Raw genomic sequence first — 72,089 nt, 5'->3', positions numbered from 1 at the left:
AACTTCACTACACAAGATCTATGCATATTTGAGTAAAGTTATGAACGTTATACCTCAGAAGAGCTCCAAATGATGATGGTATTCCAGATCTATGAGCTCCAAGCTCTTTATACCTCAGAAGAGCTCCAAATGATGATGGTATTCCAGATCTATGAGCTCCAAGCTCCCAAGTCCTTCCTTCTTCTTTTCTTCTTCCAAGTTAACACCACTAAAAGAGCTTCATATGGAGAGAATCACTCAAGAATGAAGGGGTGGGGCTTTCTAGGATTTTCTAAGGGTAAGGGAACAGATATGGAGGCTAGGGCTAGGACCAATATGTTCTATAAATAGTGGCACACCCTAAAATTAGGGTTTCTGAACTCTGGACGTACGCTGGCGTACCTCCTGTACGTTGGGCGTATGCCAAGAAGCACCCGTGACCATTTCCCTTATACGTTGCGCGTAACCCAACCTTACGCTGGGCGTACCCACGCGCTTCCATTTCCCATGCATGGCCTTCCATGCGAACTTTTCTCCTTAAGGGACCATTTATGTCAAAACCTCCAAGTGTCATATCTACCTCACCTGATGTCTGTTTTCGGCGAACTTTATATCCACGAAAAGGTAACGAGAAGCTATATACTTCTATCAACTTTATATATCCTAGAGCCCACTCGAGCTCAGATCCAAATTATGAAAAGCCCAAACCAACACCTGCCGATACCCTTGGGGCCTCAAGCACAACCCGAATCCTTTTCTCACGCAATACACCCTATCCATATCCAAGAAGGCCTAAACATTTCTCCTTCAAAATCTCGAACCCTTCTCATATTCAGATTACGGCCCACGAGTCTTGAATCGCAACCAATCTGAAATGGGATGTTACAATTCTCCCCCACTTAATTTAGATTTCGCCCTCGAAATCGCTCCTTTTCTTCGCATAGATCGAAACAATTACCCCGAGAAGCACAACCGGACAAATCTCTTAACATTCAACGATCCTCCTCCCAGGACATCGGAAACCAAAAAGAAATTCCCAAGCCGGAGGAGGACGGACCCTCTTTTTCCGTGAAGATACCTGCTCTGACTCTCTAGAGCTGGAAACCCTAGTGGTTTGTCTCCCTGACAGACCGCCCATGCCGAACATCACCCTAATAATCGCTCATCGAACAACAGACTCGGATAAAACACTCCCGACTCGGAGTACCAGGTCAGCTCCTGACCCAACGGTTGAACCTCCTGTTCACAATAACTACCTCAGCTCATCGTGACGCACAAGTCACGTAGTTCGCTTTACCCCAAGCGCATACCTCAATTTATCTGACATCGTCTCACCTCCGACCTCTATCGTCTACCAACCATTGATTCCATATGTTACGCGGTTCTTCCCATACCGACGAGCTAACTCACTTTGGTTTAATACATATGATGGAGAACGATACTTCCCATCATGAACCCATCTACGAATCCAAAACCTCATCTCGCCTACTAAACACACGAACGAGTCCAAACTCAAACGAACGAATCCAGACTCAAGCTCTAGAGTCGGATTCAACAAAAGAATTGGGTCTACTCAATTTCCAATCCGGTACTCCACTCATGACCCAAGATTCGCAATCCACGCGTACACCACTTCTCCAATTCCCTTCGGTTGCGATAACCATGACTCAACTCAGAATATATCAATTCTTGACAAATATGGAGACCTCGGCCTTGCCCCTGGTCCAACCACCAGTCTCCCAAAACTCAATCATTAGGGCTACCCAAGCCTAACACCCTTTTGCGTCATGCTCTGACTAGTGAGTACTACGGCTCCCCATAGTATCACAACACCCTCTTGCTGACTACTGAGTACTACGGCTCCCCGTAGAATCACAACAACCTCTCACTAAATAGTGAGTACTACGGCTTCCCGTAGCATCACCACAACCTCTCACTGAATAGTGAGTACGGCTCCCCGTAGCATCACCACAACCTCTTACTAACTCATTGAGACTGCAGTTCCCCACAGTCTTACCGCACTTGCTCTTACCACTTCATAATCTCATCCTCAGGTCGACACCATACAACGATCATTAACTCATGCCATGCGGACCACCCATAGATAGGTGTACACACTTACCCAAATTATGCATTGCTATTTCTGACGACATCTGCCACAACAAAACACCTTTCCCTGCTGCAATCCACATTCTCGAATAATCTTGCTTGATATCAATTAGCCGAATGGCTCCCACTGGAACCATAGATACTTATGCTCTTTCCGACTGCATAATAGCCCATACATTGAACCAAAATTTCTCAACCGCTGAGATAACCTTACGAGCCAACCACCTTAAATTCACCATTATAACCTCAAAGAATTCCTAATCATCCCGAGGTCTCCGACCACGGCCACTTGCCGGGGAGACTCTCCTCTTTTCTCAACACGCACCACCGGTTTCTATATCCAGTCCTCTAACCGCTCTTGAACAATCTCATATTCCCCCATAGTAAAATACCCGGTTCTCCCCCACTTAGGGTTCGAACCATCGCCAATTAGCGCACTAACAATCTATCCCACAGACTGCTTCCACCAGTAACATCACACCTACCCTCGGAATGTGCTACGCAACGCCCGATGACCTCCCCGATAGAGATCAAGCAACACCAAATACACCGAATCACGGATGAAATCCTTAGAACTTCTCATCATGACTGCCTCTAGTCATTCAAAATCTCATACCATCCCACCACCGGACATCCCAACTGTCCAGCATTAATGTGACAACCCGAAATTTTCATTTGTATAATTTCTACAGTCAAACACTTCAAATAATAGTCAAATATATTTTAAAACATTTTTGGCCGGTTTTAAGTCCGTTTGGGCGTTTTATTTTAAATACGTCAGACGAATAAATAAACGGAAGTGTTTACTAGAAGTAATGTGTAAGCAAGTGAACAACTTACACCATATCAAGGTGTTTATGGCCAAACAAGAGGAGTTTGGGCCGTAAACTCCTCTTCACCTTGAACTCATGCATATAGCATGAGTTTACTCCCCACCCTCTCATTTTACACTTCCAACTTCAAGAACACCCAAGTTTTCTCTCAACTATCATAAGATCATTTCTTCAAATCCGCCAAAATGTAAGTATTTCCTTCCTAGATTCGAACTTGCAACACTTAATCTAGTGTTTATACATCATTTCATCCATGGATTCTTGATTTTTACTTAGATCTTCAAGTGTTCTTCAAAACACCAAGAACACCAACAACACACACTAGTGTTCTTGGCCCTTAAACACCCTCTCAAGCTTCCTATAAGTAAGTACCCTCTTCCTAACTAGTTACTTGCTTAGTGTGCTTGCTAATCCATGGAATGAACACCAAAATCCCCAAGAACATATGTGTTTACGGTCAAGGGAGATCCTTGAACCGTAAACACCCCCAAGTGGTGTTTGGATGCCCCTAACACCTTCTATAGCTTGGATAAAAGACTAGGACCTTGCATGCATGAACTAGAAACACCAAAACACGAGATGGTTGGAGTAACCATGAGTTTACGGCCGTAAACTCATGGGTTTACGACCGTAAACCCAAGGGTTTACAACCGTAAACTCCCAAGGGGGTCCAAGGACCGTAAACTCCAATGGTGAGTCCTTTTGAGCCCTAGACCCTTCCTAAGCCTTTGATGCAAACATAAGACACTCCTTTGTGAAGTATAAGACCTTAAAACACACAAATGCACCATTACCATGAGTTTACGGCCGTAAACTCATGGGGGAAATGGTCCAGAAACCGTAAACACATGTAGGGTGACCATTTGAGGAGTAAACTCCAATATGAGGCCATACTCTCCTTAGATACAATCCTTTAACACTCCTAGCACTTGCAACTAAGTGTTTCCATGTATTAGAGTGTCTTTACTTGATCATTTAGTTATTAAATAACTAATTAGATACAATTATGTATCACTACATGTTACATAGGATCAGTGTGTGTGTGTTCAAGTCCTCACTTGACACCTAGCATCCTACCCGGCACTTCCATCCACTCCACTCACTGCAGGTGAGTTCATACCCCTTAATTAACCTTTTAAATGATTTTAAATGCTTTTATGGGGGGGGGGAATACAAGTTGAACATTTCTAGTTATTACTTTAATCATATGTGATTAATAACTAGAATAAACAGAAAGATTTACTACTGCTTTCAAATTTCTATCAAACTTATGGATTTTCAAGTGTTACAAACCTTTTAGTTAACTCTTTAAATGTTAAAACTGCTTTTAAACTCTTTTAAACTTTCATTATTTTCAAACTCATATCTACACTAATCTATTTATATAAGTAAGACTTGAAGGACTTAGGACTGATAGCTCACCTTATTTCCTGTTCCTTGTTTGGTTGTGGGCTTAGGGTACCTTGTTATTTGTCCGATTGTCGTTGAATTCTTAGTTATATATCATATATATTTGTGTTGGATATAAAAGTATTCACTTCAGTTCAGTACCTTTGTGTATCAAAGGCATGCAACCAACATTACTATTTAACTATAATAGGTATAGTTAAGGATTACTACTCGTTACTACTATTACAATGACACCTACTGGAGTCAGTACAGTTATGAGTCAATACATGCTAAATACTATACAAAGAGAATACTATATACTATACAAGAGAACACTCTATACATTATACCAGAAGACACATTATACAATATACAAGAGAATATACTATAATTGGAATGTGACATACTACTTCTCGATACGACACTTCATTGTGCTATCACTGTGTAACCAGAGTCTCCTGGAGGGAGAGCGGGCATTATGTGTATAGATCTATACGGGACAGACACTCCCACATCCCGACTGCTAGCTACAGTCTGAGCCGACTAGGCCCAGGGGTGACAAAATGTCACCATACTACATATGACTCGGAGGGTCATCAATTATTCGATCGTCAATCAGCATAGTTACATATGAGTTCACATTCAAACCTTTAATTAACACTGTAAGAATTAAAGGCAAAACAGACTTCCCGAGGTGTATTGTACATTTAATACTACCTGGAGTCTGCATTTTCATTACATTCAGCCGGCAGTGTTACTGCTGGGGTAAAAACATTATTTTCCCAAATACTTTACAAGAATGAAGCCTAAAACTATATTTTCATACTGATAGTTTTACTGGGAAAACTTTTACATTTTCAAAGGATCAAACATGCAAACAACCGGGTCTTGGTAGAAGACTACTTTTATTGGAAAATATAAGATTTTCTAGGGAGTATACTACTTTCAAACATTGATATCAGCTATTATATTGCATAGTAGTAAACATTTTTATACAAGCAATGACACTAAATACTTATGAACTCACCAGCTTTATGCTGATAAACTCTTTCAAAATAACTTGTATTCTCAGGTCATCAGTAGACAGGTACAAATGCAGCTTTTGAGAAGATGGAGCTCATACAAGACTCATCTTTTATTTTGATTATACTTTTGGTGTCTTGCAAACTGTACAGAACACGCTTGTATTACAATTATTATATTAATGCAATGGATGTTGTTGCTTGTCTTTACTATTATGCATTGTTATGATACTGTACATGACGTCCTCCACCCCAGAACGTTTCCGCCGTTCTCGGTTTTGGGGTGTGACAGATTGGTATCAGAGCACTGTTTATAGTGAATCAAGTATATCAACCCATAAAAGATATACGAACTATCAGAGCACTGTTTATAGTGAATCAAGTACATTTATCCATACCAATGTCAGTATCATACTAGAACAGAACAAAAGTATTACGATTGTTGAACAGCACAATTAGGCTTAGAGACATATGGTCAAACCTAAGGGGATATAGCCTGATCAACTATATTTTCTGAGGAGTGACTAGCATGTGCCTAAGAATGATTGTGGTGTTGCAACAAGTCTAAAAACTTACCAACACTACTACAAGAACATTAGAACAAGAATACTATAGGAGTATTCTGCATTACTATGAATTACATATGTGAGAACTAAAAAGGTCGTTACTAGTAGGGCAATAGTTGCTAAGTGGATACTCTACGGTTACATGTGACTAAGGCGCTATAGACTTAGAATCTGTGATCTTTGCTTTACTTCCTGTTCCTTGTTTGGTTGTGGATTTAGAGTTAGGATCACTTATTCGAAGGTCTATCCTGTTTCGATTACATGTAATTGGTATGCACTATGCAAGTATTGGATCGACTAATAACGATCATCCTATAAGTATCTTAGATTAGTATGTCTATTAACTATTCTTTCCCTATTCTCGCGTAGATAGCATGGCTGGATTTCATCTCCCTGGCGATCCGTACTATCCAAACCAAGGCATTGGAGGATGGCTTGATGAAGAACCAGAAGATGATCACCCGATCCCTTTGGATGATCACTGTGCAGAAGGCTTTTCGGATAGCTCCGAATCATAGCCAGAAGTCAACAACCTACCCCAGTAGCTCCAAACCCCAACCCCCGTCCAGCATTTCAAGGTCCCACTCCCATGTGGGCAACAACCTTGAATCGATGGAGTGATGAACAGGGTCAGCCTTTACCTTTCAACGGAGATCGAAGCTTTTACAACATAAGCGAGGGAGGTTCAGCTGACCGAGTCTTGCCCATCATGGTCCGTAGGATTGCTAGGAACGTCGAGCAAGGTCATGCAGCCATCGACCGAGTAGTAGAAATTGATGCCAACTCTGGCCTTAACACTGTCCGTATTCGCCAACTCGAAGAAGCTATGGATAGGACTAGGAGGACCAATGAGGCTATGCAGCAACAACTAGCTGCATCCAGAGCCGAAGTCATGGAACTCCGAGTGCGTCAGAGGGCTCATGAACGACATCTTCGGGTAGTTGTGCGCCAACTGGCTGATCTTAGGGTTCGCCCAAGAGATATCCGTCGCCAGTAGAAGATGTCAACTCGTCCTTCTCTTTTGATTAAGGAATAGCCTTTTCTTTTCTATGCTCTATAGAGCACCTGTCTGTAAACATTCCTAACCTTGAAGGTACTTTAACTAGACTTGTAGGCTGCCAACATTTTCCCTTATGGTTTGATGTAAGACCCATTGTTAGGTCATTTTTCCCGAACTCATTTTACATCATTAATACCAGTAATATTGGCAGTTGTCTATTCTATGGGAAGATCTATACTTTTATGTTTTCCCTACTCTACTGTTGTGATTCTATTTGATAGTTGGACTATGGTGATTTAGTCCATGAAACACTTTCATCATACTTACAATCGATTCTTACTATTATCATCATTTTCATGAACTTTCAGTAAAAGATGCCGCCTCGCAAGCGTCCAAAAAGAAACACGCCTGCAAATCAAACTCCACCACCACCACCCCCACCGCAGTTTGACTCGGTGATGTTTCAAGTAGCTGTGACCGCAGCTGTGACCGCCGCCATGGTGCAAGTCAATTCTGGTGGTGTTAGTGGAACGGGGATTGGCACCAACTCCAGCCATGGTGAAATCCATCCGCGTGCACGGGAGTGCACCTATAAAGATTTCATCAGCTGCAAACCCACATACTTCAATGGGACCGGAGGGATCCTTGCCCTATCCCAATGGATCGAAAGGACAGAAGCCATCTTCGAAATGTGCTCATGTCCTGAAGGAAGCAAGATAAAATTTGCTGCTTGCACCTTCACCCAAAGGGCCTTGACGTGGTGGAATGGCCATGTCAAATCACTCTCCCTGGTAACTGCTAATGCCATGGGCTGGGACACACTAAAGGACCTCATGACAAGGGAGTACTGCCCGAGGGGCGAAATTCAGAAGCTTGAGGAAGAACTCTGGAACCTCAAAATGCAGGGTTCCGACATAGTAGCTTATACAGCCAGGTTCTGCGAGTTGGTGGCTCTATGTCCTAACATGGTGCCCACCGAAAGCAAGAAAATTGAACGATACATCTGGGGTCTGGTACCCCTATATCGAGGGAACGTTCTAGCCTCACACCCTGCAACCTTTGAAAGTGCCAAGGAATTGGCCCAAAGGTTGATCGATCACGAGATTCCCTCTACTCCATCAACAACCACAACAACTACCCCCGCATCAACCAAGACCTATGACAACAAAAGGAAACGCGGGGACCGAAAGAAGGGCAAATCATCTCAGTCCTCCTTCAAGAACCAACAAACTGTGGCTGTCCATGCTGCCACTACTCTTGCTGCCCCTGTACCAGCCAAAACATATGCATGGAGTCTACCCAAGTGCACCATGTGCTCTTTCCATCACAACGGCCCCTGCCGGGAAATGCACTGCACTAACTGTGACCGGAAGGGCCACACCGCCCGGTTTTGCCGAACACCACCCAAACCCATTTCCCAGGTCCCCAGTTCGGGAGTGAGCCAAGCCTGCTATGGCTGTGGCGATATAGGGCATTTCAAAAGAAACTGTATGAAGGCTGGGAATACGGGAGGAACAGGGAGACTGCTTGCTATTGGCCACAATGAAGCAGTAGCAGACCCCACGGTAGTCACGGGTACGTTCCTTCTCGATAACTCTTATGCTTGTATCCTATTTGATAGTGGGGCAGAGAGGAGTTTCGTAAACCAAAATTTTAAACACTTACTTAAACAATCACCGCAACCACTAAAAGAAACCTTCGTCGTAGAAATGGCTAACGGAAAGACAGAGAGTTCTAACGAGATCTACATAAGTTGTACCCTCACGCTAGATAATCACTTATTTCCTATCGATCTCATACCAGTAGCAATCAAGAGCTTCGATGTCATCATAGGCATGGACTGGTTGAGTCTCCATCGTGCCGATATCCTGTGTTTCGACAAAGCCATCCGTCTAAAACTACCAAATAACGAAACCTTGATGATCTACGGAGACAAACCCAGTACAAGCCTTCGTATCATCTCAAGTATTCAAGCTCAGAAGTACTTGCGTAAGGAATAACGTGCATTCCTGGCACATGTTGTCGATACGAGTCAGAAAACAAAAGACCTAAAAGACCTCCCCGTAGTACGCGACTTCCCCGACGTCTTTCCGGAAGAACTCCCGGGATTACCCCCGCAACGTCAAGTCGAGTTCCGAATCGACTTAATTCCAGGAGCGACTCCCGTAGCCAAGTCGCCCTATCGTCTAGCACCTGCTGAGATGCAAGAGCTATCCGGTCAACTTAATGAACTGCTCAGCAAGGGCTTTGTAAGACCAAGCTTCTCACCCTGGGGAGCGCCGGTCTTGTTCGTGAAGAAGAAAGACAGATCTTTCCGTATGTGCATCGATTATAGGGAACTCAACAAGCTCACAGTCAAGAATCGTTATCCTCTTCCTCGCATAGACGATTTATTTGACCAACTGCAAGGGGCGAGCTATTTTTCCAAGATCGATCTGAGGTCCGGGTATCACCAATTACGAGTGCTTGAGGAGGATATTCCGAAGATAGCCTTCCGAACTCGTTACAGACACTACGAGTTCGTGGTGATGTCATTCGGACTGACCAATGCGCCCGCAGTCTTCATGGACTTAATGAATAGAGTATGCCGTCCTTACTTGGATCAGTTCGTCATCGTCTTCATTGATGATATACTTATCTACTCTCGAAGTGAGGAAGAGCATAGCGATCATCTACGACAAGTCCTGCAAACCTTACGATCGGAGAGGCTTTATGCGAAGTTCTCTAAATGCAAATTTTGGATCCGAAGAGTCGAATTCTTAGGACACGTGGTTAGCCAAGAGGGAATCCACGTGGACCCATCCAAAATCAAGGCTATTGAGAACTGGTCAGTACCAAAGACGCCTACGGAAATTCACCAATTTCTAGGTCTCGCTGGCTACTACCGCAGATTCATTCAAAACTTCTCTCGAATCGCGAAACCCCTGACTACATTGACCCAGAAAGGCGTGGCCTTTGACTGGGAAGAGAAGCAAGAGAAGGCATTCCAAACCCTGAAGCGAGCCTTATGCACCGCACCGATACTGTCCCTCCCCGAAGGGATAGAAGACTTCGTGGTATATTGCGATGCATCTAATCAGGGGCTCGACTGTGTTCTGATGTAACGAGGTAAGGTCATCGCCTACGCCTCAAGACAGCTGAAGACACACGAGGTCAACTACACCACACACGACCTCGAGTTAGGAGCAGTTGTGTTCGCCCTAAAGATCTGGAGACACTATCTATATGGGATGAAGAGCACCATCTATACTGACCACAAAAGCCTACAACACATATTCAACCAGAAGGAGCTCAACATGAGACAACGACGGTGGGTCGAGCTACTCAATGACTACGAATGCGAAATTCGTTATCATCCGGGTAAAGCCAATGTAGTAGCAGACGCCCTAAGTCGGAAAGAATATTCTGGTCGAAGAGTCAAGTCATTAACAATGACTATCCATTCGCATCTCTCCGCACAAATAAAGGAGGCTCAACTCGAAGCCTTGAAACCTGAAAATGTGGCGGGAGAATCCTTGCGAGGAATGGATAAGAACCTGGAAGCCAAGGGTGACAGAGCCTTATATCTCATGGACCAGATCTGGACACCGAAACACAGTGGCTTCAGAGACTTGGTCATGAAGGAAGCACACAACACTCGATATTCCGTCCACCCAGGTTCAGATAAGATGTATCTGGATCTCAAAAAGTCATACTGGTGGCCTAACATGAAAGCAGAGATTGCTACCTTCGTGAGTAAATGCCTTACTTGCGCGAAGGTTAAGGTCGAATACCAAAAACCGTCAGGTCTACTCCAGCAACCGGAGATACCTGAATGGAAGTGGGAGCAGATCACTATGGAATTCATAACCAAGCTACCCAAGACAATGGGTGGACTTGATACCATATGGGTCATCGTCGATAGGTTGACCAAGTCCGCACACTTCCTGCCTATCAAAGAAACAGACAAAATGGAGAAACTCACTAGAACCTACATTCGGGAGATCGTATGACTGCATGGTGTTCCTATATCCATTATCTCCGATAGAGATAGTAGATTCACTTCGAGGTTCTAGCAGTCCTTACAAAACTCCCTGGGAACGTGGCTGGACATGAGTACAGCCTACCATCCACAGACTGACGGACAAAGTGAGAGAACTATCCAAACTTTGGAAGATATGCTGCGAGCCTGTGTGATCGACTTTGGTAAGGCGTGGGATACCCACTTACCCCTTGTCGAATTCTCATACAACAACAGTTATCACACGAGCATCAAGGCTGCTCCATTTGAAGCCCTCTATGGCCGAAAGTGCAGATCCCCTCTGTGCTGGGCTGAGGTGGGTGACACTCAATTAGCTAAAGGACGAGTTCCTGACAGCACTCTCACGGGTCCAGAGATCATTTGGGAAACGACAGAGAAGATCGTTCAGATTCGTGAACAATTGAAAGCCTCTAGAGACCGACAGAAAAGCTACACAGACAAACAAAGGAAACCTTTGGAGTTCCAGATGGGAGACCGAGTCCTTTTGAAAGTCTCACCCTGGAAAGGCTTGATACGCTTCAGAAAGCGTGGAAAGCTGAATCCAAGATACATAGGGCCTTTCAAAATTCTTGCTAGAATCAACCCCGTAGCTTACAAACTCAATCTACCTCGCGAACTCAGTAACGTACATCCTACCTTCCACGTCTCGAACTTGAAAAAGTGCCTATCCGACGAGACTCTTGTAATTCCACTCGACGAGATCGAGGTCAACGAGAGCCTCAACTTCGTGGAAGAACCTGTAGAGATTATGGACCGAGAGGTCAAACGAACGAAACAAACCCGCATCCCAATCGTGAAGGTTCGCTGGAACGCCAAACGAGGACCAGAGTTCACTTGGGAATGCGAGGATCAAATGAAACTTAAATATCCTCATCTTTTTACTTAGTTATTTTGTAATAACTTAGTTGGTTGAACTCTAATTTCGGGACGAAATTCCCTCTAACGGGGGGATGATGTGACAACCCAAAATTTTCATTTGTATAATTTCTACAGTCAAACACTTCAAATAATAGTCAAATACATTTTAAAACATTTTTGGCCGGTTTTAAGTCCGTTTGGGCGTTTTATTTTAAATACGTCAGACGAATAAATAAACGGAAGTGTTTACTAGAAGTAATGTGTAAGCAAGTGAACAACTTACACCATATCAAGGTGTTTACGGCCAAACAAGAGGAGTTTGGGCCGTAAACTCCTCTTCACCTTGAACTCATGCATATAGCATGAGTTTACTCCCCACCCTCTCATTTTACACTTCCAACTTCAAGAACACCCAAGTTTTCTCTCAACTATCATAAGATCATTTCTTCAAATCCGCCAAACTGTAAGTATTTTCCTAGATTCGAACTTGCAACACTTAATCTAGTGTTTATACATCATTTCATCCATGGATTCTTGATTTTTACTTAGATCTTCAAGTGTTCTTCAAAACACCAAGAACACCAACAACACACACTAGTGTTCTTGGCCCTTAAACACCCTCTCAAGCTTCCTATAAGTAAGTACCCTCTTCCTAACTAGTTACTTGCTTAGTGTGCTTGCTAATCCATGGAATGAACACCAAAATCCCCAAGAACATATGTGTTTACGGTCAAGGGAGATCCTTGAACCGTAAACACCCCCAAGTGGTGTTTGGATGCCCCTAACACCTTCTATAGCTTGGATAAAAGACTAGGACCTTGCATGCATGAACTAGAAACACCAAAACACGAGATGGTTGGAGTAACCATGAGTTTACGGCCGTAAAATCATGGGTTTACGACCGTAAACTCATGGGTTTACGACCGTAAACCCAAGGGTTTATGACTGTAAACTCCCAAGGGGGGTCCAAGGACCGTAAACTCCAATGGTGAGTTCACTCCACTCACTGCAGGTGAGTTCATACCCCTTAATTAACCTTTTAAATGATTTTAAATGCTTTTATGGGGGGGGGGGGGAATACAAGTTGAACATTTCTAGTTATTGCTTTAATCATATGTGATTAATAACTAGAATAAACAGAAAGATTTACTACTGCTTTCAAATTTCTATCAAACTTATGGATTTTCAAGTGTTACAAACCTTTTAGTTAACTCTTTAAATGTTAAAACTGCTTTTAAACTCTTTTAAACTTTCATTATTTTCAAACTCATATCTACACTAATCTATTTATATAAGTAAGACTTGAAGGACTTAGGACTGATAGCTCACCTTATTTCATGTTCCTTGTTTGGTTGTGGGCTTAGGGTACCTTGTTATTTGTCCGATTGTCGTTGAATTCTTAGTTATATATCATATATATTTGTGTTGGATATAAAAGTCTTCACTTCAGTTCAGTACCTTTGTGTATCAAAGGCATGCAACCAACATTACTATTTAACTATAATAGGTATAGTTAAGGATTACTACTCGTTACTACTATTACAATGACACCTACTGGAGTCAGTACAGTTATGAGTCAATACATGCTAAATACTATACAAAGAGAATACTATATACTATACAAGAGAACACTCTATACATTATACCAGAAGACACATTATACAATATACAAGAGAATATACTATAATTGGAATGTGACATACTACTTCTCGATACGACACTTCATTGTGCTATCACTGTGTAACCAGAGTCTCCTGGAGGGAGAGCGGGCATTATATGTATAGATCTATACGGGACAGACACTCCCACATCCCGACTGCTAGCTACAGTCCGAGCCGACTAGGCCCAGGGGTGACAAAATGTCACCATACTACATATGACTCGGAGGGTCATCAGTTATTCGATCGTCAATCAGCATGGTTACATACGAGTTCACATTTAAACCTTTAATTAACACTGTAAGAATTAAAGGCAAAATAGACTTCCCGAGGTGTATTGTACATTTAATACTACCTGGAGTCTGCATTTTCATTACATTCAGCCGACAGTGTTACTGCTGGGGTAAAAACATTATTTTCCCAAATACTTTACAAGAATGAAGCCTAAAACTATATTTTCATACTGATAGTTTTACTGGGAAAACTTTTACATTTTCAAAGGATCAAACATGCAAACAACCGGGTCTTGGTAGAAGACTACTTTTACTGGAAAATATAGGATTTTCTAAGGAGTATACTACTTTCAAACATTGATATCAGCTATTATATTACATAGTAGTAAACATTTTTATACAAGCAATGACACTAAATACTTATGAACTCACCAGCTTTATGCTGATAAACTCTTTCAAAATAACTTGTATTCTCAAGTCATCAGTAGACAGGTACAGATGCAACTTTTGAGAAGATGGAACTCATACAAGACTCATCTTTTATTTTGATTATACTTTTGGTGTCTTGCAAACTGTACATAACACGCTTGTATTACAATTATTATATTAATGCAATGGATGTTGTTGCTTGTCTTTACTATTATGCATTGTTATGATACTGTACATGACGTCCTCCACCCCAGAACGTTTCTGCCGTTCTCGGTTTTGGGGTGTGACAATTAACCATGACTCTCAGTCTGGAAATAATGAACTATCATACTCCTCATCCTTGACAACTCAACCAACGTTCCATCCCGTGAATTATCATAAGAGCAGAGACCTCATTTCCACACTCGTTACCCATCATAACCAATAAGAGTCACCGCCTTGACATACTCCTCTAGATTGTCCGTCGCTGCAGCTAACACATGCCCTACGATACTCAAATAGGGTGCATCCTGGTCCTTGACCATCTCAGTCCCTACTGACAACCGGCTCATGCTATATCATTACCTCGCGGCAGACATAGTGCCCAAAATCTCTGGTGGAAGATTGTCATTAATGCTATCACACAGGGCTTACTCCCAAGCTCAAAAATCAAAAGTCTCAACATCTCTTCTTCTTCTCACAGAATACCGAATAGCACACCTATGGTCACAGAAAGTGACATCTCCTCTATCGGCCGATTGCTCAATTCAGACCGTACTCCACCATAGATCGCCATCTTCTCCTCATCCCCGAGTCTTGAGACTCCAAAAGGTATCTCGCCAAAAATTCCACGGAAACTAGCTCGATTTCCCTCTCAATGTATGCTCCATCGAAACACATTCAACATGGCCCTCTGGCCCCATACTCTTACATATCTGATCTCAGTCTAACCTACCACATTAGGATAGATGGTAAACCCGAAGCACTGACCATCACAAGTCTTGGTACTCAAACCATGTGACCACCTCTCGGTCTGTTATGCATCATGGTACCCGAACCATGTTATCTTTCCTCAATCTGCTACGAATCATGGTACTCGAACCATGTTCTCTCTTCTCAATCCGCCTCAAGTCATAGTACTCGAACCATGACATCACCTCTCAATCTGCTACTTACCATGGTACTCGGACCATGACATCACCTCTCAATCTGCTACAAACCATGGTACTCGGACCATGACATCACCTCTCAATCTGCTACTTACCATGGTACTCGGACCATGACATCACTTCTCAATCTGCTACTTACCTTGGTACTCAAACCATGACATCACTTCTCAATCTGCTACTTACCATGGTACTCGAACCATGACATCACTTCTCAATCTACTACTTACCATGGTACTCGAACCAGGACATCACTTCTCAATCTGCTACTTACCATGGTACTCGAACCATGACATCACTTCTCAATCTGCTACTTACCATGGTACTCGAACCATGACATCACTTCTCAATCTGCTACTTAGATCCTCCGGAATACTCCATGCATCGAGTATAGGTCCTCTGCTTTTAGTAGTACGGGCCCATACTACCTGCCACATCTACCCATACTCTTTACACGGACCACCCTAGAGTCCCTAAGTAGCTGCTCAACCTTCTCAATCACCAATCCACACACGTGCTCGCTTCCCAGCGAAATGCTCTACTCTGTCAGCGTACTCATCTGACTAAGGTCACTTCCTAGGCTCTTCCTAGGTCCTCACACTTCTCCGCCATCAGCTGCTGAGAAACTCCTTATGATGCCAGTCATCTACCTCCTGAATATTATCACATTCACTTGGTGGCTGACTCCCATCATCGGGAGTTACACAAAGCACAAAGCAAGCAGCATTCGGGAATCGAATGAACACGTAAAACCCACTCTAGGTGATACTCCACTTTCTCTACTCATACTCAAAAGGTATCACCGGGCTCAAGCAACTCCACCCCTCGCGGGTATCTGACTACCCTCTCAGTAGGCTCCTCAATGCTCATCTAGGTATCGCTCCTAGATTACTCCTCTACTCAAATTTCTCTCTAATGGATTCCTGCGGGAGATTCTCTGTCAGCACATACTCGAAAGTACATCACCGATAACAGCAACTCCTAGGCTAAGGCATCACAAATTAGGCCACTCTAGTGCTAAAATATGAAATGCATAACCTATCTCAAGCATGCATAATATCTCATAACATATCTCATAACACAAAAGTAAGGGTATTTTGGGAACTCACCGTTCGGGTGCTGGCTGATTGTACACACTTCTCGATTCCTCTTTCTCTTAAAAATTGTCTTACTTTTACCTTTTTTTTTGAAAAATCGTTCCTTTTGAAAACTTTTCTCAAATCCTCAGTTTGAGTCCAGATTTACCCGAAGGTGCATCCGAATCCCTCAAAACAAGGCTCTGATACCAACTTGTAAGGATGTAAATTTTCAAACAAAATTTTACATTTCAAAACTCACAATCACATATAATAATTCTTAAAATCTCAAGTGTCGATGTCATAACATTTTCCAAAATAGTTTCAAAATTAATTATTCAAATACAGGATCCTCGTTCATGACTCTTTTCTCTTGTGTGTACAATCGAGCCGCCGCCTTCCCACGATCCTGATAAGAACCTGAAACACATAACACATAACACGGTAAGCACGAAGCTTAGTGAGTTCCCCAAAATACTACATACAGCACATAAGCCACTCGAGGCTATAGCTCTACGAGACCTTCCGGTCAATGTGTCTCAGGGGCCTTCCGGTCCCACAATCTGAGTAGACCTTCCGGTCCTACTCTGTCGACCTTCCGATCCATACCATATTGACCTTCCGGTCCATCCACTGCTGACCTTCCGGTCCATACCCTGTTGACCTTCTGGTCCATACCATACTACTCATAACATAACATATACATATCACATAGAAACATATATCACATACTCGTCATAGCACATAAGACCTTCCGGTCACACATAATTACCATTCTAGGTAAGGTATAGTGAGAAAACTCACCTCGTATGATGAACAACCTCTAGCAATGCTGCTGCTCTACACTGGCCTCTAACTCTGTGCCAAAACCCACAATTATTCCATTTGGAACTAAGTCCAAACTCTCACTCATTGGGTCTAGAGGTTGATAAATAACCAGCCCATCAATGTCCTTAACCCATTGGGCCCATCCAGGCCCAATAATAAATGGGCCCTCCCAAGGCCCAATTCTTAACTAAATGGCAAGCCCATCACTAGAAAAACTTCCCAAGTCCACTAACGACCCACTTTGCTGAAATTGGCCCACTCCCTCCAATGGGCCTCACCCCAAGCCCAAATATATCCTTGGCCCATAAGTTCAGACTATTGATGGCCCAACAGCCCAAGGCATGGCCCAAAGTGTGGCCCAAATCACAAAATCCAACACATATAGGTTACGCAGGGCGTACCTCTACGTACGCTAAGCGTACAGGCGAGGCGGCGAGTACGTTGGGCGTACATGCACGTACGCTCAACGTAATTCCCCTGTTAAGTTGTTTTCCCATTAATCACTTATTACACCACTCCAGAGGCTACAAACTTGGATCCATGTCCTTTTCCATGACTTATTCCATAAAGTCTCTGACTTGGTGACTTTACATGGACCAAACCCACCCAAACTTCCAAGAATGACATTCCACTTCCATAAAAGGGGTAGATCTCATGCATGAACACAAATAGGGCATCAAGATGGCAACTTTACTGCACAAGGGATCCTTTTAGCTCTGAGGGTGGCAACCCTAAGCTCAAAAACGAGATTCCAACATAAAGGTCCAAACTTGGGACTAAAACAACTCCAAACTTCACTACACAAGATCTATGCATATTTGAGTAAAGTTATGAACTTTATACCTCAGAAGAGCTCCAAATGATGATGGTGTTCCAGATCTATGAGCTCCAAGCTCCCAAGTCCTTCCTTCTTCTTTACTTCTTCCAAGTTAACACCACTAAAAGAGCTTCATATGGAGAGAATCACTCAAGAATGAAGGGGTGGGGCTTTCTAGGGTTTTCTGAGGGTAAGGGAACATATAAGGAGGCTAGGGCTAGGATCAATATGTTCAATAAATAGTGGCACACCCTAAAATTAGGGTTTCTGAACTCTGGACATACGCTGGGCGTACCTCCTGTATGCTGGGTGTACGCCAAGAAGCACCTGCGACCATTTCCCTTATACGCTGGGCGTACCCACGCGCTTCCATTTCCCATGCATGGCCTTCCATGCCAACTTTTCTCCTTAAGGGGCCATTTATGTCAAAACCTCCAAGTGTCATATCTTCCTCACCTGATGTCCGTCTTCGGCGAACTTTATATCCACGAAAAGGTAACGAGAAGCTCTATACTTATATCAACTTTATATATCCTAGAGCCCACTCGAGCTCATATCCAAATTATGAAAAGCCCAAACCAACACCTGTCGATACCCTTGGGGCCTCAAGCACAACCTGAACCCTTTTCTCACGCAATACACCCTATCCATATCCAAGAAGGCCTAAACATTTCTCCTTCAAAATCTCGAACCCTTCTCATATTCAGATTACGGCCCATGAGTCTTGAATCGCAACCAATCTGAAACAGGATGTTACATTGGTATTATATGGACTTTATATGTAAGGATTTATGGAAGGAAGGGTTCAAATGGTTAATTTTAGGATTTGAATTGAGAAGAATAATGGAGGAGGGACTGAAATTGACAATATGGGCCAATGGTTGAGAGTGAGCGGGACTTATAACCTGTCACCCCCTCGTCCTAACCCTAAAACTAGCAACACATATCCAACCACCATCTTCTTCTCCCTCATCCAACCGCATCTCCCTTCGACTCCTTCCTGTTCCGATCAACTAAAGGCCGCCGGCGGACCTTGCTGCTGGCAAGCACGTCTCGTTTCACTGTTCCATTGCCGCCGACAACCACACAACGTGGGTGTAGCTGCTGCCATTCATTGAGCGCCGCCAGGAGGATGGTAGCGGCCATATTTCGTGGCTGCCACTGTTGCTCGTTAGATTGCCTTACAGCCTCCGACACCACTATAGAAACCCTCATCCGTCACCCGTTATTTTGCCATCGTAGCGACACCACCACTACCGGGAACGTAACCAACATCTGGGAGATCCACCGAAGGCTGGAGGTGGAACAAAGAGTGAAGGTGGGTCGTGAACCACCAGGGTTGCTGCTGTCGGGTGTCGAATCGTTGAAGACCCGCCGCTGACTGCTACGCTGCCGCCCCGAGACCACCCTCTGGTTTCCGTTGACATCGTTGCCACCGTCGGCAGTGGCTGTGTTTATGTGTGTGTGTGTTTTGCGTTCGACTGTGTTGAATGTAATGTTGCATGTGTGTATGGGTGTTGTTTCTATGTGCGTGATGGTGAGGTATGGCCGGAAAACGAAGAAGAAAAACCCACCACCACCGTGAGGTGGTGGCTGTCACCATCGACCACCGCCTGCCACCACAAGGGTGGTCGTGGGTGTGTGTTTATTGTGTATTTAGGTGTGTTTTGAAGTGTAAAATTGTATGTATGTTGTATCATTGTATTGTATTAATTGGAATAATAAAAGAAAATCCGCCACCACCACCGTTAAGTGGTGGTCGTCGCCGTGAGCCGCCGTTGACCACCACTACCCGAGGTGGTAGTGGGTGGTGCCCGACTAGTGAAACCCTAATTGACCTAATAAAACCCTAGTGGGCTTAATGAAGCCCTAATGGACCTAGAAGCCCAACCATTTGACTAATGGGCTAGTATGTGGGTTGGAAACCCTAATTAGGGTTTGGAAAACCCTAATGTCTGGAAACCCTAATTTTGGGAATTTGATCGGGACCCGCACTTGAATTATTCACTAGACTGAAAATGTTAATTAATAATCATTTTCAAATTTACCTAAGATAATATTGGACTTAATGGATTAAGTCCTTAACGGGTTAAGTGAGAACACTTAACCCTAATCGTCATTTCATGTGAAAACCCTAATTTCACTTGGGCCTTGAGTTGGGCCTTTCTATTGGACTTTAGTGATTGGACTATTGATGGGCTATCCAAGAACAAGTAAATGGACCAAAATAATTGGATGAGTTTTAGGGTAAGGCCCATGTGAAGGACTTGGGCCCAATTTGGAAAATTAGGCCATAAGTGTGCCATAACTGGGCCTTGATGATCATGTGATATTGGGCCATTGGTATACCAATAGTTTGGACTAGAATTAATGGATGGGCCTTAAGGAAAGACCATGTAGAGGCCTGGGCCCAATTTGGAAAATTGGGCCATATGTTGGGCTTTGGCCTACTTGACTATTGGGCCTTTGGAGTGTGAGTTGGACCTTGAGCTTGGAACCCAATTATTATTGAGTTTTGTTTGATGTTGGAAGTTCGGGAATCTGTCAACCAGCAGCTGGAGTTTCATCCGCGGGACTTCAGCAGTGCCAAGTGAGTTATCCTCACTATACTAAGGGGTCTAAGGCACCAAGGCCGGCCCATTGGATATGATATCCTAGCAATTTGTAGTATGTTGAGTATAAGTTAGTGTTGCATGCTAGTTGCTATGCCAGTTAGGTAGATCTGTAGGAATACCTGTGTTACTATGTGATTATCTATATGCACATTAGTTGTGTTATATGTCGACATATTATGTGGGATGGGTTGAGGTGATACTGCTCCTTGCGGTAACCAACAAACCCGGGAGCATTCCAGATACGAGCTGAGGGCCAGGTGGGGCTGTAGGGTTTTAAGCATTCTAACACTCCTAAGTGTACATGCAACCCTAAATACCTTGGATATATGTTTTCTCTATTATACATGCAAATATGAATATTCCAAGGTATTACCCTAACTAGCATACAATCATAAGTACTAGTATAACAAAACTAGATAGAATACATACCTTTTTGATGTAGCTTGATTCCATGGAGCTCAAGAGCCTAGTGCCCCAAGTGTGACACCTCAAATGGTTCACACAACATCAAATACACTTAGAATAACTTGAGAGAAATGATACACTTCATGAAATCGGCTAGCCCTCGCCATTCCTTCATAGTGCCTTCATATTGCCGATTTTTGGGAAGAATAAGATGCTTATATAGTATGTCACAATTAGGGTTACACCATGTAGACCCTAATTGTCATAGCCTTTCATTTCCATGATCCATGGGTACAAAAAACACCATGGAGCATCCTATAGTATGTCACAATTAGGGTTACACCATGTAAACCCTAATTGTCATGGCCTTTCATTTCCATGATCCATGGGTACAAAAAACACCATGGAGCATCCTATGGGTTTTAGCCGAACTTGATAATCCATGGAGCATTAGCCCACTATACAAGTATGGATGATATACACAATCAACCCATATATTTAATTAGTCTCCTTTTGATCACTTAATTAATTCCAAATTAATTCTTGATCAATACTAATTAAATAATCTTATTAATATATTAGAACTTATAATATATTAATAAACCATAAGTGTTATTTCTCTCATTTTAGTCTATCCAAATGCATGATGCCATGCAACCCAAATGGACCATGCCAATCGGGTCAAGTACATACCAAATATAGTTATGGACTTAGACACTAATCCAACAGTCTCCCACTTGGATGAGTCTAAAACTATTATTGCATATGACTTCAAAACCCGACTAGCAATCGTAGCTCTTAAAAGCTGCTGCCGTCGAACTCTGAACAAATCACTGACGCGTCCATCAGATAAGGGATCATATATTCCTCCATTCTAGATATCATATGGACTGAGACATGGATTAAAATCATTCTCTCTGTCCATTTGTTGTTTCCCGATTTCCGATTTATGATGACCGACTAATTGAACAAATCACATTAGTCCTGGCTTGGCCAAGAACTTCGGGGTGTCATCACTAAATCATCGAGGGGGCCACAGATATCGCTTTTATCCTGAAGGTAAAAGGAATGGATAAACTTCGACTCATATGGATTGTTCTACTACTAGTTGAATCATACACAAAGGCATGTTTTATAACATCGAGTTACCAATGCGTTTTCATGCAATCAATGTATAACCAACTCATAGTAACAACTCATATCTCTAGGTTTGAAGAATATAAGATATTATCGTCTCATGATCACTTGTGATAGAATCCATGAAGTGATTCAAATGAGCATGGGTTGAATCCAATACTCAGAACTTATGAGTACTCATGAATGTTGTAGCACCACTTACTATGTCCTATACCTTGGACATCTACAATCCAGCTTCATGATAGTCTTGATTCATATCTACTTCCGACATATGACCGACTGTGGATAGTTTGAATGACTTAGTCATTCAGGAAGAACGACCTAGTTGTTTTGGAAGTCAAAACATGCAAAGTGAAACACAAGAGTAATCGAATCCAATATGGTCTCAGAACTTATGAATATAAATAAAACACCTTTTATTTATCACCATATTGATTACCCATCATTCATTGCATATTGTTTCAGACTATCAACTTTATAATTGAATTGAAGCAATAGCTGTCCCATGCTCCAAGCATGTACACTATGTTTTCTAAACACTAGTCATGCCATACACCAAGTATGCACACTATGTTTTTCTAAACACTAGTCATGCCATACACCAAGTCTGCACACTATGTTTTTCTATGATCTTTACTTTGTGAAATAGATCGATTGAACATAATTCCAATGATTCTCATTTCACAATCCCAAATCCTTACCGCAAATGCAAGAATTCCAAATTCCTACCATTTACCTAAATCTGTTAGATTCTAAACGTATATGCATTGGTCCTCTTGTAATGATTATGCACAAAGTCACAAAGACTTGTCAACAGACATTACAGAGTATTCCAATGGAGACAAACTCCATGGAACCGAAGTCTCATATTCAAAGTTCATTGCCTTTGAACATTCTTCTTGCATTAAGTTTCCTAATCTTACACAGATTTAATGAATAACTTCCACCTATGGGAACAACTCCGTATTCCCATTTTAACTATCACTCTTGAACAAGAGTTGCCTCTTTTCAGAATATGTCAATATGGTCCTTCCAAAATTAACATTATACTTCCAACTGTCCCTGAGCAACCAATCTTTGGTAAACCTTAGATTGTCCTCGACAATTTCTTAATTATTTTAGTCATATCCAATTCTAGACCTTTTCCCTTCTTAATGCCCCAGGCATTTGGAAAATTTTAGAAGGATGGATATTATAGCACATGCAATCGATCCTATATCCGAAGCATATGGGACACGATTCATGATGTCTCACATAAAGACATGATACTAGACCAGTCCTTTTGCTACAATATTTCTATTTGCCAAATTCTCATAATTCAGATTATGAAAAGGGATGCCGTAATCATAATCGAATTTTAGAACGCAAATAATGGACCCGTATATAGAATTTCCTTATGTTGAGCCATTCCAACATAACATTCATATATATACTTGACTAAATTTGATTAAAATCTCACGATCTAAGCTTATAGATCTGAGATGAAGTATAATTTCCTCTCCCTTAATTATATCAAAACAACTTTTTCCCAATTGAAACCTTTTGTTTTCTATAATTAACAATGCTAACTTGCAATCCTTATCATAATTATCATGCTCCCACTAACATGATGATTATTAGCATAACACTTATGCTCCCACTAGCTTTGACATGTACTCAGAAATCAGCTGGACTTCTAGAAATCAATACTTTATTGACGTTCTTACCAAAGTTCAGACTTCTGATACGAGATGCTTTGATAAAGACTTAATCAAAATCATACACCTTTCCTTAGATAGCACACATGTGTGTCTAAACAATTTTTTGAACTATGAAAAGGGATGTCGTAATCATAGTCTCAATTGTTTAGACCTTTGCCATTTCTCACAAGTCCATGTTAGTGTGCCGGTTAACCACACATGCTCCACTAACGACTTTGAGAATGCAAATATCACAACTGTTATCTACTTAAAATCTACTTAGTGAAAGTGTTTCCTCACCATCATTTTCTTGAATCGGAGATAAACCTTATGACACTTAGATTTTATGGTGTATGTGTTCCTATCCATGTGAATTTTTCAAAACCATAATCACAAGACACGGTTAATGACAAATCCAAACTCATATGGATTGAACTTGTACAGTCTTAACTTCTTGCCACCTGGTAGCACAAGGGCCTACCATTGCTTCCAAGTTGTTATGCAACCAATTGAGAACTCTCAGAACTCATATGTAAAGCCAACTTTAACTGGAACGGGCACAGAAATAGAAATATGTCAACACGATAGGTTATAAACCTCACGTTGTGTGCTAGTGATAAACTAAAGGTTTTTTACTCTTTATTAGATCTCGAAATTCATTCAGGATCTTTAATACTCCCACTGTCCTCTTGACATATAAGACTATCTTGCCAAATATTCAAGAGATAGTGTGGATTCTTTATCAAGACAAACACTCCACACAATTGGCCTTAGTTGGTCTTTGTTTTATCCAAAACATCACAACTTACCAATTTCAAATGCACAAGAGTAGGACACTTTTACTCTTACATTTAACAGGTGTTATAAACCTTTCTTTAAGATATGTCACTCAAGTTACAATCTTGGAGTATGACTCTAAGAATTGTTTTGGAACAAAGTATGACTCACCTTCTTGATTTAACCATTTCAGCAATTCTTGATTCCTCTTCTTAGCCATAGGAATGCACTAAGATGTCCTTAGAAGAACAATTGTGATATGGTTCTTTAATCATTAAGATGATCACAAAACATGATACTAAAGTACTCTCCCATCTTTTCAGATTTGAGAAACTTTTATCTTTCTGCCTAATTCGATTATTCTCATTCGTTCTGCCATACATCGAAACTTTTCCAATGTTTCAGAATTATACTTAAACTTGTAAGTATAACCATATTTACTAAACTTTAGTAAATCATGACGAATAGTCTTATCGATATTTTGTGGTGGACTTGACCAGTGCACAAGAATGTGTACTCGATCCCTTAGTCCTTCACTTGACTCACATATAAATGTGAACAAGGAATTAGTATTAATTTTCCAAAGGTGAAAATTCTCATTCATCATACTATACAACTTGTATGATTCCAAGTTTCTATCCACCTGAAAACTTGGGTAATGAGAATCTTTCCTTATTTGGTAAATTTAGACACTACCACAAATGAAAGAATCAAATTCATATTTCCATTATTGCTAGAAATATACAAACATCAATTTTCCATAAGTGCCATTGCAAGGACATATAAAATAAAACAAAATTTTATTTATTTATCAAATGCGGAAAGACTTTCCTTACAATGCAACTTTAAATGGAAACTATGCTATTACATATTTCCTAGTAATCTATCATAACTCCTAAGCAACAGCTCAAAATTCTGATCACCGAACCATGCGATCGAAATACATCTTCGCGATCAGAATCAGCATAAACTTCCTTTAAGTTCCTTCACTTTTCTTTGATTCTTAAAACATCAACATGTGACCCAGTCACATCATGTAATAAGAATCTCAGAATAGAAACTTACAGAGTTAGATAGTGGACTTTACCTGAAGTAGAGTCAAACTTCTTGACTTGATGATCAACCTTATGATCTTTCAGATAAATAGGCAGCTTTGCAATCAATGCCCCTTCCTTTGGCACGAGAAACATATGGACTCTTTGGGAATGGTACATGGGACTATTGCAGACTTGCCTTTCTCTTTACCATTTGGTCAACCGAGTTGACTATGGCCAATCCCTTTCCTTGGGAAGAGAAGGTTTTTCTGGATATCCAATGTTACCATTGTCAATGTCCATGGTAGTTTGGGAAGTTGATCTACTAATCAAATTTGCTTTACCAAGGCTCTAAATCATTGCTGATTCAGCAGCACCAAGCAAATAGATAAGATCATTAAGGGCCATGTCATAGTCTATTTCATAGTAGTCCCAGAGGTAACTCACTATGTGACTTAGAAAGTGATTGAACAACCAACTTTCTTAAGACTTTGACACCCAACTCTCCCGGCTTGTCAATATGTGACTTCATCTCCAAGATATGAGCACACATAGACCTTGATTGCCAATAGGGCTAGAGTGACCTTGAACTTGTGGGTTAGGGAGAATAATTGGAGGAGGTGCAGGGAGTGAAGAATGATTTCCGGGACATCATCTTCATTAGGAAAGCTTGTTCCAAGAGTTTTGGGAAGATCATAAATGTCTGAAGTAGACATATTTTGGGAGATATTCAAGATAGTTGATTTAAAGTCCTTAATATAACACCCAATATGAATTATTAAGGCTAGGACCCAACACAATACTTTTATAACTTGGAAGAGGGATGCCGTAATCCAAGCTATAAAATATTTGAAGGTAGGCGAATGACGATTCACCAATTTCCACCATGAAAACGAAATAATTTAATTAGGTTTTACTTGGATGTGAAACTCCTAGATCTTTTGAGATTCATTGAACTGTTCAATGGCATGTTTCAATCTCGATTGTGCCCTCTCAAATTTTATGACTGGGATGCCGAGGATCACAAAACAAGGTGTGAATAACCATGCAAATATACTTGGTACCCTTAATACTTTACCTCTTAATCGATGTGCCGGTTAACCACACATGCTCCACCGATACTATGATAAATATTAAGTTACCCTTTGCCTACCTTGTTAAATCCAGCTAGTGTGCCAGTTACCCACACGCGCTCCACTAACCGACTTAAGCAAAGTGCAAAGTGTAATTTCACGGGTTAGCACCAAATTCACATTTTCCTAAGTAACTAAGATTGGGAATTTATAAAAGTTTAGTTACTTAGTATTTATCATTAGTACTTTTAATGAAGGGAGAATTCTAGTCCTTGTCCTACCCGTTCGGCTAACGACCCTCCACCAGTCAAGGAAGCGGTGGGTGAGAGTGGACACCCATTAAACTGCCATTTATAGGCAGTAACCTTATACCCCCATTATAGACCGGCTTCGTGAATGAGGCCTACTAATGGTAAGACTGACTTGCTCTTATACACACACACACACACACACACACACACACATATATATATATATATATATATATATATATATATATATATATATTATTAACTTATAATACTATAAAGTATAAGGGTTGAATTTTAACTTTTAAAATTCTAAGGGCTTAATTTAGAATTAAAGTATTCATAAAGGAAAAATTTACAAATTCCAAAACTTGAGGGCAAGTTTTGAAACTATTCAAAACTATTCAATTCCATAACTTATGTGTTTAAAGTATTTTTAATTCAAAAAACTCTTCAAGTTCCATAACTTGAGGACAAGTTATGGAAGACTTTAAACTATTAAAAGAATATGACTTTTCTTTATTCATAACCTATGGAAATATTTATGAGTTTTATGAATCTTAAATGTGACTTTTCATATAACTTGAGGACAAGTTACAAAAACACATTTTAGAATCAACTCTTAGATTAATTTGGATTGAAAACAACAATTTCACATAACTTTTCTATTAATTTAAGCAACTCATAAGAACAAGATAATTCAATCAAATTGTTTCATGTAATTAGCCTAACCATTAAACTAATACAAAACATGAATCTATTGACAATTATCTTTAAAATTGGATTAGCATGAACATTACCACACCAAGAACAGGTTTATAAGTTGAAAAACAACTTAGGGTAATGTTCCTAGTCCAATTCCAGCCAAAACAGTCGAAGATATGCTGTCTAGGGGTCCAACTCGTCGAGTGCAAGAACCAACTCAGTGATTTGGATGAATTTAGCCTTGGACTCTTCGAGTCCCTTCATGGACTCGGCGAGTCTGCTGAGCAGATAGCAACAAACTTCGATTTTTCAGCCAATTTGCAAGTATAACAAGAAAACAAACCTAGGCTCTGATACCACTGTAGGGTTTTGAGCATTCTAACACTCCTAAGTGTACATGCAACCCTAAATACCTTGGATCTATGTTTTCTCTATTATACATGCAAATATGAATATTCCAAGGTATTACCCTAACTAGCATACAATCATAAGTACTAGTATAACAAAACTAGATAGAATACATACCTTTTTGATGTAGCTTGATTCCGTGGAGCTCAAGAGCCTAGTGCCCCAAGTGTGACACCTCAAATGGTTCACACAACATCAAATACTCTTAGAATAACTTGAGAGAAATGACCCACTTCATGAAATCGGCTAGCCCTCACCATTCCTTCATAGTGCCTTCATAGTGCCGATTTTTGGGAAGAATAAAATGCTTATATAGTATGTCACAATTAGGGTTACACCATGTAAATCCTAATTGTCATGGACTTTCATTTCCATGATCCATGGGTACAAAAAACACCATGGAGCATCCATGGAGCATCCTATGGGTTTTAGCCCAACTTGATAATCCATGGAGCATTAGCCCACTATACAAGTATGGATGATTTACACAATCAACCCATATATTTAATTAGTCTCCTTTTGATCACTTAATTAATTCCAAATTAATTCTTGATCAATACTAATTAAATAATCTTATTAATATATTAGAACTTATAATATGTTAATAAACCATAAGTGTTATTTCTCTCATTTTAGTCTATCCAAATGCATGATGCCATGCAACCCAAATGGACAATGCCAATCGGGTCAAGTACATACCAAATATAGTTATGGACTTAGACACTAATCCAACAGGGGCATGCCAGACTCGTACTGTGGGCTCGGGAGCATTCCAGATACGAGCAGAGGGAGACTCGTACAATGGGCTCGGTGGCAAACCAGATGTGAGTTGTGGGCCCGGAAGGCAATCCAGACTCACACTTTAGGCCCAGGGGTAATCCAGTCTGTAAAACTGTAGACCTAGTACATGCTGTTATTTGTATATGTGTTATTTGTAGTGTATCGATATTTTGGGGGAACTCACTAAGCTTTGGGCTTACAGTTTCAGTTTTGGTTTCAGGTACCTCAGATTACCGCGAGAAGGCAAATGCGTGATCGTACAGCTCCTCACTTTTTATGACTATGTTTATGGGATACTCTGATATAGAACTGTTTTGAAAACAAATTGGTAATAACTGTTGGTTTCTAAATGTTTTAAAAAAAGTTTAAATTTGGCCGGATTTTTATGGATGTTATATATGCCATCTGCATACCATGAATCTTAGAGTAGTAGTGTGAGGTCGTCTCCTTATATAGAGGGTTCCCAGGTTGCAGTAGTTGTAGCAAGTGTGATTGGAACTCGGGAAGTGTTACGTTAGTCTTCAAGAGTTGTACTGCTTCAGTATTGGTTAGTTTTGGAACACTAACAGTGATGAGCGTTGGTTGCCATCGGATCGATCGTTGGAAGGTAGGAAGGATCGGAAATCCTTCCATTTCTCGTATGCCATGGAGACTTAGTCGGATCAAAGTGAGGGAGAACCGTTTAGGTACCTAGGATCAGAAGTAAGTGCGAAAATAGGACGAGCTTCGCATTCCCGCTAGAGAGGAAGGCGGCCCCAGTGGCTATCTTGATTGAGGAGTGTGTGCGTTGGAAGTTTGGGAAACTTCCCAAACGTTGGGTTCGCGCCTTCTTGGTGGTTGATAGTTGATGTTTGGGAATCTGGTTGGGAATTCCCGTCAGGACGCGATTTCAGTCAGGATGCTAGACCGTGTGCGTGCTCGACCGTGAGATGCGTTCAGATTGGCAAATTATGGTAGGGCCATGGGCGTTGGTTGATACAGAGGAGGAAAGTATTGTACGACTGCGGGGCAGCCGTAGCATTTTTCATGCGGTCAGATAGTGTGGGAGAGTGTTGTTAGACTGCGGAATGAGTTGTAGCATTCACAGATTCATTCAGATAAGTTAGGCTAGGGAGGGCCAGTTCATAGGATCCTGGAAGAGCCACAACATGATTGGAATCAAGAAGGGATAGGTCGATGGGGTTCAAGGTGGGGTTGTACGTGAGTAACCCTTGATAAGCAGGACCTGTAGGCAAGGCCGCTCTGTGATATAGTTTGGGTGGGACCTGTGGGTGAGGCTTGTGTGCTTATAGCAATGCAGGTGGGACCTGGCAGAGACCGTTGGGTCGAGGTATGGGATCGGGGATTCTAGGATTTATAGAGCCAAGAGTGGCAATGTGGATAGGGTAGTTTCGATAGCCGAAGTTTTCTTTGGAAGTCGCGGGGAGCGACTGGGAGGGTGTTCTTTGGCTTAGCAACCGGGTGGGAATCTGTGTTCCAAATAGTCGATAGATAAGTTTGGACCTGGGAGGTATCAGTTCATTTGGAAAGTGGATAAGAGGCAGTATGATGTTCGGGCAATAGTAGTGATTTGGGGATTCGTATGTGTGGAGTAGCTTGATGATCGAAAGTGCTAAGTTACTTGCAGCGGGATTAAATAATCTCATAGTAATTGATTTGACCCTGTTGCACAGCTCTTGTCTGAGTCTAACCGTTTCAGGGATGAATCTTCTACTCGAAGGATTATCTGAGCTTTCTGTCAAGTATTAGTGTTCTACAGTCGTTATGGTCAGTGATTTTGTTTCTGATGGTAGCATCGAGATAATCAGGATTCGAAGTGTGCATTTGGTCGGTTATTCAAGGAGGACTAAGCATGGTAAAGCCTAACGTGGGTGGTATGTCAGGAAGTCAGACCAATGCGGATTTTCGGTTTATGGAGGTAAAAGTGGTTTCTTTCGGAGGCTCAGGGTTGGTTATCTCCGAATTGTGGTTTTGGTTGGGGTGTTAGTAAGGAACGATTTCGATGACGAAATCTAATTCAAGTGGGGGAGAGTTGTAACAACTCGTTTCGAAAGTGCTTCGTTACTCGGGGCCGCGACCCAATCATCAGTTTTCATAAGGTTTAGGGCCTTGGGAAAGGAAGGAGTTGGCCCATTTTGGATGTGGGTGTTAGGGCATAAGTGATTCAAGTGTTCGATTGTGTCTTCGGAGGCCAAGGGTATAATCATAATCTGATGATTCATTCTTTTACAGGTTTTGGCTTTTATTCGGAAGGTTTTAAGGTTTGGCGTGTTGTTAGGGGCGTAGGGCTTCTCGCCACCTTTTCGTGGATATAAGGTTCGTTGGAAACGGACCTCGGATAAGGAAGTTATGACACTTTGAAGTTATTGGTAATATTGGTCCCTCATGGAGATAAGTGGAAAGGCAATCCCATGCATGCAAGGTGGCATGCGCGAGAGTACACCCAACATGGGAGGGATAAGTGGACGCGGGTGTGGGAGGCATACGCCCAACGTATGTTCAGAGTCCCCAAACCCTAATTTTTAGGGTTGAGCACTATATAAAGAACATTATGTCCTTAAGACCAGCCTCCCTCTCACCCTTAAGTAGCTCCCATGAAACTCTAATCCTTCCTTGTGTGTTCTTGGAGCTTAGAAGGCCATTAGAAGAGTATTTTAGTGCTTTTGAAGAAGGTGTTCACTCTTGAAGATTCATTTAAGAAGATAGAGCTTTTAGATTCAGAACCTCATCAGCTTTTGGCTCTCATTTGAGGTATAAAGTCTTGAACTTGGTGGTTATTTTCTTAGATCTCTTTTAGATTGGATTTATGGACTCTTTTAGTCCCATGGATGAAGTCCCTTGTGTCCATGTCGTTTTTGGAACTTAGAGTTGCCACTCTCAGTGTTAATTGAGTTCTAGAATCATAAATTTGCCATTTTTAGGGTTAAAATCCACCCATGCATGAGTTAAGGTCACTTTCATGGAAGTAGAATGTTATTTTTGGAGTTTGGGCGTGTGTAGGCCATGTAAAGTCACCAAGTCAGTGACTTTATAGGTTTAGACGTTAAGTAGAGCTCAGATCTATGATTTGGTCCCTTGGTTTGAAGCATTAAATGCTTAATAGAAAAAAGGACTTAACAGAGGAGTACGCTAGACGTACAAGTTGGTATGTGCAACGTACATGTCACGAACCCAGTACACACTGTGTACAGCTGAGTACGCCCTGCGTACTCAGTCCGAGTGGGTTTCGCACAAGTGGTCCTCGGTTTAGGCCATTCATTAGACTTTGCTACTTTAGGCCTTTGCGAGCCATCAAAAATCAGATATTTTGGGCTAAGAATATGTTTAGGCTTTAGGGTAAGGCCAATTAGAGGGGTTGGGCCCAATTTAGAAAATTGGGCCATTAGTGGGCCACAAGTAGGCTTGGGAAGGCTAACTAGTATTTGGGCCTTTGTGTGTGGATTTGGGCCTTAGTCATGGACTAGTTAGGTCAGGGGAAATGGTCTTTTACCTCAAGCTTAGATTAAGGGATTTTGACGGGGTGTTATTGTGTACTGATAGCTCGGGGAGTCATTAGAGCAGCCGCCAGAGATTTCTTACCGTGAGATTCAGCATTGTTGTGAGTTTCCTCCTGTTTGAACGGGTCAAAGGCACCAATTCCGGCATGTATTTATGATTGTATGTTTTACGGACTACGGTTCGATGTCGGGCGGTGCCCGATGAATGTTTGTATGTATGCTTTCCGGATTACGGTTCGATGTTGGGCGGGGCTCGAGGAATGGTTATATGTATGTTCCAGACTACGGTTCAATGTTGGGCGGTGCCCGATGAATGTGTGCATGTTTAACTATACTTGTTGTCTGTGTGATACTTGTATGTGCCTAGTTAGGTAGGTGAGTATGGGTGAGGTCCGACATCTCCCCACTAGCTGAGTGTGGACGGGGTTCCATATCTCATCATGAGCAGAATAGGGGAGGGCCCATGATAGACGAGGCCTTAGGACTGGAACTTATAGTACTGCATATATTGTCTTTATGTGCTAGCATGAGTATGTGATTTTGATTGTATATATATAGCGGGCGAGGCCCAGTGACAGACGGACCTGGGATAAACAGATTTGTATACGGAGCGGGGCTCGATGCCAGGCAGAGCCTGATGCCGGGCGGGGCCCGATGAAGGGGCGAGGGCCCAGTATATGTGATTATGTGTATGGTATGTGGTAGTATGGGGAACTCACAAAGCTTCGTGCTTACGGTTTTTAGTTTTGGTTTCAGGTACTTCTGGTAGCAAAGGGAAGAGCTCGGGATGACTGCATTGCACACACCACAATTTTTTGCCTGAGATATTTACTCTGATGTTTTGATATGATACTCTGATTTGATGTTTGGATACTATGACTTATGTTTGATAGAATGATTTTAATAATCATGGTTTTATTTAATGGTTTAAAACGAAATTTTTGGCCATGAATTTTTGGGATATTTCATAGTGCCTCAATTATGGTCACGAGGTAGTATATATGGACTGAGTGTGATGACATAAGAGCACTTGATTCGTATTATTGGCATGGTTATTATTTGGTTTATAACTTTTGAATTGAAACAAGAGTATGACTTCCTATCTCATTCTTTGGTTGTGTGCGACCATGTTTTCGTCTGATTTTGCATTGGTAAAACAATATACTGTGAATAGAATTATGCGTGATAAAAGGGTATGACCCGTGTTGTGTTTGGTTAGCGTTGAGGGGGATGTTGATTGGGTTCCTGCAAGTTGTTGAATTGGTTGTTGAGTATCTTTAGGCCCTTGTGGTGCCGGTCGTGAGTCTTTAGGACAATGATGGAATAGCAGTGAGATTCGCATAATACCGTGAGCTTATTGTTCTGGTGGCTGGAGGGTGCTACCATCTATCGTGGACTAGTGGCTATATGATTCATATGGGTGGAACCAGTAGTCATTTGATAATATGATCTGTACTCTGATAACTATTTTATACATTATCATGTTTTGATGAGTTTTAAAATGAATGGATGATGTTTCTGTTGTTTTCAAAATAAAATTTTTACTCGGTAATTTTTGGGACGTTACAAGAGTGTAGTGAATATTAGTAATATTCAATGATTCCTATACTAACCAACTATCTTGGTCTACCTAACTAACATTATAAGTATTAAGACAATTAACATAATGATCATGTAATTAACTACCTAACAATTATTATCAAGTTCGTATTATGACAAATTTGTTAGGTCAAATGATCTCAATGGTCATGGTAATCAATTTGATACACATAATTGGTTGTCTAACCCACACATACATATTAAAGTTAATAACTTTATTAACATGACCCTATGATTTGGTCTATCTCTAGTCCTAATTGTTAATGGTTAATTTGTCATTAACAACTGTGATTCAAGCCAACAAGTCAAATTGACCCTCTAAACTCTACTAACTTGTCCATAGGCAATAAAGAAATCAACAAAAACACATATGGATAATTAAACAAACTAACAAGATAAATTAAGCAAAAATAATAATTCGATTAAAGAAATCATACCAGAACCTCAAGGTCTCATCTATTCTAGTGAAACCATAAAAGTTTTACCTCATTACAAGTAAATAAACACAGAAAAACATCACCAAGGAGTTGCTAAAGGTGATCATCGAGCAAAGAAAAGTGAGATCCTAATGCTTCTAGTTTCCTATTCTTCAAAACTTCACTCTAAGTTACTTCTCCAACCTTGAAATCGACACAAAAAGGGTTTATGAAAATTAATAATGACTTCTAATTTCTTAGGAAAGGCTGCCCCAAGGCTACACCTTGATTGTATATTGAATAATGACGAAAAGGTCGTATATTTATAGAAGCAACAAAAACACGACACATTGGGGTTAATGTTGTTTCGTTAATGCATCGATGTCTGCATTTGAGTCGACTTTCTTGGATTTAGACGCGATTCTTGCATGGAATGTACATGACACGTTTCTTCGATTTTGACTTTATCTCGAATTTGGTCCGTAATAGCTCCATTCTTGCTCCAATCTTTTCCTTTTGCTCAAAGCCATTTAAACTGTAATATCCAACTTAAAGCATATTAACTATCATTTATCTTTCAAAAAAAAAAAAAAAACTATCATTTATCTTTGAATATATTAATAAAGCTCATATTAAGATAATAGACTAAAATATATGACCAATTGTGAGAATATCACATATTAACCTCAACCTCACACCTCTATGTCTATTAAACATTACCATTGTTCCAAGTCTTATCTCAATTTTAATTCGATCAATGAAGAAATGTGCAATGAGATAATAAAATCAAGGTTTTTGTATGTTAACTAGTTAAACATTCCATACTTCATGACTTAATATATTTAAATGAAGTATTCAAGAAAATTTTACTAATGACAAAAACATTGTTTCGACATATACTAATTTTTCGAAATTAATGGTTTGACTTGCAGACAAAACGAAACGATATTTTCTCAAATACTAGCAGTTATATCTCATATTAAATTAATCATTCTATCCTCTCTAATAAATGAAGGTTTTTTGCCACTAGTCATACTCTCATTCAATTTGCCAAATGTCATTTTGTGGTTATTTTGAATTAAATTTTTTTCCACATGTCATAAAATGAATTAATACATTAAAATATTATGTGAAATTTAATAAAATAGAAAAACTCATAAAATGACATGTGGAAAAAAAATTAATTCAAAATAACCATAAAATGTCATTTGATAAATTGAATGAGAGTATGACAAGTGACAAAAAAATCATTCATTTATTAGAAAGGATTGCAATAAATATAGTAATAAATGAATATTAATTTCATTAATAAACTTACATTTTAATTTCAAAATTCCCAAAACTAATCGACAACTCAGAACTCCTCTTCTTCCGCTTCATATTCCTCGTCTTCGTCATCCTCTTCCACCGGGGGAATCGGTTCAGCTAGTGGCGGTGGTGGTGGCGCCGTCTTGTTTGAACAGAGAGAAGCAGAGAGATTTCAAATCAAATCTCATGCGACGATCTGAAATTTTGGGGCAGTAGTGGAGACGGTGAACGCGTAAACCCTAATAAGGTCGATGAAATGGATACGATCAACTTACACCGGATAAACATCAAATACAATCACACACAGCCACGATGATCAACACGTGTAAAAAGAAAGAAACTAAGTACATAAAATGCCCCGTATAAAAAAAATATCCGAAACTGCAACAAATGAGGGACCATTTCTGTCAAAACCACGTAAGTTCACTGTTCATCTTGCAACACAACTTTAATATATATATAATAATTTAAAAGATAAAAAACATTTTCATTATAATAATTCATTATTTTTCTTATTTTCTTATAAATTCAAAGTTCTCAAATATTTTGACCGTTATATTTAATTTTTTTTAAATTAACCCATGTAATACATGGATCTCACAACTAGTTTACAATCACATATTTGATAATGTAATGATTATTGGGATGAGGATCATTAAATTATTGGATAAATGACAAACATGTATAACTCAACAAAAGAATTTTTGTCGTGAAACTTTTTTGACCTTTTTCAAAATAAGGAAAAATAAGACAAAACTAAATAATATATTTTTGTATTTTCTATAGAAGATAATCTTTAGAATTAAAAAGCAAAATATCTTTATGTAGTTTTTGAATTTTGTAATGTTTTGTATTTTTCGTTTTAGATATAAACAAAGAAAACCAAAAAGAAGGGGTAAATCAATTTTCGCTCAAAGAAGATAATGATTTAAGTTCCATCATACAAATACGATTCAACATATTCATGAAACTTTTCTCATCAAGAACTTTCGTGAATATGTCAGCCAATTTTTCTCGAGTAGGAATGAAATGAATTTTGATATTGCCTTCTTGGATGTGGTCTTTTTATGAAATGGTAACAAAGATCGATATGAGTTGTTTCCGAATGTTGTACATAATTATGACAAATTCAAATAGCACTCTCAGAATCATCGAAAAAAGGGATTCACTTCATATTGTAGTCATTGTCTTTCAACTAACAATGCATCCAAAGAACTTGCAAACAACAAGCAACAACAACTATGTATTTGACTTCAGCAATCGAAATGGATACACTTGTTTGCTTTTTTGAATGCAAACTAACAAGTTTACCCCTAAAAATTGACATTCTCCGAATGTAATCTTTCGGTCAAGATGACATCGTTTGAGATCAACATCTGAAAATGCATGAATACAGAAATCGATTTCGGCAAGATTCCAAATACATAGAGATTGGGTTTTAACCAGATGAAATCTGTCAAAGTAAATAGAATTTGATGGAATAAGAATATGTCATTCATGCGGTTGACATCAAATGGAATTTGTATTATGTTTGATGTGCACATTTATCGAAGGGCAGGGTAAGTATGAGATGGGGGTGGTAGTACACTCTTGGGCGTGGGGTGAGGTTGATGTATGAGGTGTGATAGATATATAACTAAAATAAAAAAGAATGTGTAAGTGTATCTTTATCTTTATAATAAAACACAAGAAATAAAATTTAAAATCATTGCATTTAGCCGAAACAAATGACCGATTTCTTGGTACTCAAAATTTAATAGAATCTAGAGAATTATAGTTCCTTTGATTTTGTCCAACAAACATACTTTTTATCGAATTTCATTCCAAATCAATGTACCAAACAAGCTCTTGGTTTATGGTTTTATAAAAAAAAAATAGGACCAAAAGTGAAGCTAGAGATTAGATTAGGGAACATTTTAGTAATTCACTTAAACTTAAATCGAAATCATCAATGGATACGTGCATGGAGTGACAAACAGTTGATGAGGGACAACTTGTATCCGTACATCTGTCGTATGATTCTTCTGATGTGAAGAAGACGCTTCTGAACGGATCTCCATGTTTCCGATGAATTTGGCTTACGAATTCGATCTTTAGAGAAAAATCGACAGATTTGAACAAACTTTATGGTTTTCAGAGAGGAACAACAGACTTCTAGGCAGAAATGGCGAAATCAAGCGCCGATGATAAGGAGCTCCGGCGAGCCTGCGAATCCGCAATTGACACGAAACAGAGGATTATAATGTCGATTCGTGTTGCAAAAAGCAAGGGTGCATGGGGTAAAGGAAAAATAGGCAGCAAAGGTAGTCAGATGGCTAAACCTAGGGTTATTGCCATCTCCAGTAAGCTCTCCACCTCTTTCTTTCGGTTATCTACTATTTGAATTATAAACTGCGAACATTAATTATCAAAATCAATTTCATAGTGATAGATTTATGGCCCTTAATGATTAACGCATTGGGGAACTTGGAAGCCCTTTATTGAACTAGAACAATTGTTTTCTTACCACGACTTATTATAATCTATACCTTTTGGGACCTTCTAGTTCTTGTAAACTTTGAATTTGGTTGGAGATGTTGATAAAACAATTCATGGTGATGTGCTCTATTAGATTGTTTCTTCTTTTGTCTGTAACTGAGGTTTTTAACCTGTAAAATAAAAGAGGAATCAATGAAGATGCACTGTTAACATCAGTGAATCACGCAACAAAAGTGGAGGGAATAACTTAGTTTTCTTTAGATTTTATATTTAAGGCTAAAGGGTGTTACATAATCTTAGAAAATAGAGTGATTCAAGATATGTTATGGAGTTTTGCAGAAATGGTGAATGGTTATTTGAAACTTTGAAACAGTTTAATGTAGTTGCTGAAGCTTTTGGGGGGAAAATGCACATAACATTAGGTATAGATCTATGTGATATAGAATATGATCATCCAAAGAAACAGAAACATAATGCATAAATGGAAGCTCCCCTATCATTTTTCAGCACTAAATACCTCTTACAAGAACAAAAGATTGGCTAGAGCCTCCTGTAATTGTCCTTTTCTTTGTGCAGCAAAAGATAAAGGTGCAAAATCTAAGGCTTTTCTCCGTGTCTTTAAGTATACTAGTGGAGGAGCTCTTGAGGTATATACCAAAACTTCTATTAAATGTGAATCTCTTTGCTGATTAAGATTCATGATCTTTGAAATTATGCAAATCCCTAAATGTGTAGCAAGCAAAAATATACAAGTTGAAGCGTCTTGCGAAGATGGAGGTAGTAACTACTGATCCCAGTGGATGCACATTCATGCTGGTAACATCTAAGAAACTGAGTTTTCCATTCATCTTATTGAGGTTGCTATATAACTTGCTTCATGAACTAATTTGCCAATAGGGTTTTGATAATCTTAGAAACCAAAGAGTGGCTCCTATTCAGTGGACCATGCGCAATCTTGATGATAGGTACTTAAACCCATTTCCCTTTTACTTTTACCTTTAATATGATATGCATGTTAGTCTGTAAATGTGTTGAATTTTTTATGCTTAGGAATCGTCTCTTGGTATGTATTCTTACTATCTGCAAAGATGCAATGGGTCATCTACCTAAAGTTGTGGGTATTGATATTGTGGAGTTGGCTCTTTGGGCCAAGGTACGTATGAGCTTTTTTAATCCCATTGTTTATGTAGAAACATAAGTCACTAGCTTTCCAAGTTATGTGCTTGCCGCTCAGTTTTTGCTGTCTTATTTTTATCCCCTCTTCAGTTTCATCTCGTATTGCTAGTATGTGCTTCTTGCCTTATTGCTTTATTGCCGGTATCTACTTGCCTTGTTTGTATATCCATACAGTATCTACTTGTTTACCCTTGCTTTATTGCCAGTATCTAATTGCTTTATTGCTAGTATCTACTTGCTTTGTTTGTATATCCATACAATATTTACTTGTTTACCCTTGCTCCATTCTAACGGTATCTGATGTTGCCCTCCCTCCTTGAGGTCGAGGGTTCAAGTCACGTTAGGGACATAGGTGGATTTAGGAGTAGTTTAAGGGTAGAGTAGATTTGCCGTTCCAAAAAATATATATATATATATTCACACCACTATTTATTTCTTCATTGTGGGCTCATGTTTTTCTTCTTATATCGGAGGTCATTAATGGAAATTGCCTACCCTAGGATAGGGGTGCCTACATCCTACATCCCACCTCCCATTACCCTATTCTTGTGAGACTTGGGTATTGTTCGTTGGTGTTAGAAAAAAGAAAGGCAACAAACTTATCTTATAAACACCTAGTTTTATTTATATTAACAACATTTACAAAGGTCTATATACACACACACACACATACACACACACACACACATATATATATATATATATATATATATATATATATATATATATATATATATATAGAGTAGAGTCAAGATCAAATAAGAAGGAAATTTTTGGTAGGAAGGTAAGAAGTTTTTTTTCTACATATTTTTTTCGCGAACAAACAAAATGAATCATTAGATGATTCAATTGTAAGATGATTCACAAGAAAAAATTCTTAAAAAAACATCTTGATGATTCATTTATACAATGATTTTGTTGTTATTCACTAAAATTGTCATAAAAGTGAATTTTTTCTTAATTTACTTAAAAATGAATCATAAAGATGTTTTTTTGGGAATTTTTTCTTGTGAATCATCTTACAAATGAATCATCTAGTGATTCATTTATTTTGTTCGTCAAAAAAATATGTAGAAAAAAAACTTCTTACCTTCCTACCAAAAAAAATTTCTTACCGGATCTATATCCTATAGGATATAGATCCGGTAAGAAATTTTTTTTGGTAACATTCTCCTTAAGCTGAAAATCTTCCTTTAATCGATTGAAATTACCAACTTGTAGAGCCTTAGTGAAGGTATCTGCTATTTAACCCGTAAAGATAGATTAAAATGCTAAAAATACTTGGTATTAGTTGATCATACAAAGAAGAATACACAATTATATATAGAAAAGAGAATACGAGTATACGACTAAAACTAAACCGTACAAGTCCATTGTGCCTGACTACTCTATACACTTCAACACTCCCCCTCAAGCTGGAACATATATATATATATATATATATATATATATATATATATATATACACATATATTGATCAAGCCCATCTTATTACATATGTAATTAACTCTACTTTTTGTGAACACATTAGCTAGCTGACCCGCTGACATGGAAAGTTGTAATCATTTCATCTTCTAACTTTTCTCAAGTGAAATGATAATACACTTTTATGTTCTTAGTTTTTTCATGAAATACCAGATAGTTGGCGATATGAATGGCGGCCTCGTTATCACACCATAAGTTCATTGGTTTTGATTGAGGAAACCCGATCTCATCAAATTGATTATGAAACCATACAAGTTCGCAAGTTGCTTGTGTCATATCTCCAAACTCGTATTGTGCATTCTAATAGGAAACTACATTTTGTTTCTTACTCTTCCACGAAACAGGATTACCTCCAACAAAGACACAATACCCGATGGTAGTTAACTGCTTACTCGTGGGATCACCATTGTACTTGGCATTTGTAAACTCTTCTACCACATGATGACCATGATTCTTATACAAAATACCATGTCCAGAGTACCCTTTAGATATTTTAAGATGTGAGTGACAACATCGCAATGTGTGGCACTTGGTGATGACATAAATTGACTAACAACACTCACCGAAAAAGCAATGTTCGACCGAGTAATTGTAAGATAATTTAACTTCCCAAAAATTCTTCTATATTTTTGTGGGTTCTCAGTTGGATATCCGTTATCTAGATTTCAGTTTCACATTTGGTGTCACGGGAGAATCACAAGGCTTTGCATCAATTAAGCTAAAGTTATTCAATACATCTAAACAATATGTTCGTTGAGAAGGATAAATTCATTTCTGAGTACGAGAGATCTCAATCCCTAAAAAATACTTCAAAGGGCCCCTAGGCTCTTTGTTTGAAACACAAATCTAATGCACTCTTTCAAATTCTTAATCTTTAGTGTTATTACTCCTTGTAATCTTTAGTGTTATAACTCCTAGTAATCACTATATCATTGACATATACAACAAATAAAATGCAAACAAGAGGTGGATGAAACAAAGAAAACCGAATGATCATATGAGCTTCTTTGTAATCCAAACTTAGTCACCATATTACTAATTAAATCATCCGAACCAAGCATGAGGAGATTTTTTTGAATCATACAAATATTTTTTTAGTCTAGACTTTACCTAACCACCCAAGCAACAAACCCAACAAACCCAGGTGGTTGCTCCATGTAATTTACTCTATAAGTCTGATAATAACCTTTGGCAAATCGTGCCTTTAAACGAGCCATTGATCCATTTGGATTAATCTGTATAGTCATCAATTTGCAATCAATTGCTTTTTAGTGAATAGGTTATTCAACCAAATTCCATATGCCATTATAATCAAGGGCATTCATTTCTTCAATCATACTAGCACACCATCTAGTATGGGCCAAAGCTTCACTATAATTTCCGGGATCAATATAGAGTCTAATATTGCCACTAATGAACGAGAAGAATCAAAGATATAGAAAGATTATCATAAGAAACTTATGACACGATAGGGTTAGTGCATGAATACTTACCTTTCTGAAAAGCTATAAAAATATCAAGATCTGAAATTTCTGTAGATGAAGTTGCCAAGTTAGGGCTTCATCATGTGTTGTATTAGAATCATCATTAGTTGAACCTACAAACATAGGTGGTACTAAATCGACAATTGACGTAGGTCGTCGTTGCCTATTATATACTTGAATCAATGGTGTCCTTGCAGACTCCGATGACATCTTAGAGTTAGATGGTATGGAAAACTCTACAATCAAGTCGGGATTAGGTATAGTATATACCAACAAATCATCATTGTTTCCTTGATTATGGGAGGCGGTCATCGGAACGAAAGGTATTTTCTCCAAAAAAATGACATCTCATGAAATAATGTATCTTTTGAGTATAGGAGAAAAACACCTATAATATTTCTGAAAAAAAGTATATCCACGGAAAACATTCGTAAAGGACTTAGGGTTGTTTGCTTTAAAAAATTTGAATAGACTTTAATGCATTTGAATTTAAAATGCTATAAAATACATTGCTTGGTTTAAAATTAGATAGAATTATAAAATCCTTAAGGATAAAAAATGTTTTATGATCTGCGTTCTCTTCTCTTTCACCGACATAAACAATTCATCATCACAAGATCCGTCTCCGTTCTCTCTGCATTCATCGGAATTGATTCAACTTTCTCTTGCCCTTTCATAGAGATGCATTAAACATCGTTATCGTGCTTCTCAACAGGAAGTTTACGATTATCAACCGAGAATAAAGTGGGATAATTAATTCAAAGACTGATGTTCTTGATGTTAGGAATTAGGATCGTTAGGTCTATCAATAGAAGATGTAGAATGGGTTGGTTTATATGTATCATGTCCTTTACAACTATATTCATACCTATCTTGACGTAATCCAGATAGGTGTATGTACTCACACCGATTCAACCCTCTTAGAAACCCTTCACCAAAAATTGCAAATCAAAGATGTGTCTTTGGTTTCAAGGAATTAATTTTATGCTGATATCTGTACACATTTTAGATCGTTTGTTGACACAACCAAAATTGGGTGGTGTCCTCGTAGTCATCACCTAGAAAAAGTCAAGGCTAGATCCTCAATAGTGCAACTTTGGCATTGTATTCAAACTACTAGATATGTATGATTATCGTTCCTTGATTATACCTACTTTAGATTGATTTATTATTGGATTTGCTTTATATTAGTCCAATTTGGTATCTCGCAGGTCTACGGCAAATAAGTCTAAGTCTTGTTTGTTCTTTGGTATTGATAATCATATTACAAACTACACACTTCAATAATGCATTGTGTTTTTTTCATTTTATTTATGCCTGTGGAAAGATTAGTGGAAGCAAATGATCAAGAACTCATGTGCTATGCCCTAAACTAAGATTTTAGTTATTAGTGGAAGCAAACAATCAAGAACTCATGTGTGATGCCCTAAACTAAGATTTTAAAATGATTTTAAATATTGTTTATAAAATATAACTATTATTTTGTAAATTATATATTATAAATAATAAACAAATCTTTATAAGAAAATTAGATAAGGTTAGCATAAACACATTCCAACTTATATTTGGAAAAATATTTATAAATGGTCCCTATGGTTTCCAAGAATATCAAGTTTAGTGCCTAATTTTTTTTTGTTCTCATGGAAGGTCCATGTGGTTTCAATTTCTATCGTGGTTCTCACTCTTGAATGACCTTTATACCTTTTTCTTTATATTTTATCCTCATTTACATGCTTTTAATATAGGGAAAATGACATATATGTCCTATTATGTTTCTAGGGTTGACCCATTTAGTCATTTAACTTATTTTGTGGCTTTATGAGGGAACGAAGTTGTTTTTGTCGGGTCGATTACATCCTTTTGACCAAAGTGACTAAGTCACCCGGTTATCCCTTTGCCATATTGACATTTGATGACCAATTTTCCACATTTGACTTTCAATTTTCCTAATTTTGACTATTTACATTGATTTTTCATTACTGAAACTTAAGCAGTCGAAATCAATCGAAAATTCAAATTTGACAATCTTTAACTTCTTTAATCAGCCATCCATAGAGGGCATGTTTGACCCAAACATGAAAAAGAGTGTTATCGGCGTTGGCGTTGAGACATAGAAACATGGAACTGAAAATAAATCAAACGGGGTGATTAAAGAGGATGCATCTGTGGAAAGTGAAGAAGAGGATGATGAAGTGATTGTTTTCCGGCCAAAATTGATTGATAATCGGATGGAAATGCCCCTGGTAAAAGACATCAATCAAGAGGGGTTCAAAATGTTCAAAGTAAAGATTTTGCGATTCAGGTTTCGGTGTACAATGTAGTCGAGCGGCCGTATCAAGAGGCGGAAATCCCATTTGTTGATTTGTAACCAGTAGAGAAGTAATTAGCTTCGATCAACTCACGGTTACAAGGTGTAATCGGGAAAAAACGTACCTACCAGCGGAGATTGAAGTTGTATGAGTTCCATGACCATCTGATACTCTTCTTCTCAGGCCAACTCCCAATATCCAAAAACTCTAATAAAAGAACCAACCCAAAATATGACTCCTTCAACAACCCTACACTATTAGACGTCTTAAGCCCTAGAAACTCTGACGAACGCTTAGTATACAGATGGCGAACTTGTTCGGGAATAAACAAGAGAACCCCAAAATCATATTCGAGCTCGGAATCCTCTACAATAGAAAGCTTAGCTGAGAAGCCATGGAAAGCTATATTTGTGATTATGAGTCAGGAATATTGAAGGATTAGAATCCTTCTGAACTCGAACAATGAATGTGATTTGGCCTTGTCGATCTGCACTAGAAACAATGAAAATAAGATGAAAAAGGTAAAGTAAGAAGTAGAAGTTAGCCATGGAAGATATTTAGATTTTCCGACCACCGTTGGTGGTGGTGAAATTGGGTTGAAATGAAAGTGGAAGAGATGAAGAACGGGTATTTAAAATTGTTGCAGTGGCAGTACACTGTGAGCTGGAGTGAGATGGTTTGATTATCTATGTGGACACATGACTGAAACCTGCTACAATAGGCAAGGATAACTAAAAAAACAGGTTGGCTCCAAACTTATGCCCTTGTAAAGACACGAAATTAATTTAGGGACTTAAAAGGTCAACCCTAGAAACATAATAAGGCATATATGTCATTTTCCCTTTAATATATAAATAATTACATATTAAAATTAAAAACCAGTTGGGCCCACCACCACCACTCTTTCCTATCTAACCTTATATCTCCTCCTTTTCTCTCAAACATCGACCCCTCCATTTTTTCATACTCTTCCACCGCCTACCACCACAGATCGTAGCCACCCAAAATCTTCCAGCAACAACCCTTGCCAACCACCTATAATTCCACCACCCACCATACCGTGAGCACCTGTAAAAACCCATGCCCCATATTATATTTCTTGCTCCTTATGTGTGTTTTTTGGTTGTGTAATATCTCTATTGCTCCTTATGTATGTTTTTTGGTTGTGATTATAGACAACTCTAAGAATCCGATTTTGACCCATCATTGGAATCGACTTCATTTCCTTACTCATATTCCTTTTTGTTGACCCCATCATCGTCTCATGACTTTCCACACACACCTAAGAATTGGCCATTAGCAATCAACCACCACCGCCAAAACACCTTACCAACCACCCCATCAGATCGCAATCCTCTAACATATCAAAACAGGGATTTTCTTCTCGATCTTAACCATAATTGTCTCAACCCTAGTCAAATCCTGGAGAACCAAAATCGCAACAAACGATGGACTAAAATCGCAACAAAAACATTTTTGTGGGCATTTTTTGGCAAAAAGGCAAGGAAGTGGGTGGGACGTCGGCTAGGGATGATAGGAGGTCCAAACCCGGCCCGGATAGACCCGAACCCGGAAAATGGTTAACAAGATTTTGTAGGACCGGAAACCTGACCGGTATATAGGAACCAGTTCCGGGTAAAGTGGGTCTAGAACCGGAAAACCCGGAAACATAAAAGTGGGTCGAGTGGAACCAGTTAAAGTGGGTCTAGAACCGAAAAACAGGAAAACCTAGGGAAAACCAGTTTTTTTTTTTTTTTTTTTTTTTTTTTGTAACTATTTAGGGCTTGTTTGGCACGGAGCTTTTGAAAGCATTTGGGAGTTTCTAACTTTTAGCTTTTGACAAAACGCTCTAGTTTAAACAGAAACCTTCGTTTGGCAGTACGAGCGTTTAGCTTTTAGTTTAAACAAAACACTTCAATTCTAAAAACTACTTCATGTAGCGTTTAAGAAAAAGCTACTAAGCTTTTGAAATCAATTTCCATAATTATCCTTAAAAATATATTTATATATTTTTTTAGTTTTAATCAATTATCCTTGTATGTAATTTTATATATTTCAAAAGTTTCCAGCTACTTTTGTCAAACACTCATATAACAAATAAAAGCTACAGCTTCCCGCTACCAGCTATCAGCTACCCGCTACCAGTTAACAGCTACTTATGCCAAACACGCCCTTAGTGGGTTGAACTTCGAAAACTTTCAGCTTTGATATCTCGAGTTTGGGGAATGGTAAGTCATTGAATATCAAACCAAAAATGACAAAATTATAGTTTAAAATCATGTACAAACTCTAAACTATATGTTGGAAAAAACCTCATGATAATCAGACTTCAAACGAATTAGATATCCTGACTTTAAGAGACTGTAAGTCAATGAATTTGAAACCAAAAATGATAAAATTATAGTCTAAAATCATGTACAAACTATAAATTACACTTTGAAAAAGACCTTATACCAATTCGATTCCAAACGAATGAGATATGCATGTTTTAAACTTTTCACAGAAACCGGTTTTGGCCCCTAAAGCTGGTTTCGGTTCTTAACACCGGTTGCAGTTTATAAATCCGGTTTACCCGGACCCGAAGGACCCGAAACCCGAATAAAGACATTCTTTAAACCTGGAACCCGGACTGGTTCTACATATACCGGTTCCGGTCTGGTTTTTCGGTTTTAAATCTCATCACTAACGTCGATCGATAGAAGGGTGAGAAGGGAAAGATGAAGTCGATGGGAAGATAAAGCCGATAGGGGTGGGGGTTGTGGAAAAAGGGGGTGGGAGTTTCAATTAAAATGGGTTATTTTAATTGATTAAAATTAAAATATAGAAAACAAAAACTAATAAAATATTTATTTGGGGGTAAAATAGTAATTTTAGATTAAATTTGTAATAAAACGAAACCATAGGGACCATCTATGCAAAAATTAAACCACTTGGACCTTTAACGAGACCGAAAAAAAAGTTAGAGACTAAACTTGATATTCTAGGAAACCAATGGGACCATTTATGAAGATTTATCAAGTAAGATTGTAAAAGGAATGGATTTTAATTTACTTCAAAATTTTAGGAACCAAACACACAATATAATTTTAATCCATCTGAGTCTGAATTTTTTGGCACATTCAAAATATCGAAATAAGAATCTAACAATCCAAACGCTCCCTTAGGATCTAGTTTGATGATATAAGGTCGAGAATCCAAAACAAAACAACTTGAACCAAATATCTTACGTTCAACAGAGAGCAAATATTTATTAGGAAACAACACAAAATATGGAATATCGCCACCAACAATTATAGACGACATACAATTGATGAGAAAACAGGCAGTAGAGACGACATAAACACAAAGTGTTTTTGTGATAAGCCCTAATCATTTCTAGTCTGCATCATGGGAGTCTAGGAAGTCCAAGAATGGCCCAAAGTGTAATGCAGCTTCTGTTATCTTTTTGGCTACATGGGGTAGATTGGTCTTTTTAGGTATTATGGATGTTTTTGACTCTTTTGTTATGTTGGGAGCACTAACTTTGTCCCAGGTCTGTTTTATGGGAACACACCCTTGAGTAGGGATGTGCTTCACGACGGGACAGAACCGACCCGACCAGACCCGAATAACCCGAAACCTGAATTGGATGCAAAGTTGGAATTTAAACCCGGGCCGATTATACTAATACGGGACTGGTTCGGTTCCGGTAATACAAGTTTTGGTTCAGTTATTAACTCGAAAGGACCGAAATAACAGAAATAACATGTACACTATGCTTTTGAACAGAAATGATCCGAATAACCCAAATAAACCGAAATGACCCGAATAACCCAAATAAGGAAATACTATATCTAGTTTAAGGAAAAAAAATATTAAACATTGATAATTCATCTTTAAACATTAAACATTAAACATTGAACATCTAAATTAAAATATGAATATTAAGTTTTTTCCAAAATAACAAAGACCAAATACAAATTAACTATTCGGGAATATTGATCGGTTGTTTTCCCTTTCCATCTCCATTGTTTATAGTGTTTTTCCAACTCTTTCGCGACGTCATCATCTTTCAAAACTTCATCAATGTTGTCCACAATTGACTTTCTTGATTTTCGTACCTAATCTTGGGTGTAAACCAAAGCTCTAGTATATTTGCGGACAAATTTGTTCGATATGGATCTAATATCCGCCCACTTGTACTAAACATCGCCTCGGACGCCACGGTAGAAATTTGGGTAACCCAAGAGGTGATCAATTAAGTGACTATTCGATTTCCGGGTCAGTCCTTTTGGCCCGATTAAACTGTTATTCAGGTAACTCGGACCAAACAATCTGATAACCGAATAAGCCTAAAATACATACCCGAGAACCGACCCGTATGACTTATTCGGTCCTAATTTGGTTCGGGTCGGTTCGGATTTCGATTTCGGTTTCGGTTCGGGTTTTCGATACAAACGTTCATCCCTACCCTGAGTCATGTCTTTTATTTATTTCCCTCTTGAGATTTTTGTTTAGTAGCTAAGAATTAATTTGTATAATGAACTTTGTTCTTCTTGGAGAGCCTGTTCCGCTCGAATGAATGGGAAAACCATAATCTATCGTATCAGTTCACAGATTATCAGTTTTTATTCAAGAATGGACCATGGTCTATCATTTTGGATCACGCATTTGAAATAATAGTGTTCCAGCTAGTTTATGAATGTGGTAATTTTTTCGTTCTGCGACTCCATTTTTGGGCAGGTGTATCAACACTAAAAGATTCATGAAGAATACCTTATTGAAGCATGTAAGACCGAAAGGTTTCATACGTATATTCTTTTACACTATCACTATGCAAAGTTTCCAAACATAATAAATTGTGTTTTAATCTCAGCAACAAATTAACTAAAATGGGTGACTACCTTAGAGTGATTTTCATAGATATAGCTAATTAACACGAGAATAATCATCCACAAAAGTCACAAAATACTTGAACCCGGTTTTAAAAGTAAAAGGACAAGGACACCGTACATCAAAGTGAAACAGTTCAAATAGGGATGCAACTCATTTATTAACTCTAGGGCTCAACTAAACACATTGATACTTAACAAACTGAAATGACTCACAATTTAGGGATGACAGATGTCTAAATTGGGGATATAATTTCTTTCTAACTTTGAAGAGGTGGGTGACCTAAAAGACAATGTGATGCAAATGGAGATAACGACATCAGTCCTACTAGGGATTTCGGTACCTCGAGTTCAAATACATAACGTCCACTAGATTCTCGTGCTCTACTATTTATTTGCTTTGTTGAAGGATCTTGAAAAACACAATAATCAGGAAAAAATGTGACACTATAATTCAACTGACAAGTAATTTTACTGACCTATAGAAAATTAAACGAGAAATAGGGGTCGCCAAAAGTCTAAGACTCAAAAAGTTTATTCCATAATCAATGAACCGATCCTAAAGTCCAATAAATAGTGTTCAACAACTAATCCTACTACAAAATAAAAGGATAACTACTAATAAAAGATAACTATTAATTTAAATAAAGATGGAACTAAATAAATGATAAAAAGATAATTACTAATTAGCCGATAACTCAACCAAATCGGCGAGTCGTATCAGTACCTTTTCAAGGTGATGGTTAGGGAGTAACTACCTTAACCATCGATAACTAACTTAAGTACCCATCAAATTAGCTTATACTTAACATTGTTGTTGTTAGCAATCTACTTTGGAAGCTAGTGATTAGCAATTAGTCTAGTTTGACAAGTCGATATTTTTGTCAACATAAGATATATACTTCCAGACATATATTTGAGTTATTGTAGCAAATTATATTGCTTGACGATTAGTTTTATAACTCAATAATGATTTGATGGAAACGATAATTTGTAAATATAATATTTGTTTTGCAAATTATGCTTTTACTTATATAGGAACATGCATCGGAGGTTCCTAAGCAACATGGTTTTGAAGATGGAAGTGGTGGAGACATGAATTCTGAAGATGAGACGGGAGTTTCAGTTGAAAATGATCTTGTGTCGCAAGCAGAAGAGGAGGATATTGAAGCTCTTCTAGGCACGTACGTATAATTCTTCTTTTTTTCTTCTAAAATTTTACTTTTGTATCAAATAACATAAGCTATATTCTTGTAGGTTACACTTACATCAACCATCTTACCACCTCATTTTGAATTTCAAAAACTAAGCATCTGATTATAGGATTATCTTATCTGCCTTTATTCTTTTAATGATTTTTGGTGATGACATTGTGCCCAGATATGTGGTGGGTATTGGGGAAGCAGAAGTCTTTTCCGAAAGGTTAAAACGGGAACTTCATGCTCTTGAAGCAGCAAACGTGCATGCAATTTTGGAAAGCCAGCATTTGGTAGATGAGGTAAACCGCTCACACTAAATGGCAATATGAATGTTCAATTCACTTTATGGATTCCATTATCCTTTTCTTAGTCTAAATCATCTAAACCATTTTATACGCTCTAAAACAATTAAACTCATCATCATTTAAGTACCACAAATGAGATTCTACATAACATGAATTCCATTATACAAACTTTATGGTTATAATGCAGGTGTTGAAGGGGCTTGAGTCAGCTACAACTCGTGTTGAAGATATGGATGAATGGCTGGCATTGTTTAACGTGAAACTCAGACATATGCGAGAGGATATAGAAGCCGTATGGATATTCAGACATTATATATATATATATATATATATATATATATATATATATATATATATATATATATACATATTGTTGGGAAAATGGCCTTAAAGATTCCTAACAACCTGTGCAATGAAAAATAACAGAGAAAAATGAACACCAAAATATACATGTAAAACTCGAAAACCGTAGAACAACCAATGAAAATTTTTACTATATGATAAATTATTACAATCACATAGGCTAATCTCTCAAGACAATCCCCCAAATTACACCCACACTTTGAAACCAAATCCTTTTCTTTTATGTTAGCCTAATTTCAGCACATAAAACAACAAAGAAGCTCAAACATTAGATAGATGAAGTAAAACCTTTAGAACTAAGCAAAACAAGAACCAAATGTTTAGATAATATCATAATATATAATATTTCAACTTGTGGTAACAGATAGAATCAAGAAACAACAAGCTGGAAATGCAGTCTATGAATTATAAAGCTTTAAGTGAGGAACTAGATAACCTTCTTGAGAGACTTCATATCCCTTTAGAGGTACATTACTTTTAACCAATAATATAATTTATTTCATATTTTCATCTTCACTTAAATTATTCTTTATCCATTTCAGCTTTCAGATTGCTTAGCTGGCGCCTCATTTGATGATGCATCCTTAGATAAACATATTGAAGCATGTGATCAATTAAGAGATGCTCTTCGTGGTTTTGAACCACCTGCTATGGATCCAAGCTTTTCCAAAATTAGAGCTGTATGTTCATTAACTTTTTTTTTAACGCTTTCTACATTTGTTTTTTGGTTAATAATAATTTCTTAATAAAATCTTTTTCGATTAAAAACACAAAGACTCGTTACTCTAAATGATTATATACATCAGTTAATATAAGAATAGAAAGTCGATGGAAATATTACAATTTACATACATGAATGTTTAAAAAGATGTAGTCTTAATTATAAAATTACAGGTGAGAGAAAAGAGGGCAGAACTTGACATAATAAAATTTACTTTTGCAAGAAAAGCCTGTCAGTATTTGAGAGACTATTTTGCCAATTCAGTGGATTCCATGATGAATGATAAAAGCTTCTTCTCTCAGGTTTATTTCTTGGAGTGATTTTTTTATTTTTTATAATATATGCCACTTTTAAGGTATTAAAAAAATTTATCAACATGAGATTTTGACTGGTGTTTGACTTTTGTCAGCGTGGTCAACTAAAGAAACCTGATCATACCAATTTCCGAAATAAATGCAAGAAATATGCTCGTCTTTTGCATCACCTAAAGGTTTATTACATTGAAACTTCAATGATACCCATTGATCTATAGAGTAAATTACAAAAATGGTCCCCGTGCTTTCCATTTTTTAACATGTTTAGTCCGAAACCCAAACATTTTTCCGATTTTGGTCTGTATTTCAAGGTTCTAGCGACCAAAATCAATATGAAACCTTAAAAAAAGAACCAAAACTGAAAAGACATCGATTTTGGACAATAAATGGTAAAAATCAGAAAGCACAGGGACCATTTTTGCAACTTACTCTCACATATATTTTATATGATTGCAGGTTCTTGATAAAAATAGTATGGCTCCTTTGAGGAAAGCTTATTGTGGCTCCCTTAATAAGCTTTTACGCCATGAGGCATGTGTCCAAATTAATTTCCTTCTTTCATTTTTCACAGCTTTATAAGACAATTTTAGTTATTTTCAATTTATTATTATTATTATTATTTTAAATTTCAGGCTCGTGAATTTTCTAATGAGCTTAGGGCTGGAACTAAAGCACCAAAGATTCAAACTGTATGGTTTGAGGGTCCCACTCCCAACCAAAATGTAGACACTTCAAATATTTCTGAAGCATATACCAAAATGCTTGATGTATTTGTCCCACTCCTTGTTGATGAGGTGTGAAACATAGTCTATTTGATATCATTTTTTTTTTTAATATAAAAAAGTCCAACTTTTTATTCTTTTGTCTATGAATTTACTTTTTATTCTACTTAAACTGCAGAGTGTATTTTTGTCACGCTTCTTGCGCTTTGAAGTTTCTTCACCTGATGATAATGGCAGTGATGATGATGATGATGATTTAGACATGGAAAATGATGAAAAGGGTAAATATATGTTACATAACATTCAGTTCTTTTAATCTTTTTATCATGTAATGTAAATATATACCAGTTTAATATTTGTATCTGGAATCATGTAGGTATACCATTGGAGATGGGGACATTAAATGAGTCACTTCGTGATTTACTTGATGGAATACAAGTAATTACAGAATATAGACAAGATTCACTCTTTTACTTTAATAAATCTAAGGGGACGTTTTTTTTTTTTTTTTTCTATTAAGGCTTGCATGAGTAAAGTGGTTGAATAAGTGTTGTATACATAAGGCCTGTTTCTTTTCTACCCTGCATAAACAGTCTAAAATCTAAATGAGATAAAATGACCATTTTACCCCTACATTCCAAAAAACAAATTTCACAATACTCATTTATTTTGACTAGAGAGGAATTGGAGGAAAAAAGAGAAACAAATAACACATTAAGGCTGTGTTTGACACCACACAACTAGCTTATTTTTTGAGTTTTTTTTAATTGTTATGTTTGGCAAGTGAAAAAATAGCTGATAAGCTAGCTTTTAAAAAGCTACTTTGAGTAGCTTTTTGAAAATTTCCTAAATATACCATTAATTAATTATAAAAAACATATTATTCTAAATGTATTTTTATGTTATTTTATATCTTTCAGCTTGCTTATCCGTTAGTTTTTACCGAACCTCATTTTTTGTCAGCTAATTTTTCAGTTATTGGCTAGTTTTTCAGCTAACGGTTAGCTTTTCAGTAGTCTATCAAACATAGCCTAAACCAAGTTTTTTTTTTTTTTTGGCTTAACCTATTAAGTCATTTGGAGTGGTTAACCCATTAATCCCATTATTAAGTCAAAAAGAAACAACCCCTAAGTTTTTTTTTTTTTTTTTTTTTTTTTTTTTTTTTTTTTTTTAAATATATCTATGGACTTTCAGGAGGACTTCTATGCAATTGTGGATTGGGCACACAAGATTGATCCTTTGTTGTGCATATCAATGCATGGAATAACAGAGCAATATATAAATGATCAGAAATCTGAGGTAGCTGGATATGTACGCCTCTTACTTGACGCCATGGAAGATCGAATGGATACACTATTTATTCGTGTAAGTTACACATATTATGTTAAGATGTTTGAAGTTTAAAAAGAAATTAAGAATTTGTTTATGATCATCAACCAAGTTGTAATATATATATATATATATATATATATATATATATATATATATATATATATATATATATATATATATATTGTAGTTTATAGATGAAGCTCGACACCAGATAGAAAAGTATGACCGAAATGTTAAACAGACAGGTGTCATGGCATTTGTACCAAGGTAAATTACTCAGATAAATATAATCATATTTTGTAAGGGTTAATGTCGTAATTTAGCAAAACAAATATTTCGTATGTGCTCATTTAATCAATTTAGTCAATTTAATGTTGATTAGGCGTCCATGTGGCAGTTTTTGTCATTTTTAGTTATTTTTAATGTCTGGGAGGGTAACTAACTATTTTGTATCTTCTCATTTGTTAAATTTATTCAAATATATTACAAATACCAAAAATAAAAAATAAAATGAGTAAATAAAAACATACTAAATGCTGTTCTTTATCCTTCCGGACATCAAAAAATCTCTAAAATGACTAAATTGCCACGTGGACAAAGTATGCCAAATCAGCATCCAAAACTAGTAAAACCTTCTATAGCGTATTTTTGAACAATATTAGTTGAAATGAATATAATGACTAAATGTCAACCTATGGAATAATTGATTGCTAAATTATGACATAAACCCTTTCTGTAAATATTACAAATTTTTTTTTATGAAATATTTCCAATTGGATTTTGTGTATTGATTTTGTGTAGATTTGCTCTGCTTGCCACCCGCATGGAGCAGTATATCCAGGGGCAGTCTAGGGAATTGGTAGATCAGGCATACATGAAAATTGTTAGTACCTTAAAAAAAAAAATTATATTTTAATTTAATAATGTGAAGCTCAATTGATGGTTCATATTATTGAACAGATTGGTATAATGTTTGTGACTCTGGACAAGATTTCCCGATCAGACCTAAAACACTTGGACATTTTTCTGTTAGAGAACTATGCTGCATTCCAGAATAGGTATATTATAATTTTAAATGTTAACCTAAAAATGATTAAATTATAATATATATATATTTTCAGTTAATTACAAATATAGAATCTTTTTTTTACCAATCGATGCTGATGAGAAGCAGTTGTATGCAGTCTGTATGACTTGGCGAATTGTGTGCCAACTTTAGCTAAATTTTATCATCAAGCAAGTGAATCATATGAACAAGCTTGTGCACATCATATCAGTGTTGTAATTTACTATGTAAGTTAACAAATCATTTTTCTTGTCTTATCATGTTGGGAAATTTTAAAAAATTAGCAACGTACTTTAATGTACTTTGTTGTTTTATAGATAATAAAAATATGTAACATGAAACGTGTAAAATAACATACGAGTTTTGGATTAGATAATGGTGTTATTGGTAAATATATTTAAAACGTGTCACTATTATGGGTATAAAAATGTAAGTAAATTATTGTTATGTGTGATTGATAAAATACAATATACAAGTTTAACATTACATATTGCTATTATTGGTAAAAATAAAATAAAATAAATACGTTGCCATTATGAGTAAAAAAAAGTAAGTATGTTGCTATTATGGGTAAAAAAATGTAAGTATATTATTACTATTATGATTTATGGATAGAAAAAAATAAAATAAAGTACATTATGTTGCTATTTCTGCTTTTTTTCTCTTTTGTGTTTTATAAGTGACAATTTATGAATATTTGCACAGCAATTTGAGCGTCTTTTCCAGTTTGCTAGAAGAATTGAGGATTTGATGGTAACTAATGCTCCAGAAGAGGTGAGTGTTTTTTTTTTTTTCATTTTCCTAAAATATTGTTTTCATTTCTATTTTGATAATGCATTTGATCCCCATGATACTTTGTAATTGATGAAAAATCAAATTGGAAAACAAAACCCTAAAAGAGATGCTAATTTTCTTTAATAATTACAGATCCCATTCCAAGTTGGATTGACAAAAACCGACCTTAGAAAGGTGGTAAAATCCAATTTATCAGGGGTAAGTTATAAAATTTATACAGGTCAACAAGAAATTGGCTCCAATTTATTATTATTTTTTTTTTCAAATGTAATTTTATTTTTGATAAGATTATTTTTGATAAACAGGTGGATAAGCACATTGCTGCAATGCATAAGAAACTAGTCAAGAACTTGACTTGTGATGAATTGATACCTACACTATGGGACAAATGCAAGGTATTTAATTTTATTGGGTTTAATGTATTTTCATATACTTTTTTTTTTTATTTTTTATTATAGCATCCTACTTTTATTTCATCCTTTGAAAAATCTACCTAATAATAGCAGCGTCATCTAAATCGAAAGTAAATTTTCATTGTAATTGTGTAGTTTTTTACTTTTTTTTATTCAAAGTAGAATACCCTAATAAGAAAAATAGTTAAAAGTACAGTGTCATAATATTGAGTAGATTTTTCAAAGTACAATGCTTTAATATGAAAAAGAATGAAAATACAATGTTGTATTAGAAAAAAAATGAAAAAAAAAATGAAGGATGCTCTAATAAACAATAACAAATGAATAAAAGTACATTGCTATTTCTTGCTTTTGTTCGTAAAATCTATCGGATTTCATCTTTTCTTTGATGTTCCTTGATAAAACTAATTTTTATTCTTATAGAAGATATGATGCTTAATGATGAAAATATATATATAATGATGCTAAGCAAATAAAGTTTGATATGATTATTGACAGAAAGAATATATGGAAAAATATGAAACATTTGCTCAACTTGCCTCCAAGATCTACCCAAGTGAAAACATTCCATCTGTAGCTGAAATAAGAGACGTTTTGAACTCCATCTAGAGTTATTTTCAGTTAATTAATCCATTTAATTGTTGATGTTTAGAGAAAATGATCGGGAAAAATAAATGTGGAAACATTTGTAAAAAGTTTAGGATATAATAGGAAAGTCGCATTTTGGTGACTTTCTTTATTAAGTCATTGTAATAAGTCAAAAAGGAAACAATTATATATGTCTTACTTTGGGGATAAAGTGCTTGAATGAGTGAAAATGTCTGTCTTGATAAAGTGTTTGTAAAGATAAGTTGTTATTATTATTATTATTATTATTATTATTTGTTCAAGACCGAATAGGAGACTAATGACAATTTTGCCCATACATTCCAACAAACAATTTTCTTTATATTTATCAATTTTAACAATATTCATCGGTTTTAACATGAGATGAGTTGTGTTGGGAGGAAAAAAAGGGAAAATACGTAAACCGATAGTCTCTTAACTCTTAATACATTAAGCTAGTTTTGTTTTGCTTAACCAAATAACTTAATTTTTTTTCCATAATAAGCCATAAGGAAACAACCATCAGATGAAGTGCTTTAACACTTTAACCTAAAAAAGAAACAGCCCCTAAGTCCACTATGTAAAAAAAAACACCATAGATTAGATTAGATTAGATTATGTACCATAGAAGCAATGATTACAATCCAAAAGTTTTAATTTACTAGTTTTCTTATAATTTACAGGTTGAAGGGGTTCAATTTGGTGGGGACATTGTTTGAGTTACATGACTTCATTGGGATTAGCAAAATGAAGCTTTAGGATGTCAACAACTTATAATATAAAAACTGATCAAATTTTAATTTGTGTTTAATTTCCGATGGACCCACTTAAATAGATTAAATTTATATATTCTACTATTATTTTGTAGAACTTTAATTCTGACGAGAGTTGTGTATTATTATTATTTTTTTTTTCCAAATCAATATTGCCAAAAAGTTAAATAATAAAGCTTTAGTTCATATATAACAATATATCGACTATTATTTGTCATTATATACATATACAAATAAAAGAATTATTTGTTCTAACACGAACAACATATACATCCTTGATAAATTAAAGCCTACCACCTATACCTATAAGAAGACAAAAGAATAATTGGATACCTAAATAACTTAGGTAATTTTAGTATCAACAGAAAGTCGTGAAAGAACGAATAAACCAGCAGAAGAGACAAATACTGATGCAGCAAAACAAGCCAAATCCAACCCTGTAACTAAAGGTATACTCTTGAACTTCTCCAAGACTCCAACTTGAAGCAACAACATTAGAGCATGCCCGATTTTTGACTTTGCTTGAGAGATGGACTTCATTCCAGCCCATGATGGAAACTCCTGTAATTAATATTGTCAAATTATAACCACTTTCATGCTCATAACATTGAAATTATGCTGATTGAGCATGTTCTAATTGTTTAAACAAAACGTTAATGCTCGATTTGTTATTTAGGAGATGACAATGTTGTATTGTGTTTGATGTCCATTGGAGATTGGTGTCAACTAAAAAGAAAAAAAATTGTAATTTTTTGTCCCATCTAAAAATCTTAGACATGGAATCATTTTTCTCTATTGAAAATAACCCTAGAAAGTTTGTCCAGTCTCATCAATCTAATCCAGACATATATCTCATGTAACATACATAGTCTAATAATATTTTGGCTGTGGTTATTAAATGTTGTTTAGTTGAATATATATATATATATATATATATATATATATATATATATATATATATATATATATATACCTTGAGTTGGAAAAGCCCAAAGAAATTTGATGATGGAAGTGTTGATCCGTAGCCTCTTGAAGCTTGGGATCCGACAAACATAACATGCAATCCCATCCCAAATGTAAGCATGGCTGTTCCTACTAAGAACATATCTGTTCATAGATAACAAACATATTCATAAAATTATTGTCTTTTCAACACAATGTACTTAATATTCTCATGAATAATAGGAGTTATAAATGTACCTAAGGCTTCGATGAGTAAGTGCATGATATGTCCATGATCTGAATGGTGGGAGATGGCTTGAAAGTACCGAAGGTATGATTCCATAACCAGAAAAACACCCTAAAGTTCATTCAAACATATGATATTAGATATTTAGATTAAGATAAAATGTCAACAATGGCCAAAAAGTGTTGCTAAATGCTTATTAATTAATTAAACACAGTTTATGATACCTCTAGGAAGCATAATACCGAACCAAGCAAGGTTCCTGCTACGGCAAACATCGTAAAGAATCGAGAGTCCATTATGACCTGCAAATTTCACATCATCATAAATTAATAAATCTAAGGGGATTATAATTTCTTGCAAAATGTTTTATTAGCAATGATGGTTCCCTCTATTAAAATATTTTTAAATGAAGTGAAAATTTTTAAAAATGTAATGACTAATTAAATAAAGAAATCATCTTGAATAATTCATGCAAAGTTGCATGAGAGGATGAATATTACCTTTTCAATTAGCGACTGGATGATTAAACTCCACGGCCTAGGTCTCGTAGCCACCTTTAACTTACGTCGAACCACAGTTTTCATAATAAGCAGTAGAGTAGCCAAGTCTACTCTTCTGCTTATTTGTGTTGGTGCAGTAACAAATGTTACTGCACCACCAAAAGCAGCCACCATAGATGTGGCTGCTTTAGTTACTAGTACCGGTTTCCTCTCTATATCTCCGGTCAATTGACCATTTTCTGAGCCAAAACCAGCCGCCACACACGGAAACCTTAACCTCACAGTATCAGTCCTCAATACAGTTTGTATGGAAGATGCTACGAGAGCCGATGGTGTGGTTGACATGCGTGTCAATCGAATTGCTGCCATTGGTTAGAATATTGGCCGATGTAGTATTTGTATATTGATCTTTATTTCCGGGGTTTATATACAAGAAAAAACAGACGAATCTAAGCATATTAGCTGGGAATATGTTTGCATGTGGATTGTGGGCGGTGGGGTCATTTTAGACATTTCACACGTCTGTTTGGGCTGGGTATGGGGAGGGTTTTTTTAGGTTAGCTTTGGGGACAAGGAGTTTAAAATGTCAAAATGGTGGTTGTGTAGTTTTGGTCAAGCGCGTGAAGGACACGAGAAACTGAGATCCGCACACGTGGCAGTGTGGAAAATTTAAAATTGGTCAGCAATCATGAACTGTAGGGCGTGTTGGAATGATGAGGAAGTACTAGAAAACGTGACATATTTCAACGGAGGCTCCGAAGCCAGCGTAGGATTGTTTCATCCGTCAAAAAATAAATACTTTTCATTTTTAGCATGCCAAAATAATAGTTGGTTCTTTTCGTACGAAAAAGCAAGTGATGTTTGATTTCACTTGTAATTTAAATTGCATAAATAGATCGCATTTTTATTAAAGCTATAACTCAAAAATTATATAAATATGAATAATTTGATGTATAGTTGTTAGTATCGGGATTTTAAGTCATCTCCAATGGTTAGAGTTTTCTTATATAATATTATTTATTAGAGAAATCTATTACAAACAGTCTATATTTTGACTACATATTCAATTAAATGTTTATATCTTTTGTTATGATTAAGTCTCAAATATCAATAATTTTATTCACTTTGACTATTTTTATACCGTCAACATGTCATCCACTTTCAAAATCTATACTTTTGGCCCAGATTTTATTTTGTATTACAACGTTTTTTATATCCACGTGTTCGTCTTGACGACTACTACAACTTTCATGTTGATCATTTTATCCAAAAAACAATATATTTTTACTTTCAATTTTATAAACAGAGATTTATATTTATTAACTTTTATAAGTGAAAATTGGTGTTACGATTTATTGGTTTATATTAAAATGACAAAATTGCAAAAATGGTCCCTGTGGTATGCAAATTTTTGAGGTTTTAGTCCAAACCCCGAGTTTTTTGGATTCATGGTCCTTTTGGAGTGGTTTGTATGTGGAATTGGTCACCGAACTTAACTTTCGTTAACTTGTTGCTGTTAACCCCCTCATGTGCCTCTCACATTAGGGTATATTTGTCTTTTCACTTCTAAGGGACCATTTTTGCACTGAAAAAATATATTCTTTTTTTTAAAAAAAATCAATACGTATTTATTTATTTTTATAATTAAAAAATAAAAAAGCTCTCTCTCTCTCTCTCTCTCTCTCTCTCTCTCTCTCTCTCTCTCTCTCTCTCTCTCTCTCTCTCTCTCTCTCTCTCTCTCGTCCCCTATTTCACCGGATGGGCAAACGAAGAAAATAAAGCGTTGCTGCCCTTTAGATTTTACCCACCGGCTGCCCTCCACCTCTTCTCCACTATTTTACCGTCGAGCACAACCCCAAACGTACCCACCAGCTAATCTTTCTTCCTCTACACTGTACCTCTCTTCTCTCTCTCGTTATACATCTTCGGCGAGGAAAGAATCCGGTGAACCAAGGTTGCCGCCCCTATTTCAGTTTCTCTCTTTCCTCCCTCATTCTTCCCTGTCGATCAACAACTCAAAACATCCCCTCGTTTGCAGTGGTCCTCGGTTTTGGCTTCGATGAAACGAGAGGAAGAAGAACCGGTAAAATAGTTGCCTCCGCCTTTCCCCCCTTGTGACTGCTTAACTACTGCAGAACCACACTCCACCATCGGAGCTTCCTGATCGCAGCCTTCCATTCGTGATTTCAGCTTCTCCGAACAGACGAAGACGGAGACCTTTTCAAATAAGAAATCCTCCAATCCTTCAAATCAAACTCGAACGAGATTTTTTGTGATAAAATAGAACCCCTGAAAACGAAATTTTTCGTGATAAAATAGTTTGAAGATGAGGTTTTTTTGCATATTGAAATCTTGATTTTATGAGCATGCTTGTCTAATTGATGGAACTCATCACCAGTATACCATGCTTCATCGATGGTGAACACACACACACACCACCTGTTCGACCAAATGCCTCATTGACTCTTCTTCACTTTCATTTTGCGTTTTTGATTTACAGTATTGCTCCAATGGAGTTTCAATGTTTTCTGGATTTGATTTGTGTTTCTTGTGTTTCTCATTTGTCTGTGATAAGAAACTTGAACAAGAGCGACTTTTTCTTTGTGTATCCCCAACAGCAAGAAGAAAGTTGAACCCATATGCATTTTTTGATTTGAAATTAGTTAATTTTATTTTGAGGGTGAGTGCTTTTAGTAATCATGTGGACGATGTGTGTGTGGATTTACTGTGTATTTTTCGTTGCAAGTTATGGAGATGAAGGTGGGTCGAGAGAGAGAGAGAGAGAGAGAGAGAGAGAGAGATCTTTTATTTTTTAATTATTAAAATAAATAAATAAGTATTAATTTTTTTTAAAAGAGGGATATACTTTTTTTCAATGCAAAAATGGTCCCTTAGAAGTAAAAAAACAAATATACCCTCATGTGAGAGGCACATGAAGGGGTTAACAGCATCAAGTTAACGGAAGTTAAATCCAGGGACCAATTCCACATACAAACCACTCTAAAAGGACCATGAATCCAAAAAACTCGGGGTTTGGACTAAAACCCCAAAATTTTGCATACCACAGGGACAATTTTTGCAATTTTGTCTATTAAAATAAAAAATAGAAAACCTTGGATGAACAGTAAGAAAAAAAACGTTGAAGTTGGTTATGTTTACTAGATTTTGTTTAAAAACTAAAAAACATATTTTCGAATAAATAACCAAGTGATTTACTAAAATAAAAAACATATTTTCACATAAAAAACCAAAATACTTACAAAACTAATTTTTGACTTGTTATTCGTTTTCGAATTATATAGGTGCACAAACAAAAATTATTTTTCATCCTATGTCAAAATATGTGAAAATAATTTTTACATCCTATGTGAAAATAATACGTGACATGTTATTCATTTTCGAATTATATAGGTGCACAAGCAAAAATATGTTTTTTATGTGGAAAATGTTTTTTTTTTTTTGAAAAAAGGTTTTTTATTTGAAAATATGTTTTTTTTTTGTGTAACATCCCGTTTTGCCTGAATAGATTAACTAAGAGTCTAAGACTTAACGTAATTGTTGTGATATGCTGGAACTCTTTGTCCTGTGAATACACTTTCTCTTTTAGAACATAAACTGACTAGATCGTCGGAGCGTCGTCCCAAGAGCCCCTCATGGACGTCGACTAATGATCTACCTTCCATTTTTGTATTGTGATATCATGAGAAGGTATCCACACAAAACCCACCGACAACCTCAATTCAACCGTCTCCAGCATATCACAACATTTGGCGACATCCGGGCGTATCTCTAGAACGATACACCCATGAACCAAATCCACAGAGCAACAATGGAAGGTGAAATCCCAATAGTGGCTGGAATACTAGATGCAGTCACTAGAGGGAGGACAATCTTCCGTTTAGGAAGAGCACGCATCAAACCTGAGAAAAGCGAACGTGGTCGCTGATGCTTTGAGCTGCAAGTCGGTTAGTTCCTCGGTTAGGAGTTTATATATGAGGATTTCGATTGATTCGCCATTGCTGGATTTGATTAGTGAGGCTCGGGCTAAGGGGGTTAGGAAAGAAAACTAGAAGCAGAAGCGAATTAGGGGCGATATTGATAGGTTTTCCACTGACAGTTGTGGACTGTTGACCAGCTGCGGTCGGGTTTGGGTATCAGATTTTGGTGGGATCAGGAAGACTGTGCTGGAGGAGGCACACAAGTCTAGATTTTCGATACACCCTGGAGCCACCAAGATGTATAGGGATTTGCGTCTTAGTTATTGGTGGTCATGCATGAAGAGGGAGATAGTCTGGTATGTAGAGAGGTGTTTGACATGTCGGATGGTCAAGGCTGAGCACCAGAGGCCGCATGGTAAGCTTCAGCCTTTGGATATTCCCATGTTGAAATAGGAACATATCACCATGGATTTCATCACCAAGCTACCCCAGATGGATCAGGGGTTCGATACGATATAGGATATAGTGGACCGTTTGACCAAGAATGCCCATTTCTTAGCTATCCGGGAGAGCTCCTCGGCCAATTTCTTGGCCGATGTGTATGTACGCGAGATCGTCGACAGACATGGTGTTCCGGTTTCTATTGTACCAGATCGGGATGTTCGGTTCACTTCACGGTTTTGGTAGAGATTCCACGAGGAACTAGGTACGAGGTTGCATTTTAGCACTACTTATCATCCGCAGACTGACGACCATAACGAGCGGACCATTCAGACACTTGAGGACATGTTGCGAGCCTGAGTGATTGATTTTCGGTGGGAGTTGGGACTCCTACCTTCCCTTAGCTAAATTTTTTATAAAACAACAGTTATCACTCTGGTATTGGTGCGCCTCCATTCAAGATTCTTTATGGAAGGAAGTGTCGTACCCTAATATGTTGGGGATAGGTCGGCGATATGGTTCTACTGAAGGTATCACCCTGGAAAGGTGTAATACGCTTTAGGAAGAGGGGAAAGTAGGGGCCCTGGTATATTGGACCTTTTTGAGTGATTGCCAGGGTGTGCAGAGTAGCTTATCAGTTGGATTTGCCTGAGGATCTCAGTCAAATTCACAACACCTTCCATGTTTCTTAGCTTTGGAAGTGTGTGGCTGATGATTCAGTAGTTGTTCCTCTATATGATATTCAAAATGCATGCGTTTAACCGGGTACAAGGGCCATTTTTGCAAACGTTTACTAGTATTATGGGCTTAATTGTAAAAAAAAATCAATGATGGTTTTTCGTTAATAAGGCCAAACTAATATTTATTGGGTTTTTTTTTACAAAAAAGTCCTATTATTTTGGCATTGTTTATGGAAAATTTCTATTATTTTTGGCATACTTTATGGAAGTCATATTATTTTGGCATAGTTTATGGAAAAGTTCTATTATTTTGGCATAGTTTATGGAAAAGTCATAATATTTTGACATAGTTTATGGAAAAGTTCTATTATTTTGCATAATGTTGATTTGCTTAAAAATTACCATGTTATATTTTTTTTTCGTTAATGTTAAACAAATCTAAATGACCGAACATAAATGATTGAGCATAAACAAGCATAAATGAATATAAAGAATCAAACATAAAGAACATAACATTCAAATGAGTAACCTGTATAAATAAAAACAATCATACAGAAAATCCTAAAATATAATAATCCACAATCCATAAATAACATAAAAATAAAATCAAATGTCATCTTCGTTTGCATATCTTCCTAAAAATAAAACTTACAAAGTCAAACTTTAGCCGTCACATCCATATATTTTATTAGTGTTTCAAACTTGTAAAACTTTAACATTTAATCTTGTCATGCAAAAATCACCATCTATTACTATTTATTAACACCAATATTATTTTAACAATTAAAGAATGATAAATAACTAATTTGCATGATTTTACCTTAAGAATCACCATTCACTAAACATCATGGAATATAAACAAAGGTTAACAAAAACACATTAACAAACATAAATGAAAGAACAAGACCATTATTCATGTTTACTTGTTTAACTAAACAAAATGTTTATTTATTAAATAAACAAACATAAACGAAAGTCATGTCGAATGGTTCACAAATGCATTGATAAATGTTTGAATTATTTACAGTCCCAACAAAATTCTTATAATGATTTGAAGTACAATGTAGATATAGACGGAAACAAGTGACAATCAATACAAAGTATTATCCCACACTCTTAACCAACCTACAAGCCCATCGGTACCCTTGTGACACATCCTTGATCCAAGTACATATCTTGTGCTTCTGGTAATATGGGTTCATACTATCTTCCACACCTATCCATACTTGTTCCAATTATTATCCCAAGGTTCCCCTCACCACTCCATTAAACCTTCAATCATACATGCACATATTAACCCATGTACCTAACACTAACCTTCCTAGACTCTCTCTAGGATTCCTCCTCTACTCGCTCTAATGCCACATGAAATTTATATAATTATTGACAAGTCGTTGTATGAATGAACAATTGTACATAGTCGAGAACTAGATTGATAGTCGAATAAGTGATCCTACCCTAAGCCTACAACCAGATAACAAACATGAAATAAGGCCAAATCAAAAGTTCTAAGGCTATTTGATTTTAACTGTGTACGATGCTAAAAATTTCACTTAAAAACTTATTAATAATAACATAGAATCCACATAACACATAACAAAAAACACATAAGTCAAACAAGGCATCCTTACAAATCATGTAATTCTAGCATGTAATTCATGATGCGATCCTTAGCCTACATTCTATTAGGGGTGTGTGTGTGTGTGTATATATATATATATATATATATATATATATATATATATATATATATATATATATCAGTTGCATCAATAGCATACAAAGCAATATGACATATTGAGAATCACTTTCCTTTCTGAGCTCTTGCTGATTATACACATCACATCTTTTCTACTTTTATAAATTTAAGTTAGATCAAAGAACAATGTTCTCAGTCCAAGAACAAGAATTAAATAAGAACTAACATTTCACCGTGCCTTACTTTTGTCGGTGGATACTTGTAGAGAATATCAAGCTCCTTGTTCTTGCCATCTACTTCAACTCCCCAAAGCCAAGTGGGATCAAAGGCTCCAAAGGTTGTCTTCTAAACACCCTATGGTTGTTTATAATCTTTCTAGTTCATGTAAATGGATCCTTGGTGGTTTTGTAAATGGATCCTTGTCTGATTCTACATGTGAATCAGAGTATATAGCTACGAGCGAAGCATCAAAGGAGGCTATATGGTTGAAGAACTTCATCGAAGGCCTTGGAGTTGTGTCAGCCATAAAGAAGCCAATGGAGATTTTATGTGATAATGAAGAAGCGGTTGCCTTAACAAAGGAACCAAGATATCATGGTAGATCAATACATCGACAAAAAATACCATTTTATCAGGCATAGAGTAGAAGGAGGACACCTCGTCATGAAGGAGGACACCTCGTCATGAAGAGGGTATCATCAGAAGAGAATCATGCAACCATTTTATCAGGCATAGAGTAGAAGGAGGACACCTCGTCATGAAGAGGGTATCATCAGAAGAGAATCATGCAAATCCCCTTACAAAGGGTCTGAGTAGGGTTAAACATGTTCAGGATGCAAGGAGCATTGGTTTGAAGGATGATATTAGTTTTAGTAGTTAGATAGATATTTAGAAACTTTTAACAATGTAAATGTAATTGACATTTGATGATTAAATAATAGAGAATTATTTATGAGTAGTGTTCACTATCTTTTGTAAATTGTTTATTATTGTGTTTCGTTTTGCATGTTTTACTTTCCAAATAATTAGATTATTCAAACATCCACAGTTGATCATACTTTGGAAGTAAGTAATGAATTAAGGTTGTCATGAATTGGGTTGTAGATTGTCTAAAGAGTTTTAGACATAGAAATGGATTTGCTGCAATATTCATGAGTACTTTTGAAATAGGGATTTAAGTATTGGATAAACACACGCTCAGGGAATTACTTCATGGAAGTTATCACGAGTAATTCTGAGACGATAATATCTTATAATCTTGAAACAGAGATATATGAGTTGTTGTTTACAAGTTGGTTATGCATTGATAATGCGTAAACACATCAGTAACTTGATGTTATAAAATATATTGTTGTACATGATTTGATGAGTAAATAGTGCAAGCATACAAGTCAAAATTTATCTGTTCCTTTTGCCCTAACGAGAAAAGCAATATCTTGGGCCCCTCGATGATTTGGTGTTGACTTATAGTGTCGGTCCCGACCAGGACTAAATTGATATGTTCGATTAATAGTTCTTTGTCATTACAAATCGGAAACCGGGAAACAAACTGTTGGAAAATGAGAATGATTTTGTTCCATGTCATTTGTCCACAATGATATCTTGCAGAACGGAGGATTATATGATCACTTATCTTAGGACGCGTAACTGACTAGGTCAGAGTTCGACAACGGCTTTGAGAGCTACAATTTGCTAATTAATTTTTTGAAGTTATACTAGAAACTATATTTATTAGACTTATCTAAGTAGGAGACTATTGGATTAGGTGTCTAAACCCATATTTTCGGCCACTCAAAACCCTAGAAGGATATCCGAAAATCTCAAGCCTCCTTCCCTCTCTCCTCTCTCATCCTCTTGCTTAGTTTGGGTGTGAACCATCAGAGGCATGACAATTGTGATGCTTGCTCTCAAGGTTGAAGAAGACTTGGATTTTCATTTTTATTACAACATAATAATCAAAGGTATGTTTACTAACCATAGTTATGATTTTCGAAATTATACTAGTGCAAGTAAGGTTTTCCTTTAGATGTTCAATACTTGTATATTCTGTGACATCCCCATTTTCACGGCCAGAAAAGACCGATTTTGTTTATGCTTTATAAAAATCAGAGTACCTCTTTTAATAAAAGTGTTGCGGAATTTGTTCCCAGAAAAACATGATAATTGCGTTATCAAAGCATTTCTAAAGAAATGTATTTTTATTCACTTTTAAAACATTTGGGATGTCATCGTCAATACAGAAACATAAGCATAAACAGAACTTACATTCATTTATACTAGTGATCTACATCTCTTTTAAATCTCTCAATGTAATGTAACTTCATATCAACACCTGTGATACAAATAAACTGAGTGGGTCAGGTTGGGAAACCTGGTGAGTACATAGGGTTTTCAACCCACAATAATATAATTATTATATTTAAACATCAAACAATCAACCCAATTACTCATTCCCATTATCTTCTTAAGGATTTACCCTAAGGATCAGCTAATCCTTGTTCATTCATTCCTAAGGATCATCCTAAGGAAGCAACATGAAGTCCATTGTTGCCAATGACACAGTGGTCAAGCGCAGCTGCTAATATTATCACTTAGGCGCAGCTGCCAGAATTGGGACATTTTCTATGAGGCGCTTCTGCCAGTATTGACCTTTAAACGCTATTGTCATGGTCATAAGGCTCCCTATTAGGCGCAGCTGCCGATACTGTCCTTAGAGCGCAGCTGCTAGGACGTTTACCGTAGATCTAAAACATCTACGGGTTGTGGCGCATCTGCCAGTGCTCATCTATAGGGTACTAGGTCCACTGCTGCCAATGTTTACCTATAGGGCACTAGGTCCATACTACTACTGTTCCTCTATTTCAGCTTTTATTCCTCATCATTCATCTACCCATGTTTTACCCAACATATTTTGTAGATATAAAATACTTTATACAACTTATATCATTTAAAACATGTATAAAAATCTTTCACCAGCATAGACAGCAAGTATTCAGACAATATGCACACATAGCACGTAATTTATATTAAAATACTTCATATCTATGTGTAAGATGAAAGGGACTATGCACTCACCTGAAAAGGTGGTGATTCTGCCCTCGAACAGCGCTTCGTTATCTCAAAACAATTATTCCTCAATAAAACGTAGTATCATTACCACTAGGGTTTAGTCTAACGTTAATCGTGACTAATTAATAGTCTAGCTATTATTATTATTATTATATAAGCGTTAAACAACACTCTATATAACTCATAATAATAGCCCAAATAATTATTTTAAGGACCTAATAACATTACTATAATTATTTAAAAGCTATATTAAAAATTGCGTAAGCGTAGCTCACTTACAGCGGGTTTTAAAGAAAACTGAGCTTCGCTTGGAGCAGCGTTTCCGAACCGAAAGACCTTTTTTTCTCGGGACTCCGGGAGCCTCGAGGCTTCCTTTGGGTGCTAGGGGTTTACCTAGGGTTTAGGAGGGGTTTGGGATCCTAGAGAGAGAAAGAGAATTGGAGTGATTTCCTCAGCAGCCTTCGCAGCCCTTTTATAGGCGCCAGCCTCGGATGTACGTTGGGCGTAGTCCTTGGCTTACGCGGAGCGTAACTTCGGATAGGGTACAGGTGGCGAGTCTTCGGTGGTGCGACGTGGGCAAAGCTGGACCGAGGAGCGCTAGGCGTACGCTGCGCGTACGAGAGCTCGGACGTTGGGCGTAATGCGAGGGTGGCATGTTACTCATCCGAAGCGGGTTCATCGGACGGCTCGGAGCTAGTCCACGTCATCAATACATGCATCAGTTTCACAAATTGCACCCTTAACTTATAAAATTCGTATCTCCCTCATACGAGCTCCGTTTTCGACATTCTTTATATCCACACGTAGGCGGGAACGTACTCTACAACTTTCGTTTAGACTCCGTCGACTAATTTTGACTTATTTTTAAAAGTTATATTTTTAACAGGCCGGGACACGATTGGTCCGTTAAAAATTCATAACTTCTTCATCCGACGTCCGTTTTCATCCATCTTTTTATCGTTACGCTACTATTAACGATATCTTCGATTCTCGTTTAGGTTGTGTCGGCTAAAAACCACTCGATCTAATATTCGAACTTCGGGCTGTACACTGCTAAGCCGAAACTTCGAAAAATCATAACTTCCTCATACGAAGTCAGATTTGGGCGTTCTTTTTATGGACTCTCTCGGTTTAACGTATTCTACGACTTTCATTTAGATCGCTAAGGCTGAATACTGCTCTATCGTAAATTCACTATTTACGTTTCCCGGTATCGTGTCGGTTCCGTCGCGAAACTTCGACGGGCCATAACTTCTTCGTTATAACTCGGATTTCGGCGTTCTTTATATGTACGGAAACCTTGTAACATATACTACAACTTGGTTAAGATTATTTATTCTAGATAATCTTTTTCCGAAAAGTCATTTTCGACACTTATTGCCTCTAAATTGACTAGCCCGGATCTGCGGGCGTTACATATTCAATTAGAGAAAACATAGATCCAAGAAAATTAGGATTGCATGCCTACATAGGGATTATTTGTTATGCTCAAAATCCATCAATAATATTCTAAGTCATAAAGTTTTTTCCATGGCTAGAAGGAGTCCATGCACCAAAACCCTAACTTAATACACAAACCAAGGCATCATAACTCTTGTATGGAGGGAAGAAAGGGACCAAGATCACATTTTTATGGTTCCTAATAGCTCCATAATGGATAAAGTCTCCAATTTTATCCATTAGGATGGTCCAAATAACCAAGATCTAGTTTTTAAGTCTTAAAGGGACCAAAAATGCATCTTTCTCAACTTAACCCATTAAGTCCAAGTCTCCAACCTTCATATCTGAATCAATATGATGTTTAGATGGATAAATTTCCAACTTTATCCATGACAAGGTCACAAACTTTCAAGATCTTAACTTTATGCACTAAAGTGACCATAAAGTGACAAATATGAAAATTAACAAGATCTATGAAATTAATGAGCAAGTTTGAAGCTTTTTACTCACAAAGGTCCAGAAATGATGTAATCTTGTTGGATCTATGCTTGAATCCTTATTCCATACACTTTGCCACCACCTTGTTCTTCAAGATCCCACCTTATAATGGAGAAATAAGCTCGTAAATGATGTCAAGGCTGAAAATAAGTAGGAGGATGCTAGGGTTTCAAGTTAGAGGCTCAAGAGGGTGGAGGCTCATGATAGGAAGGACACCCAAGGGGTTAGAGACCTTAAATAAGGCTCAAAACCATGAAAATAGGATTTTTACTTTGCGGCGGTACGCCCAACGTAACGCCCTAAAAATGCATTCCTTCAGCTTAGTACGCCGAGCGTACTGGCTAGTGTACGCTCACCGTACTGCCAGACTCCCTTTTTCCAGCTTAACTTCAAATAACCATAACTTCTTCGTTTCAACTATGTTTTCGATGATCTTTGTATCTACAAAAAGGTATTGACGAGCTCTACGATTTTATCTTGATACTTATGACTAAAAACATTTCGAACTAAAATCCTTAATTTATGCAAGAAGCTCGAAACATAACCTTTCCCATTTTACACCCCTGATATGGTGCAGAC

At 37.3% G+C, this 72,089-nt stretch overlaps 2 protein-coding genes across 3 annotated transcripts; one reads left to right on the top strand and one right to left on the bottom strand.

Moving 5' to 3' along the window:
* Positions 1 to 37,622: 37,622 nt before the first annotated feature.
* LOC145168879 (exocyst complex component SEC3A-like) lies at positions 37,623 to 58,031 on the top strand. Of its 2 annotated transcripts, none has more exons than XM_079087545.1 (25): positions 37,623 to 37,986; positions 38,699 to 38,769; positions 38,858 to 38,938; positions 39,020 to 39,087; positions 39,173 to 39,275; positions 50,486 to 50,631; positions 50,828 to 50,945; positions 51,139 to 51,243; positions 51,679 to 51,780; positions 51,857 to 51,994; positions 52,209 to 52,337; positions 52,445 to 52,525; positions 52,806 to 52,880; positions 52,982 to 53,143; positions 53,250 to 53,352; positions 53,448 to 53,509; positions 54,266 to 54,436; positions 54,591 to 54,670; positions 55,205 to 55,286; positions 55,364 to 55,461; positions 55,588 to 55,696; positions 56,175 to 56,243; positions 56,397 to 56,462; positions 56,570 to 56,659; positions 57,967 to 58,031. In XM_079087545.1, exons 1-25 carry the CDS (start codon positions 37,809 to 37,811, stop codon positions 58,000 to 58,002), a joined length of 2,523 nt encoding a protein of 840 aa, XP_078943671.1. In that variant the 5' UTR covers positions 37,623 to 37,808; the 3' UTR covers positions 58,003 to 58,031. The 2 variants fall into 2 exon arrangements, with proteins under 2 accessions (XP_078943671.1, XP_078943670.1); XM_079087544.1 differs by lacking the exon at positions 57,967 to 58,031 and adding an exon at positions 57,176 to 57,574.
* A 230-nt stretch (positions 58,032 to 58,261) lies between these two features.
* On the bottom strand, positions 58,262 to 60,152 carry LOC145168878 (uncharacterized). Its single transcript, XM_079087543.1, has 5 exons — positions 59,746 to 60,152; positions 59,470 to 59,547; positions 59,257 to 59,356; positions 59,030 to 59,163; positions 58,262 to 58,617 (listed from the first exon to the last, which is right to left on the bottom strand). The coding sequence occupies exons 1-5, from the start codon at positions 60,112 to 60,114 to the stop codon at positions 58,399 to 58,401; spliced, it is 900 nt and encodes a 299-aa protein (XP_078943669.1). The 5' UTR covers positions 60,115 to 60,152; the 3' UTR covers positions 58,262 to 58,398.
* Between the last annotated feature and the right edge of the window lie 11,937 nt (positions 60,153 to 72,089).

Source organism: Lactuca virosa, chromosome 4, assembly GCF_052849685.1.
Source record: "Lactuca virosa cultivar CGN04683 chromosome 4, Lactuca_virosa_CGN04683_v6, whole genome shotgun sequence".
Taxonomy (NCBI): Eukaryota; Viridiplantae; Streptophyta; class Magnoliopsida; order Asterales; family Asteraceae; genus Lactuca; species Lactuca virosa.
The sequence above is the reverse complement of the archived record's forward strand: the minus strand, read 5'-3'. Positions and strand labels throughout refer to the sequence as shown.

What these genes read in the sequence shown, in the direction of transcription:
- LOC145168879 (XM_079087544.1), top strand. Translation starts at nt 37,809, where the DNA reads ATGGCGAAATCAAGCGCCGATGATAAGGAGCTCCGGCGAGCCTGCGAA. An exon ending in GACTTCATATCCCTTTAGAG is followed by an intron (nt 51,781 to 51,856) that starts GTACATTACTTT and finishes TATCCATTTCAG; the next exon opens with CTTTCAGATTGCTTAGCTGG. An exon ending in GTCTTTTGCATCACCTAAAG is followed by an intron (nt 52,526 to 52,805) that starts GTTTATTACATT and finishes ATATGATTGCAG; the next exon opens with GTTCTTGATAAAAATAGTAT.
- LOC145168878 (XM_079087543.1), bottom strand. Translation starts at nt 60,114, where the DNA reads ATGGCAGCAATTCGATTGACACGCATGTCAACCACACCATCGGCTCTC. An exon ending in CGGTATTATGCTTCCTAGAG is followed by an intron (nt 59,357 to 59,469) that starts GTATCATAAACT and finishes AATGAACTTTAG; the next exon opens with GGTGTTTTTCTGGTTATGGA. An exon ending in TTGGGCTTTTCCAACTCAAG is followed by an intron (nt 58,618 to 59,029) that starts GTATATATATAT and finishes TATTAATTACAG; the next exon opens with GAGTTTCCATCATGGGCTGG.